This window comes from Pipistrellus kuhlii, unplaced genomic scaffold (genome assembly GCF_014108245.1).
Source record: "Pipistrellus kuhlii isolate mPipKuh1 unplaced genomic scaffold, mPipKuh1.p scaffold_m20_p_96, whole genome shotgun sequence".
Classification (NCBI taxonomy): Eukaryota; Metazoa; Chordata; class Mammalia; order Chiroptera; family Vespertilionidae; genus Pipistrellus; species Pipistrellus kuhlii.
This window is the reverse complement of record NW_023425602.1, coordinates 152,501-215,702: the sequence shown is the minus strand read 5'-3', so window position 1 is coordinate 215,702 and position 63,202 is coordinate 152,501. Positions and strand designations below refer to the sequence as shown.

The 63,202-nt window shown below is 54.1% G+C and overlaps 3 protein-coding genes across 4 annotated transcripts in view; 2 read left to right on the top strand and 1 right to left on the bottom strand.

The window, feature by feature from the left end:
* Positions 1-14,711: 14,711 nt before the first annotated feature.
* ZFP57 (ZFP57 zinc finger protein) lies at positions 14,712-18,341 on the top strand. Its single transcript, XM_045578311.1, has 3 exons — positions 14,712-15,886; positions 16,161-16,427; positions 16,768-18,341. The coding sequence occupies exons 1-3, from the start codon at positions 15,364-15,366 to the stop codon at positions 17,808-17,810; spliced, it is 1,833 nt and encodes a 610-aa protein (XP_045434267.1). The 5' UTR covers positions 14,712-15,363; the 3' UTR covers positions 17,811-18,341.
* Positions 18,342-18,463: 122 nt separating this feature from the next.
* MOG (myelin oligodendrocyte glycoprotein) lies at positions 18,464-28,418 on the bottom strand. Its single transcript, XM_036428989.2, has 8 exons — positions 28,300-28,418; positions 27,266-27,610; positions 21,044-21,157; positions 20,142-20,162; positions 19,825-19,845; positions 19,273-19,389; positions 19,074-19,094; positions 18,464-18,734 (listed from the first exon to the last, which is right to left on the bottom strand). Exons 1-8 carry the CDS (start codon positions 28,379-28,381, stop codon positions 18,721-18,723), a joined length of 735 nt encoding a protein of 244 aa, XP_036284882.1. The 5' UTR covers positions 28,382-28,418; the 3' UTR covers positions 18,464-18,720.
* Positions 28,419-58,919: 30,501 nt separating this feature from the next.
* The window catches only part of GABBR1 (gamma-aminobutyric acid type B receptor subunit 1), a 38,378-nt gene continuing 34,095 nt past the window's right edge, over positions 58,920-63,202 (top strand). Inside the window, exons 1-5 of one of the 2 annotated variants that reach the window (XM_036428935.2) lie at positions 58,920-58,937; positions 59,109-59,199; positions 59,832-60,035; positions 60,378-60,563; positions 61,818-61,838. In XM_036428935.2, coding sequence (XP_036284828.1) covers positions 59,109-59,199; positions 59,832-60,035; positions 60,378-60,563; positions 61,818-61,838 — 502 coding nt within the window. In that variant the 5' untranslated portion in view covers positions 58,920-58,937. Of the gene's footprint in view, positions 58,938-59,055; positions 59,200-59,831; positions 60,036-60,377; positions 60,564-61,817; positions 61,839-63,202 lie in introns of those variants that run through there. The other variant, XM_045578312.1, reaches the window with a different exon arrangement.

Sequence of the window (63,202 nt, the reverse complement as noted above, 5' to 3'; positions counted from 1 at the left end):
TGTAGACAGAAAAGAGGCCACAGCCAAAACCGGTTTGGCTCAATGGATAGAGCGTCGGCTTGGGGACTGAAGGGTCCCGGGTTCGATTCCGGTCAAGGGCATGTACCTTGGTTGCGGGCATATCCCCGGTGGGGGGTATGCAAGAGGCAACTGATTGATGACTCTCTCTCATCGATGTTTCTAACTCTCTATCTCTCTCCCTCTCTGTACAAAATCAATAATATATATATATATATATATATATATATATATATATATATATATATATATTTTTTTTTTTTAAAGAATAAAATCTTTAAAAAAGAAAAGGAGCCACATATTAAACCTGGAAGCTGAGGGGAAGGCTGAAGGCGGTCTTACAAACTCAGGGACCTAAAGTAGCCACAGAGCAGCCTGACGTTAAAACGTTCTGACTGAAAGCAGGCCATGGCAGCAGCCAGTCCAGGGCAGTGTCTTCTCCCACGAGGCCAGTCTTTGCCTTAACTAAGCTTGTCTGTTGTCTTTTTGCATCTACAATAACAAATCAGGGTAATTTCCTTTTTTCCAGACCCCTCACTGCACCAGAGCAGAGACCACAAAACCCCTGGTTGTCATTGTTATGTTAATTGTTAAGAACTGTGTATTTATTCCTTTTACTCTTTCTCCAGTCCCAGAGACCTCCCACTTTGCTTTCCCCTCTCTCTCCATCACCAGAGGAGCCCTTGTAACCACCCCTCACACCTCTTCCTTTTTTAAAAACAAATACACATTTTATTGGTTTTCACAGAGGGGAAGAGAGGGATAGAGAGTGAGAAACATCGATGAGAGAGAAACATTGATCGGCTGCCTCCTGCACAGCCCCCTCTGGGGATGAGCCTGCAACCAAGGTACATGCCCTTGACCAGAATCGAACCCGGGGCCCTTCAGTCTGCAGGCCGACGCTCTATCCACTGAGCCAAATCGGCTAGGGCCACCTCTTCCTTTGACTGTAATATATAAAACTGCTGTTCTCAGGAGCTTTTTCTTTTCTTTTCTTTTTTAAAAAATATATTTTATTGATTTTATACAGAGAGGAAGGGAGAGAGATAGAGAGCTAGAAACATCGATGAGAGAGTCATCGATCAGCTGCCTCTTACACACCCCTTACTGGAGATATGCCCGCAACCAAGGTACATGCCCTTGACCGGGATCAAACCCGGGACCCTTCAGTCCCCAAGCCGACGCTCTATCCATTGAGCCAAACTGGTCCCTTCAGGAGCTTTTTCTCAATCTGTTGAGATTTTGCTTCCTCGCAGTTGTCAGTTTGGCTCAAATAAACTCATAAAAATCCTCTTCAGGTGTAAATGCTTCTTATGCTGACGAGGCTGCTTCATGCCAGTGCAGGTCAGGTCCTGTCTTTTTTTTAGGAAGTCACTTTTTTATTTATTTATTTATTTATTTGTTATTATATTTTAATTCTCACCTGAGAATATTTTCCCATTGATTTTTATGTTGTTGTTGTTTTGTTGGTTAATCCTCACCCAAGGATATTTTTCCACTTATCTTTTTAAAAATATATTTTTATTGATTTTAGAGAAGAAGGATGAGGAAGAGAGAGATAGAAACACCAATAATGAGAGAGAATCATTGATTGGCTCCCTCCTGTATGACCCTTACTAAGGATCAAACCCACTTGGGCATGTGCCCTTGACTGAAATCGAACCAGGGATCCTTCAGTCCATAGGCAGCACTCTATCCACTGAGCCACACCAGCTAGGGCTCCATTGATCTTTTAGGGCACATGTGTCAAACACAAGGCCTGCGGGCCAAATCCGTCCCGCCAGGCCTTGCAATGTGGCCCGCACCATGCTGTCATCACTGCACTCCGCTGCGTTTCCATCACAATGACAGTTTATGACTGTTCAGTAAACCATTCGGCCCGTGATTTAGGTTGGATTTTAGATTTTGGCCCCTTCTCTGATTGAGTTCGACACCCCTATTTTAGGGAGAGTGGAAGATGGAGGAAAAGACAGAGAGAAATATCAATGTGAGAGAAGCACATTGATTGGTTGCCTCCTGCAAGCTTTCTGACCAATGAAAGCTGAAACAGAGGGCCGGAGAGTGGGATGCCAGGACACAGTTTTATTGGTGGAGAATACCCTGCGGCTGCCTTCCAAGGAGAAAGAGCACACATACCGGGTGAACACGCCTTTTGAGGGGAGGAAAGGGAATGGACGGGGCTTAGGGCACTCAGCACACGCTGACTGGTGCTTTCATGTAAGCCACATGATTAGGGACCTAGGACACATGTGTCAAACACAAAGCCCGCGGGCCAAACCCGTCCCGCCAGGCCTTGCAATGTGGCCCGCACCGCGCTGTCATCACTGCACTCCGCTGCGTTTCCATCACAATGACAGTTTATGACTGTTCAGTAAACCATTCGGCCCGCGATTTAGGCTGGATTTTAGATTTTGGCCCCTTCTCTGATTGAGTTCGACACCCCTAACCTAGGGACTTAGGAATCCGGGGCTTAGGGTATTTGGCAGGTGCTGATTGGTGGTTCACTGTACAGTCCATATCAGGTGCCTGGTTAGGAGCTCAGGAATGTCTGGCTGCAGGTAGAGTTTACATCATTCTCTGTCCATCAATTGGGGGAAGGGAGGATCTATAAAGGCCTGGGGAGGAGCCCACAACCAAGGTGCATTCCCTTGACCAGAACGTGGGACCCTTTGGTGTGCAGCTTGATGCTCTATCCATGAGCCACACTGACCAGGGCAGATCCTGTCTTTTTTAAAGGGCACACTTAGTTTCTCCATGGTTAATGGGAGCATAGTTGGCACCCCTCCTCCAGCCTCTTTGAAGATTGTGGTAATGTACATCATTGCTTCACCTCATGCTTTTTCTGCCACCTTCCCCACCAGCCGCCTACATGGAGACCCCAGTGCACAACACACATGTTTGTCTGTAAGGGAGCACAGGCCACACGCCTTGGGACCCTCGCCGGCCAGCCTGCAGCACACGTGCAGCCCGCACAGCCGTGTGTGACGGGGAGAGGGCCGGCTCCCGGACCGAAGCAGCACGACGCGGCTTCGGGAGGCACCCTCTCAGGCCTTTTCCTCGCCTGAGAGTAACCAGGCAGGATCACATGTTTCCAAACATGCTCCCTCGAGGCCAGCCCTGTCACAGCTGTGGCGTCATCACCAGATGGCTGTGAGTCGAGGTCCAGGAACCACTGACTTCTAAGTTTGTTTTTCAGGTTGAAAACCAAGTCACAAAACCAGAGACAAACTCAGCACTGTGAGGGTTGCCGAAGGGGGAAGGGATGAAGAATTACGAATTTAGTAGGTGATCTGGAGACCACATGGGCTGAGCCCCAAATGGCGCCAGCACCCAGCGACGGGGAGTCAGAGGTTTTAAAGGACTCTGGGCAGGCAATGCTCTGGGCGGGTCTGGATCCTGGGAAGGCCCAGAGGGGAAGGATAATGGTCTTAGCCAGTGGAATGTCCTCTGAGCTAAAGGGAATGCCGTTGTGAAGTGGCCTGTCCAGCCTTTTTTGTTGTATGGAAAAGGGACGATCCATAGTTACTTCCTGCTGAGAGGGACGTGGCGGTCACAGGGGCTGGCCTTTGGTAGCCGCTGGAACGCTGTATAGATTCCTCCTGGGGGCGAGGGGCAGCCGCACGAGCCCCCGAGAGACCGGGAAGGCTCCAGAGTGACTGGGAGGCAAAAGCTGGCCCGGAGGCTGCCACAGCGTCACTGGTCTGGTTTGGCTGCTTTTCTGGGCCTGGAGCTGAAATTCAACCTCGATGTTATTTTTGGGAGGTAAAGGTCAGGGTCTAAGTTGCTTGACCAGTGATACGAAAGGGTAGGAGAGGTTACCCTGGGGGTAGGTTCTTGTTTTCCCAGTTTTGCCCCTTGCTGGGCACCCTCAGCTTTCTTGTTGGTCCTGAGACAGAATTTCAAAATAGGTAGAGCAGTGGTTAGGTCCCCATGCCAGCTTCAACCTCTGCTGCGATGCTGAGGGCTATGAGGAGAGGGGTTATCTAGACTGCCCTTTTGTCGAATATGGTGGGTTCCTGGGACGGGTAAAGGCTGATTATTGGGGGCTTCACCTACATGGGGCGAGAGAGAGATGAGAATACAGGTTCCTGCCCAGCTGGCAGGGAGGCAGATGTATGTGTGCTCCCCACAGAGGAAGAAAAATCCCTGATCATGGAGACAAGCTGACAGGTGTAGGGGGAAGAGGTTCCTTTGCCTGGCTCCGCACTCCAAACCCAGAGGGGAGTCTCCATGGCGCTCCCCGTAGGGGTGACAGATGGGTGCTTGAGATTCTATTGATGTAAAGTGGGCAGGAATGCTAGGATGGGAAAAGCGAAAGAGAAGGACAGGAGTATTTGAAGCCTGGATGGTTGGATAAGAAGTAAAACGGACGGGCTGTAGGAAGTAACATTTGGCTTCTCCTGTTCCCAGTTCTAGTTAACTGCTGTGTGGCCGCTGATGATGGGAGGTGGCCTGGGGCCTTGTAAAGCACAAAGGGGCTGGGTGATTAGTGGGGTGTGTAGGGTGATGGGACCTGTGACGGTGGAGGAAAGAGCCACCTTAGTAGGAAATAGAATTAAGTTCGGAAGAGGAGGGAGGCTTGATGCCTGAGCTGCAGGATAACTGCCTAGAAGGGTGTCTGCCTTTGGGAGAAACATAGTCCCCTTCTTATAAGCCAGAGAGGTTTTGCCCAATTCCTTGTCTGGGTTGGGGTAGGGACGGTGGTGTCGGCTGAAGAGAAGGGGAAGGCAGAGCTTGCTCAGGAGGAGTGGGTAAGGTAAGTGCTGGTTGGAGATGAGTGGGGTTGGGAAAGTGCCTGTGGGTGGAGGAGAGGAGGGCTGTGGATGAGGAGAGCTAAGCCCCACTTCCGGGCCAGGATGGACCCAGGGGAAGGTATGTGGGGACCTAGAAGGAAGGCAGTCACCCCCTTGGATAAGCGAAGTCCCTTGGAGAAGTGAGTCCCTCAGGAAGGCGAGTCCTGATGCGAAGGGGAAGGGCAGCAGTCGTACCTGGAGGGGGTGCTGGGAGAGGAGGTGGGCTTCCTGGAAGGCAGGGGGGTAGGGGCAGCACACGGGGGCATGTGCAGGGGACTCTGGTCATGTGATAGAGAAGGGGACAGTCCTGGAGGAGGTAATACGTTTCCTGTCCACGATAATGGCTCGGCCTGTGGGGTGAGAACGACACCGAGGCAGGTGACTGTGGTTCGGGACAACGAGGCTTTATGAGGGGATGTGTGGTGGCTGCGGTGTGGCACCGAGGTAGAACAAGCAAAGAGTGGATGAAGGAGTGTCTGGTTAGATGCAGTGTAGAGGTAAGATGGCTAGGGCCTGTGAGACTAGTGTGTAAACCCCAATATAGAAACTGAGGAGGGGACAAGGCTCCCAGTGAATTCGGGGAGGGCAGAATAAGTGGCCCCAGCGTCTGTTAAAAAGGAGAGCAGCCGAAACCGGTTTGGCTCAGCAGTAGAGCGTTGGTCTGCGGACTGGAAGGTCCCAGGTTCAATTCCGGTCAAGGGCATGTACATTGGTTGCGGGCACATCCCCAGTGGGGGGTGTGCAGGAGGCAGCTGGTCCATGTTTCTCTCTCATTGACGTTTCTAGCTCTCTATCCCTCTCCCTTCCTCTCTGTGGAAAATCAATAAAATATATTTTAAAAAAATAAAATGAGAGCAGCCCAGGAAGCCTGGCTCAGTGGTTGAGTGTTGACTTATGAACCAGGAGGTCATGGTTTTGATTCCCAGTCAGGGCACTTGCCCAGGTTGTGGACTCGATCCTGTGTGGGGTGTGCAGGAGGCAGCCAGTCCATGAGTCTCTCTCATCATTATTGTTTCTGTTTCTCTTTCCCTCTCCCTTCCTCTTTGAAGTCAATAAAAATATAATGAAAGAGAAAATAAGGAGATGGGCTCACCTGCCATCACAGTCCTTTCCTGAGGCTTGGTCCTGGTGATGTGAGTCTGCGGGGCCCTGTCAGACCCGGGCAGCTTCTTCGGTGGCCAGTCCCAGGAGGTCTGGGAGCTCCAAACTGGATCCAGAGGGCAGCCATGCTGGACTGGCTGAGGCCTGATTTCCGTGGCCTTCCCTCCGCACCTTGGGCGGGGACCAGGCAGGGGTCTCGGGTTCGAGAAGGACTTGGCCCAGTGTCCTTCCTGGCTGCATTTGAAGGAAGCCCCGGAGGAGGCTTAGCCCCTGACTTACCCTGGGTTGGAGGACTGGCACTTGTTTGGTGTTTGAAAGCAGTGGCTAGGAGCTGGAAGGCCCCCTACTGGGCCTCAGCCTTGGCCTGGTCTCACCTTTGTTTTTGGATTTGGGTTTCCTTGTCTCTATTATTAAAAACTTTAAAGGCCAGGTTAACAAGGTCTTTTTGAGGGTTTTGTGGACCTGTGTCTGTTTTTGGAGTTTGCGGCTGATTGGGTGTGCCAGGCTATATAAAATGAGTGTTCGGAAGGAGGTGGGGTCTAAGGTGGGAAATTCCCAAAAGGCCTCCATGAGGCAGGAGAGGACGACAGCTGGGTTTCCGTCAGGGCTCTGATTGATCTCATTAAATCCAATATAAAGACCACCTTATGGGCAGCCTTTCTGAGTCCGGCAATGAGACGGGATTATATGGCTACAGAGCCAGCACCCTGGAGAAGTAACCTGATAGTCCTGTCTCGGGTCAGTTTGGAGGATTATGTCAGCGCCAACCGGTCGTCCACCGAGTCCTGTCTGTGGAGGGCACGGCACAATCCTGACTGCTAGCCTACACGCTCCTCCTCCTCCTCTTCCTCCAGGTGAGAGAGGACAGGACTACACGGATGTTGCTCCAGGTCAGGTCATAGGACTAAGTCAGGCACTCAAATTCCTTAGTAAAGGTGTGTGTGTGTGGGGGGGGGGGGTCAGTGGAAAAAGACCTGAGACACCTCTCTGTCTGTGCGAGTTTGGATATGAAAAATGGGATGTGTGCCCGGACAGTCCCCCCAGTTCCTGCTGCCTCAGTCAGGGGTACAGTGGGCATGGGGATAGAAGTGGGTGTTGAGGAGGGCAGCCTTTTGGTGGCCTGAGAGCGAGTGTTAGGTGGGAAAGTCTGTAGTGGAGCTCTGGTTCACAGGATTTGGGCTCTCAGGGGTCGGGGAGAAGGTGGTTGCTGGTTGTGAGTGTTTGGGTTTTGGGAATCTGCTGCAGGTGAGGGAGGGGGCACACATCAGGGGGGAGGTTGGTGGTCTGCTGGGTCCAAAGTAGATTCAAAACCAAAAGTGTTGAGGGGCAGAGGTGTTTCCTGTGGAGGAGAAGGGTCTGATGGGTAAAGCAGGACTGAGCGAGAGGATTGGGACGGAAGGGTGAAAAGGCCTGGATGTAGGAAATCTCTGACCATTTTTCATTGCAGTGACAGCAATTATCTAAATTGCTCAGTGTGTTAAAATTGGAAGTGCTGAAGAGAAACCAAGATGGCGGCATAGGTAAACACTTGATCTTGCTGCCTTGTACAACCACTTGAAAACTACAACTAAAAGACAAAATGGACATCATCCAGAACCACAGGAAGGCTGGCTGAGTGGAAATTCCACAACTAGAAGGAAAGGAGAAAGCACACTGAGACTCAGATGAGCTGTGGAAATAAAGTGCAGAGGTACAGCCCCCGCACACATGGAGAGGTCTGGCAACTGAGTACATGGCTATCTTTTTTTCAATAGGGAGGGAGACAGCTCTGAACAGTTCCTGGCAAGGCTCTGGGGACCAGATTCATATAGGGAGAAACTGGACTGTCTGGCAGTGGGTGGAACTGGAGGGCAGCTTTCTCTCAGAGGTGTTTGCAGCAATTACCACGGGACACTGAGACCTGGGGGCCTCTTAAGTCAGGGCTGATGGGAAGACATTGCTGTTTGCTCCACCCTGAGACTCCGCCCCATCCATACTGTGCACAGAAGGCTTTTGCAGATGAATGGCCTGGTCCTTTGAAATCTAAACTTACCTGACAAACTGCACCTGAGTCAGAGAGACCCAGAACATTCAAAAGGAGGCCCAAGGCCCCACAGCAGCTTGCATTGCTTCACAGCTGGGCCGCATCTGGGCACCTCCAAAACCCAAAAAGAGAGTAATCTGCAGATCTCTCTGTAGCTCCTGCTGGGTGGCCTCAGGCAGAGGCTAAATTAGCACCTCCTTGGAGATACAAGAGCCAGTGTACCCAGGGGTCAGAGTAGGACCATCTAGATCACAACTCCTCAGATGCATAAGGGACACACTCAGGGGGCAGACACAGTGAGCACCAAAGCCCCACTGAAGCAAGTCTTGCCTCATAAGGTTGTCTCCAGCACAGAAGTTCTCCCATCATAGACACAGCTGATCCTCACAGCCAATTGGCCTGGAGGTCAGTTCCTCCCAGTGATACCAACATCATCAAGGCTTAACTATAATAAGACTGTGCACACAGCCCACAAAGGGGTGCACCAAAAGTGACCACCTCAGGTAACTGGGGAGGCTCAGCCACTGGCCCCTATAAGACACCTAGCACACAAAGCAACTCTATAAACTCAGGGAGCAGCTGAAATGCAGAGACAAATAAACGGGTCACACATGAAAGAAATAGTGGAAAGCAAACGACTGGATATAGAGTTCAAAACCACAGTTATAAGGTTTTTCAAGAATTTTCTAGAAAAGGCTAATAAATTTAGTGAGACCCTCAAGGATATGAAAAAGGACCAACTAGAAATTAAGCGTATACTGACTGAAATAAAAAATAATATACATAGATCCAATAGCAGACTAGAGAATCGCAAGAATCAAGTCAAAGATTTTAAATACAAAGAAGCAAAAAACACGCAACCCGAAAATAAAAAATAAAAAATAATCCAAATATATGAAGATAATGTAAGGAGCCTCTGGGACAACTTCAAGTGAACCAATATCCGAATTATGGGGGTGCCAGAAGAAGAAAGAGAGCAAGATACAAAAAAACTATTTGAAGAAATAATGACAGAAAACTTCTGCCACCTGGTGAAAGAAATAGACTTACAAGTTCAAGAAGCACACAGCACCCCAAGCAAAAGAAATCCAAAAAGAACCACACCAAGACACATCATAATTAAAATGCCAAGGGCAAAAGACAAAAAGAGAATCTTAAAAGCAGCAAGAGAAAAACAGTTAGTTACCTACAAGGGAGCACCCATACGACTGTCAGCTGATTTCTCAGCAGAAACTATGCAGGCCAGACAGCAGTGGCATGAAATATTCAAAGTGATGCATAGCAAGAACCTACAACCAAGATTACTCTACCCAGCAAAGCTATCATTCAGAATTGAAGGGCAGATAAAGAGCTTCACAGACAAGAAAAAGCTAAAGGAGTTCATCACCACCAAACCAGGATTACATGAAATGCTGAAAGGTATTGTGTAAGAAGAAGAAGAAGAAGAAGAAGAAAAAGGTAAAGATAAAAATTATGAACAACAAATACATGTCTATCAACAAGTGAATCTAAAAATCAAGTGAATAAAAAATCTGGTGAACAGAATAAACTGGTGACAATAATAGAATCAGGGGCATAGAAAGGGAGTGGAAGGGGTTTGGGGGTGTGGAAAGAGACTGGATAAAAATAGTACATATATGTATGAGGACAGTTATGGGGGGCTAAGGGTAGAGGGTGGGGTGGGAACTGGGTGGAGGGGAGCTATGGGGGGGGGAGGAACAACTGTGATAATTTGAACTATAAAGATTTAATAAAAATGGAAACTAGAAGATAAACCAAGATGGCGGCATAGGAAACCACTTAACTGCAGCCTCATACAATTTTTTAAAAATATATTTTATTGATTTTCCACAGAGAAAAGGAGAGGGATAGAGAGCTAGAAACATCGATGGGAGAGAATCATCGATCAGCTGCCTCCTGCACACCCTGTACTGGGGATGTGCTCACAACCCAGGTACATGCCCTTGGCCGGAATCGAACTCGGGACCCTTCAGTCCGCAGGCTGACGCTCTATCCACTGAGCCAAACCGATTTTGGCTCACACAACAATTTCAATAAAATACAAAATGGACATTACCCAGCACTACAGGAAAGTCGACTGACTGGAAATTCTACAACGAGAAGGAAAGAGAAAACCTGAAGGAAAATCAGAGGAGCTGTAAAAGCCTAAGGTATGGAGACATAGTGCATGCGCAGAGAGGACAGAGCTGGAGAGGAGGGGGAGGCTGAGTGCCTGGCTGGCGTTCCCTAGCGGGAAGGAGATAAAAGCTCCGACTGTGCTGAACCCCAGTTCTGACAGCACTGAACTCCAGTTCTGAGGGAGATGCTGGGAACCCAGACACATAAGAAGGGAGCCGGGGCTGTGAGGCAGAACCTCAGGGGAGCGGCGAAAGGCAGTCCCAGAGGCGCGCACATTACGCGCAGAGGACGGACTGTTGACTCTGCTGCTACATTGCCCTAGCGGGAAGGAGACAAAGGCTCCCGACTGTGCTGGGCCCCAGTTCTGACTGCACTGAACTCCAGTTCTAGGCCAGACCCTGGGAACCCAGGCTCACACAGAGGGAGCTGGGCTGTAAGGCAGAAACTCAAGGGAGTGGCAAAAGGAAGTCCCAGAGGCGCGCGCATTGCCCGCAGAGAACGGACTGTTGACTGTGCCGCTGGATTGCCCTAGTGGGAAGGAAACAAAAGCTCCGGGTTGCTCTGAACCCCACTTCCAACCCCACTTCCAACTGAACTGAACCCCAGTTCCGGGCTCATTGGGGGAGAGAATAGACTGTTTGGTAGCAGGCGAAACTCGAGGGCACCTCACTCTCAGAGGTGCTTGCAGCGAGTACCAAAGGACACTGAGGAACACTGAGACTCAGGAGCCTCATAGGGCGGGGATGATGGAAGCCAAGGCTATAGGCTCCACCCTGAAACTTCACCCCATCCAAGCTAAACACAGAGACTTTTAAGGCTACCAACTTAGGGAAGCTGCGAAAATGCCAAGACAAGGAAACAGATTACAAACAAAAGAAATGGAGGACAAAAAGCGACTGGATATACAGTTCAAAATCACGCTTATAAGGTTTTTCAAAAATTTCCTAGAAAAGGCCAATAAAATAAATGAGACCTATGAGGATATGAAAAGGGATCAACTAGAAATAATAAGGGGTCAGATAGAAATAATAAGGGATCAACAAGAAATAGAGAATACATTGTCTGAAATAAAAAATATTATACAGAGTCCTAAAAACAGAATGGAAGATCGTAAGTATCAAGTCAAAGATTTGGAACATAAAGAGCCAGAAGACACTCCTCCACAGAAGCTAGAAGGCAAGAGAATCCAGAAAGTTGAAGATAATGTAAGAAACCTCTGGGACAACTTCAAGCGAACCAACATCAGAATTATGGGGGTCCCAGAAGAAGAGAGAGAACAAGATACCAAAAACATACTGAAAGAAATAGTGACAGAAAACTTCCCCCACCTGGTGAGAAAATTAGACCTACAAGTCCAGAAAGTGCACAGAACCCCAAACAAAAAGAATCCAAAGAGGACCACACCAAGACACATCATAATTAAAATTCCAAGAGCAAAAGACAAAGAGAGAATATTAAAAGCAGCAAGAGAAAAGCAGGTAGTTGCCGAAACCGGTTTGGCTCAGAGCGTCGGTCTGCGGACTGAAAGGTCCCAGGTTGGATTCCGGCCAAGGGCATGTACATTGGTTGCGGGCACATCCCCGGTAGGGGGTGTGCAAGAGGCAGCTGATCGATGACTCTCTCTCTCATCGATATTTCTCTCTCTCTCCCTTCCTATCTGTAAAAAATCAATAAAATATATATTTTTTAAAAAATAAATAAATAAACTAATTCAAAACTAAGAACAGGTCCTTTAGACTAGATTTAATTTTTAGAAGTTGATTGCTCTAGTACTTATAAAGAACAAAGAGGCAAAATCAGAAAAAAAGATTTAATAAAAATAAAAATAAAAATAAAGAATATACATAAAATTGGAAGTGCTGTTTTCAGGCCATTGAAACTTTCCATGTAGTTTATGTTGTGGCCAAAGAGGAAATGAGGTGGGCGTGACCTCCCGGCGAGTGTGCAGCGGGAGGGTGGCGTGGCGCACCAGAGAGGAAGCGTGAGTGACGGACCACAAATCCAAAGGGGACTGTTCAGGGCAGGTGTCCCCACTGCTAAACAAATCCCCATGAGAAACGAGAGGTGGCCCTCTGGACTGGGCGTCTCTAATCCAGAAGGATTCAAATGGCCTAGCACTAGCACTTTTCAGAGGAAAGACTTTCAAGCAGAAGACCCGAGCCGGGAATTGTGGGAGCCATGGCCATGCGGGCGGAGGGTCGGCCGCGGGGAAGTGCGGCCCGGCGCTCGGGAGGCTGTGAGGGAAGAAGCCTGATGAGCCTGGCAATGGAGTCACCGGAGTAGGATTCAAAGGTAAACCCTCGACGAGCTGCTGCTGCTGCTCTTCGAGCAGCAAACTCAGGGTGCCCGAAGCCGGGTGAAGTCTCCCCTGCCCCGTGGAACCCTCCTGCGTTTCAGCACCGAATGCTAGGCCCAGAGGGGCGAGCGGCTACAAATGAGTGAGGTGTCTGCACCGGCCGGAGGCAGGGCTAAGGACTCCAGGCGGCTTTTTCTGGCGGGAGTTCTCAGGGCGGGGCTGGATCCAAGGAAGGTCCTGAGGGGAGAGAGAATGGTCTGATGAAAGGGACTGCCCTTGTGACGTGCCTACAGACCGGTTCCCAGGGGGCGCACCGCTCAGTGTGTGAGCAGACCTCACAGGCCCCGGGGGGCCAGTCCCTCCTGCGGCCCGAGCTGCGCCGGCCGGGCTGAGGGCCGCACCAGTGTCCCCCACAGAGGCCGCTCACCCGCGCCAGCCCTCCCCGGCCTCACCAGAGCCGGGCCCACAGCTGGGCAGACCCTGGGCGGCCGGAGCCAGAGGGAGAGCCGCGCAAACTGCAAACAACTTACACGCCCTCCCCCCCATCCCGGCCTCCGGCGGCCCCGCCCGGAGCCCACGCCCTGGGGAGCCACCAGGAAACGGTCCAGCATGTTCTGCTGCCCCCCCTCCCCTAAGGTTCCCACCTGAGAGAGACCCTCAGGACAGAGGCCCGGGGCTGCCCGCCCCAGTCTCCCCCCTCCCCCAGGCGCGCGGCCCCTGAACTAAGGGACCCCGTGGGATTGCAACCAGGGGAGCTGGTCCCCCTTCCTCCCTGTAGATCCAGTAACAGGTCCTGGGAGGATTTAAAAAGCTGTCACTGAGGAAGGTGGCGGTGCGGCTCAGGGCAGGCATTTGCCTGGTCATGGCCTCTGCCTCTGCCTGCGTCTCCGGTGAGGCTGAAGGGGGCTCAGCTGGCGGCCCGACGGAAGCAAAGCCCAGGAGCTGACCCCGGAGGATGAGGACTCACCCAGGTACTCACAGGGAGCGGGGAGGGAGGGGCAGTGAGGGGGAGGGCGGGGCAGGGAGGGAGGGCTGTTTTCCCGCTAATTACCCTCTAGCTCTGGCGGCTCAGGCCCGCGGTCAGCCTCCGGCCGGGCGCCGTGAGGCCCGGTGGGCGGGGCCCCGCTGGGCTGTGTTGAATGGAGACGAGACCACCCAAGAGGCAGAGACCCCTACCCGGGAAATAACTCCAACTAGCCAATTGCGGAGTCAAACAACAAACTTTATTGCAGATTCGAATCTGCGCGGGCCAGGAGCAGCAGCAGCCGCTACAAAGCAGTCTCCTTTTAAGCACTGTTCAAACAAGCACATTCCAAACAAGGGGGGTGGAGGCCCACCGGGCTGAAGCTGATAAGTTTCTATATCGCTTAGCCTTGTGGTTGCATGCATCGGCCACATCTCCCTTCTTGGTTCGTTCTGTTATTTTAGCCTTGACTAACCCAGACTGTTGATTTAGCCTTCAGGTCCAGGAGCGGGAGGGAGCTACCCTCCAGGCAAGGTCAGTAATTTTCCACTCCTCAGGCTGGAGATGCTGCGGCCCCAGTCCGGGCTGCACAGCCCCCGGGGGAGCCGGGGAGGCCCGGGGCCGCCGCCGCCTGTCCCGGGCCGGGCTGGGTGCGGGTTCTCAGTTCGGGTGTAACCTTCCCGAGCCCCGTGAGGCCGGGCCGGAGGCGGGGCGGGCCGTGGGCGGGTCCTCCGGCTCTAGGCTCCCGCCGGCCGGCCCACAGCCTGCAGCGGCGGCGGGAGCGTGTCCTCGGCACCCGCCTGGGCGGTGAGCGGCGGGGCGGCGGGTTGGCGGGCTCGCCGGGGTCTGTCCGCGCCTCCGTCCCAGAGCGGAGCCTCCGGCCGGCTGTGTGGCCTGTGCGGGTGCCGCCCGGCACGTGCTGGGAAAGCGGGGTCCCGGGAAGGGCGGCCCGGGGGCTGGCCGGCTCCTGGGTCCTGCCCCCCGGAGGCCCGGGACGCGCGGGGAGCGCAGGGGTGGGGTGGCAGGCGCGGGGCGCAGGGGGATCCGGGGGGCGTGGGGCATGGGGGGGTGCGGGAGGCGCTGGGGGAGCGGGGGTCGGGGCGCGGGACGCTAGGGGCGGGGGGCGCTGGGGGATCGAGGCGTGGGGGGCGCTGGGGGAGCGGGGTGGGGGGGGCACTGGGGGAGCGGGGCCTGGGGGACCCGCACCAGCAGGGCCAAGGCCGGGCTGGGCAGGGGCTGGCAAGGGCCCTTGGATTGAGCAGCCCTGAGGGCTGGTTCGGTCAGGGGCCAGGGTGGGGCTAGGGGGCTGGCCCACGTGCCGTGGGAAGCCGTTGGCGGGTTTGGGGTTAGAGGGAGACTGGGGGGTGGGGGGGCTCAGGGCTGGAGAATGGCGACTCCTCGCTCAGGGATGGAGTTCTGGAGCGGACAGGCCCCTGCGCCAGATGGCCGTTCTGCCTGCACCTCCGTCCCCGCGCCCGGGAGCTCCGAGCAGCCTCGCCCCGCAGGCCGCTGCCGCCCGGCAGGTGGCGGACGCTGGGATGGTGCCTCGCGGGCAGGGGCAGGGCCTTGCGCCCAGACGTCCTTGGCAGCACCGGCCTGGGTTAGGGCGGGGCTGTCACCCGCACGCTGTGCTCCGGGACCGACCCGAGAGGGGGGGCGCCTTTGTCTCAGAGGGAAGCTGTGCTCCTCACTGCCCCCCCCCCCATGTTTTGTCTCTGCTGCTCCCCACGCCCCTCTTGCTGATGTGCTGTCTCTCTGACCTCAGGCTCCGGGAGGAGGGCACCAGCCCGCGGTGAGACGCAGGGAGGAACGGCCGGCGCCTTCCCAGCCCCAGCCGGGCGCCCGGGGCCGGTCCCTGAGCTCAGAGCGGCCGGGGGCTCCGGAGGACGGAAGCAGCCCGGGAGCAGATGGTCCGGCGCCGGGAGCCGGACAACGAGGGCCTCACGGCCGCTCCCCTGGGGCTCTGCCGCCTCAGGGCGGGAGGTAGCCCGGCGCCGGGGAGGGGGTGGCCAAGGTAGGAAGAGGCACCATGGGCGTGCAGGAGCTGTGCCCCGGCCCCGGCCCCAAGCAGGAGGCCCCGCGGGTGGCGGCGAAGAGGCAGGCCTGGGCGGAGGTGAGGAGACCAGCTGGGGTGTCCCGGGCGGGCAGCTTTCACCCACCCCGTCTGCAGGCCACATGGCACCTCAGGCTGCTTCAGCCGAGCAGCGCAGGAGGGGCCGCGGGCCTTCCCGGCAGCACCGCGCCCTCACGGCCTCCCCGGCCACCGCCGCAGCCTGTCTGCTTGCTCCCGACCCTGGTCATTTTCCTCATAAACCCTCCCTTTGCTCCTCTCCCTGCCCTCCTCCCCTCCATGGCACCGCTGCTCCCTGCCCCTCCCTGCTGTGGTTTCCCTTCTGGGCCCAGCTCCCGGAGCCCTCTCTTCCAGGAGCCGGTCACCCTGGAGGACGTGGTGGTGCGCTTCAGCCCGGAGGAGTGGGCATGCCTGGACGCCGGTCAGAGGGCCCTCTACCAGGACGTCATGGCCGAGACCCTCCGAGCCCTGCTGTCTGTGGGTAAGCGGCCACCTGGCCTGCCTGGCCTGGCTCCCCTGGCAGGCAGGCCCTCACCTCGGGCAGCCTCACTGGCCCCTGGTTCTCGGCCGTGAGGCCTGGGTCTGAGCCCAGGGAGAGAGGACAGGGCTGAGAGCCTCGTGACGGAAGGCAGCGGCAGTGCTGCCAGGATGGCTGCCTCCGGGCGGGCAGCGGCCCTCCTCAGCCCGCTCCCGGCCGCTGGGCGAGGCCACTGCTCAGGGCCGGCCTGGCAGGCCTCCCTGCGTCTGTTTTCCAGCGCTCACACCGCACAGGCAGCCTGCTGCCCCTTCAGGGAGGGCCCCTCAGGGACCTCAGCTCTTCCTCCCGCCCTCCCTGCAGCCAGAACCGCCTCGTCTAATGCAGCCCTGGCCGCCGAGCTGGAGGAAGAAGAGCAGCGCTGGAGAGCAGCCCTCCTTCCCGCGCGCGGGGGCGGCCACCCTGCAGGTGCCCGGGCTTGGGGAGCTTATGGCCGCGGGCCAGAGGGCGGAGGGCCTGCCTGTGGCCGCTTGTCAGGGGCTCCTTTGCTGAAGTCCCTGCGAGAGGAAAGGAAGGACAGGGCGGACTTGACGCCCAGAGGGTCGGGGAGACTGGCTCCTGGGAGGTGAGGCCGAGAGAGGCTGCGTGCGCCAGGCCGGCCGCGGCAGGCCCAGAGCCCGTGGGCACCGCTCTGAGCGCCCTCTCCTGTCGTCTGCAGGGTGTTAGGACAATGAGAGGAACTGGGTTTCAAAAAGTGTTGTAAGTTAATATTTTAATCTGACATTGTTGAGAGATTCCAGTTGAGGTTTCACTTGCTGTTAATCAGAAAACCCTGGAACGGCGGAGGGTGCAGAGCGAGGCGGGTGCGGGCGCGGACTGGGGGTGAGCCTCGCTGTCTCTTCTCCGTCCGGCAGGAGGCGAGGAGCAGCCCGGAGGCAGGGGCTCGGGCCCGAGCTCTTCCCCAGCGGGGCCCCTGGGCGGGACCCCCGAGCCGTCGGCGTCCGGGGCGCGGCCCCCCTTCCCCTGCCCCGTCTGCGGCAAGGGCTTCAGCAAGCGCTGCAGCCTGCGCCACCACCAGCGCGCCCACGGCCGGGAGCGCCCGAACCGCTGTGGCCAGTGCGGGAAGGCCTTCCGCAGCCCCAAGGCCCTGGCCGACCACGGGCGCACGCACCTTGGGGAGCGGCCCTTCCGCTGCGGCCTCTGCGACAAGACCTACTGCGACGCCTCGGGCCTGAGCCGCCACCGCCGCGTGCATCTGGGCTACCGGCCGCACTGCTGCCCGCGCTGCGGCAAGGCTTTCCGCGACCGCTCCGAGCTCAAGCGCCACCAGCGGATCCACGGCGCCGCGGCGCCGGCGGGCAGCCATGTGCCGGCGGCCCGGACCCAGGAGGCCGCAAGCAGGGCCCAGGGCCCGGCAGCTGGGCTGCGGCCGCCCGCCGACAGGATCCCGGTGCTCGTGGTGAGAGCGCAGGCCCCCGCGCCGGCGCCCCGGGGCCCGAGCACCGGGCCCCAGGCCCCCCTGCAGGAGCATTCGGCGCGCAGGGCCTCCGCCGGCCCTCCCCGCCCCCTGGCCCCGCGCCCCCGGCACCAGGAGCCCCGCCGCGGCCGCTGCGGCCAGTCCTGCCGCTCGGCCCCGGGGCCGCTCCGCCACCAGCAGCTCCAGGGCGCGCCGGGCTACCGCTGCCCCGTCTGCGACCTGTGCTTCAGGGAGCGGGAGGCCCTGGTGGTGCACTGGCGGGGCCCCCGCGGCGAGGGGCTGTGCCGGGCGGTCCTGGGCCGGTGGCTGGGCCTCTCGCCGCGCCCTCCCTGTGGCCGGGAGCGCAGTGGGTCTCCGAGGGGCCGCACCCCCAGGAGGCGGCAGAGCAGGAAGGGAGAAGAGGTGCGGAGGAAGAGAAGCCGCCGGGGCGCAGACAGCCTTGGACGCGAGTAGACGCGCTGCCGACGGAGGACGGGCGGACGCAGGCCGGCGGAGCGGCGGAGGCAGAGGCGCAGGAACACCCCGTTTCTGTCTCACCCCATAGAGCAGGCTGGTTGAGCAAAACGGTGGTGCATGGACATGGAGGAAGGGAAGGGTGGGGAAGTCGAGGCTGGAAGTACAAGGCGGCCACCACCCCTTGGTCCCCGGCTCCTCAGGAGGCCCAGGCGGGGCTCGGCCCGGAGCTGGCTCTCCCAGCCCCGCTGCAGCTCACTCTGCCTTTGGTTTTTGGACTCAGCATGTTCCCACCTCCACTCAGCCGCTTGGGACTGCGTCACTGCGATTGGCACGCTGTGGGAGGCAGCGGCCCCGCCCTCCGCGCCCCGCAGAGACGCGAGCGCCTGCGGGCGTCGGGGTGGAAGGCAGGAGGCGGAAAGATGTAGGTACAGCCCTGGCTGGTGTGGCTCAGGGCACCGTGTCAGCCTGCGGACTGAAGGGTCCTGGCTTCGATTCTGGTCAAGGGCACATGCTCAGGTTGTGAGCTGGATCCCCAGTAGAGGTGGTGCAGGTGGGAGCCAATCCATGATTCTCATCATTGATGTTTCCATCTCTCTTTCCCTCTCCCCCTCTGAGGTCAATAAATGTATATGTACATGTATATTTAAAGAAAACAAAGGCGGAGGTACAAAAACAGGAAAGAGCTGGGGAAAAAGTAGATGACAGAAGAGAAACAAATGGGTGTGTCGAGAAGGTGGAACAACAAACTTAAAAAAAATAATGAAGAAACGAGTCCTATTTGGGATTCGGAGCGTTCCTGGAAGTGCACGTTGGAAGGTGCCCACAGCCCAGAGGCCTGATGGATGCAACATCCCGAGGACCGGTCCTCAGCCCAGCCAGCCCTCCGCTCCTGCCCGTGCGGCTGCCCTCAGAAGGGGTTTCCTAGGAGAAGAAAATAACTGGGAAAGTGCCGGCAGTCACCTCCATGAAACCACCAAACGCCCTCTGGGCCGCCCGCCTGGGCCTGTCTCGGGGCGGGGCTGGGGCTGAGGCCTGCAGGCAGCTGCCCTGGGAAGGGGAGGACTGGGCTGTGCCCAGGGGCACGTAAGGGGCGCCCTTCCCGCTGCCCGTCCAGCTGGTAAGACGGCTGCTACCTCAGAGCCCCTCGCCCGTGCAGCCAGCCCCCCTGTCCTCTGGGCTGCCCATCCTCAGCCCCTCTTTTGCTGCTTTCCTGTGGTTTTTGTTGTTTGTTTTTCAGCTTATAAGGAGGAATGAACTTACTTAGTTCTTCAAGAAATTGCCCTGAAAACAAAGAGAAGGAGGTGACTGGTGGGAGGTGACAGCTCCTGCCCGCGCCTCCCTGTCAGCTCTGCAGGGATGCACCCCCTTTCCACTAGGGGACCCCCGCTGGCCCTGGTGACAGGGAGGCCCAGCTCATCTTCCCGCCCCTGCTCGGGCCCTGTGCGCCCCACCCCGGCACCTGCCAGTCTTCGGTGCAGCCAGTTGTAGCAGACGACCAGGGCGGCCAGGGGCCCGAGCACTGGCACGGCCACGAACAGCGTCACCTTCCAGCAGGGCACCCTCAGGAAGTGAGGATCTGGGTTGTCCACCGAGAACAAGCAGGATTAGCGGATGCCCATGCCCCCTCCCTATTGTTGGGGTTTCTTAACATGCTGCAGAAGTCTGCAGAGGTTGCTTACGTTTCCAGCTGTTTAAACGGCATCATTAGGCCTGGGCAGCGTTTCAGTGGGGCCTGGCCGAAGCCCGGCTAGCCATGTGGTTGGACTCCCGCACCCGGGACCACCCGCCGCGACTGGTCCAGCCGACGGGCACTTGGCTCCCCAGTCACTCCCCCCAGATGGCGGGATCTGCAAAGGCCCTGCTTGCCCGCCTTGTCTCCTGAAGAGGCCTGTGCCCGGAGGTGATGCCCGCGGGGCGAGCCTAGCCCGCCCCCCCCCCATGCAGCTGTCATTCAAAGGAGAAGCAAGAGGAGACAGCAGGAGCCGGGCCTGGCCCCGGGCCCAGCACTCACCGAAGGTCCTGTGGAGGCTCTCTGGAAGGAAGAGAGGGAGAGGGACTTAGAGGGCCCGGAGGCCACAGGTCTCCTCCGGGCCGATGTCGTAGTCACCTACAGCGCTCTGCCTGACAGGGACGGGCGGGTGAGGGAAGCTGCGGGGTTGGTGCCTGCCCTGGCTCACAGAAGGCAAGAGGAATGAAATGTTCTGTCATTTTGGCCGCTTTGGGAGTTTTAAAGGGGACTCGGGGATTGGCAGAGATGTCCTGAGAGAAGGACCGCTTTGGTGAGGCCAAACCGGAAGGGAGGGGTGGCGGGCAGGTAATGAAACTCACCTATCTCCGCTCGCAGTTTTCCTAAAACGGAAGGCACCACAGTGAGTCCCCGGGCGCACGGCCCACCCGCCCGCCCGCCCGCCCGCCCGGCGGGAGCTGGCTGTGGTTGGGAAGAGCCCAGGCTCTTCACCTGGCTATTGTCTGGATTAAATATTGGGGTAAAGAGTGTGGGAACCCCGGTGCGCAGCAAAGCCCCAAACCAACAAGATTTTCTTACCTCCCCCTGCTCCTTGGCTTTCCGCCACCCTCTCAGGTGGGGCACCCCCTGCTGGGCCCACTTTGTGAATGTAAATCCGCCCCATCTGACGGGAAGGGCAGGGCTGAGCACTTGGGGAGCAGCCGCCTCCACGCACTTTACATGACATTAGCCTCCCGCTGGCTCTGTCTGCGGCGGGCGGAGGCCTGGTTCCTCCTGCTCGGCCTGTGGCTGAAGGCCGTGTGTATGCGGACCAATTCGGGGAGAAAAAAGCCCCCACTTTCTGTGCCAATATCTCCTCCCTCCCAAGCCCTCTTGCTGTGGGAGGGGAAGAATGGTCCCGGGCTTTGCCCTGAGAACGTGGGGCGGGGGGCGGGGATGGACTCAGAAGGGCTTGGTGCTGAATGGAAGCGCAAGGAGGGTTTCTGAGGGCAGCCGTGCGCGTGCGTGCGTGCGTGCGTGTGTGTGTGTGTGTGTGTGTGTGTGTGTGTGTGTGAGCCTGCCTGCCTGACCAGCTCGTGCCCTGCGGGCTTCCGGCACGATCTGCTCCTGCTGGGCTGCCTCAGGCGCAAGCCCCCTCAGGGTGCAGGGTCTGCGGCGGACGGCGCCCAGCTGCGCGAGCCTGGCGTGGGGCTCTGCACCCAGGAGCCCAGCGGGGAAACGCCGGGAGCCGCCATGCTGGGAGGGCACCGCGCGGCGGGCGTACCTCTCAGCCTGCGCTGCAGGACCAGGAAGAGCAGGCCTGCCGCCAGCTGCAGCAGGAGCAGGGGCAGCACCGCCAGGCCGGCCAGCGCGCCGGGCCCCACCCAGTGGAAGGGATCTGGAAGAGAGCACAGGCGGCCTGTGGGGGGGCGGGGGCTGGGGGAGCACAGGCGGCCTGTGGGGGGGGATCTGGGGGAGCACAGGCCGGCCTGTGGGGGGGGGCTGGGGGAGCACAGGCGGCCTGTGGGGGGGGGGAGCACAGGCGGCCTGTGGGGGGGGGGAATGGGGGAGCACAGGCGGCCTGTGGGGGGGGGGCTGGGGGAGCACAGGCCGGCCTGTGGGGGGGGGCTGGGGGAGCACAGGCCGGCCTGTGGGGGGGGGGGGAGCACAGGCCGGCCTGTGGGGGGTGGAATGGGGGAGCACAGGCCGGCCTGTGGGGGGGGGGCTGGGGGAGCACAGGCCGGCCTGTGGGGGGGCTGGGGGAGCACAGGCGGCCTGTGGGGGGGGGGGCTGGGGGAGCACAGGCGGCCTGTGGGGGGGACCTGGGGGAGCACAGGCGGCTGTTGGGGACTGGGGAGCACAGGCCGGCCTGTGGGGGGGGGGAATGGGGGAGCACAGGCCGGCCTGTGGGGGGGGGAATGGGGGAGCACAGCCGGCCTGTGGGGGGGGGAGGGGGAGCACAGGCCGGCCTGTGGGGGGGGGATGGGGAGCACAGGAGGCCTGCTGTGGGGGGGGCTGGGGGAGCACAGGCGGCCTGGGGGGGGGGCTGGGGGAGCACAGGCCGGCCTGTGGGGGGGGGCTGGGGGAGCACAGGCCGGCCTGTGGGGGGGGGGCTGGGGGAGCACAGGCCGGCCTGTGGGGGGGGGGCCTGGGGGAGCACAGGCCGGCCTGTGGGGGGGGGCTGGGGGAGCACAGGCCGGCCTGTGGGGGGGGGCTGGGGGAGCACAGGCGGCCTGTGGGGGGGGGCTGGGGGAGCACAGGCCGGCCTGTGGGGGGGGGGCTGGGGGAGCACAGGCGGCCTGTGGGGGCGGCTGGGGGAGCACAGGCGGCCTGTGGGGGGGGGGGCTGGGGGAGCACAGGCGGCCTGTGGGGGGGGAGCACAGGCGGCCTGTGGGGGGGGGGAGCACAGGCCGGCCAGCTGGCACCCCACACCAGGCCGCCCGCTCCACAGTCAGGTGAGGGAGGGCTCAGAGAAGGCAGCACAGACTTGACACCTGAGCTTCATCCTGAGGGAGAGGCTAGCAGGCGTCCTCAAACTTTTTAAAGTGGGGCCCAGATCACGGTCCCTCAGAGAGCTGGAGGGCCGGACTATATGAACTACTAATTCCTACTGCAACACCTCGGCTGCGCTCACTGCCCAAAAAACCTGGCGGGCCGGATCAGACTCCTCTGCGGGCCGCATGTGGCCCGCGGGCCGTAGTTTGAAGACCCCTGGAGAGCTTGGACCACAGCGCTCAAGGCTGCAGGCTGGGCTAATCTCGACAGGCCTGAGCTGGCGCCTCAGCAGAGGAGAGCGGTGGGCAGCTCAGAGGTCCCGGTAGCAGGAGCAATGGGAAGGACGAGCTGGCACGGCCATGGAAAGGGCTGTGAACCCCACTGGGAAAAGGATGCTGTTTGTTGTCAGTGACGCTGAAACTAAATGCAGTGTTTCTTTCGATTATGTTTGTAAGCAACACACTACAGTGTAAGCAGAGCCTGTGACTTTGTCTTCAATAAAAACACAAATATCTTCATGTCACATGTTGCAGCAATCTCAAAATATCACTTCAGTCTCTCATTAGTTTGGAATTACACTAATTATCAGGCCATCCCATACCTTGTTATTTTGTTAACTATTTCAGTGCTAACGTGTTTTATTTTATGCATGTGAATCACCCTCCCGAGAAAGGCCATCGCCTTGCACACGGGGTCAGCAGCCCTTTCTGGAGCTTGGAGGCAGGAAGACCCTCAGAACCCAACCCTGAGCATGAGTGGAGCGAAGTGTGTGTGTGTGTGTGTGTGTGTGTGTGTGTGTGGTCTCCGCTCTCCGCTTCTCACCTCTCTCCCATGCTAGAGTCTCCTGGCCTCTCCTGTCTAGTCTCAATGTGCCATGCTTCCGCCAGCCCTTACCTGTTCTCTGCCTTGGAGGGCCGGCTACGGACACTGCCCGCAGCGTCAGGAATTAGGTCACAACAACAACACTGAACCGGCGAGGAGGACGCTGGCCCCCGAGCTCGTCCCCACACACCGAAGTCATGGGCTCGAACCCGGTCAGGGCGTATACTAGAAACAGTGAGCGCATGAAGCAGTGGAACAATAAATCCATGTTTCCCTTTCTCTTCCTCTCTCTCAAACCAATAATAACGCAGTCCATCTAAAAAAATGAGTAAGCGGGTTGGGAGGGATTCGCAGGTATAAATACAATAGCAGAAGTGGTTGTCCAGCTCACATTTAGCTCCGTCTTTGTAACGAGAGAACAGGCCATGGACCTCCTGACGGACGCAGCTGGACAAGGCGACTGCGCCTGGCCGCCCGCTGACAGAGTGCGAGGCGGAGCGCCTGCCACACACCAGGGCACGGGATTGGCAAGACCCAGGTCACCGGAGACACTGTGACTACAGCGCCAATACCAATGTGTAGCTCTTGTTTGGGTCAAACAAACCAGTTGTAAAAATATACTTATGAAACGATCAGGAAAATTTGAACACAGACTGGGTATTGATGACTTCAAAGAAATTTTGTTAATTTAAAAAAATGTGATCATAATATTGTGGTTATAATTTCTTACAGCATTTTACTCTTTTTCATTGAATTTATTGGGATAACATTGGTCAACATAATATACATTGAGCGGCCAGATGATTATGATCTCTGAACGCATAATAATCTGGCCACTCAGTGTGTGTGTGTGTGTGTGTGTGTGTGTGTGTGTGTGTGTTTGTGTGTATGTGTGTGTTAGAAGCCCAGTGCATGAATTCATGCATGGGTGGGGTCCAGCCAGCCTGGCCAAGGAGAGGGCAGTTGGCCAGCCTGCCTGCTGGCTGAACTCCTGGTCCAGGGGACAATGTACATATTAGCCTTTTATTATATAGGATATACAGAGTGGCCAGATTATTATGCGTTCAGAGATCATCAACATCTGGCCACTCAGAGTAGTTTCAAGTGTACATCTCTATGATAGATACATCACCGCATATTGCATCGTGGCTTCTCCATCCAAAGCCAAGTCTTCCGTCACCATTTAAAAAATGCATTGGTTGATTTTAAGAGGAAGGGAGGGAGGAGAGAAGCACTGGTTTGTGTTGCACTTGTCTGTGCATCACTGCTGGTTCTTGTATGTGCCCTGGCGGGAACAAGCCCTCAGCCTTGGCACATCTGGACGGTGCCCCAACCAGCTGAGCTACTGGGTCAGGGCTCCTTCCAGAACCGTTTGTCCCCCTTTACCCTCTTCTACCTCGGCCACCTCCTCAAGTGGTCTTCACTCGAATCCTCAAGGACTTAGCAATGAGGTGACCCTGCAGCCTGGGACTTGCCTTTACCTCAGGGGGAGGCAGGTAATGAGGGGCCAGGGAAGCAGTTGGCTTTGGTCATCGCTGTTGCGGGCAGTGATGGGTCCTTGGAGGCTCGTTAGCGTTATTCTCGCTACCTCGGTATATATTTTAAGGTTCCTAATGATGAGTTTAAAGAAAGGATTAGAGCCGAAACCGGTTTGGCTCAGTGGATAGAGCGTCGGCCTGAGGACTGAAAGGTCCCAGGTTCGATTCTGGTCAAAGGCATGTACCTTGGTTGTGGGCACGTCCCCAGTAGGGGGTGTGCAAGAGGCAGCTGATCGATGATTCTCTCTCATCGATGTTTCTAACTCTCTATCCCTCTCTTCCTCTCTGTAAAAAATCAATAAAATATATTTAAAAAAGAAAAGAAAAGAAAGGATTAGAGCCAAAACCGGTTTGGCTCAGTGGTAGAGCATCAGTCTGCAGACTGAAAGGTCCCAGGTTCAATTCCAGTCAGGGGCATGTACGTTGGTTGCGGGCACATCCCCAGTAGGGGGTATGCAAGAGGCGGCTGGTCGATGTTTCTCTCTCATCGACATTTCTAGCTCTCTCTCTCCCTTCCTCTCTGTAAAAAATCAATAAAATATATTTTTAAAAAAAAGAGAGAGAAAGGATTAGAGACAACTATTAATAAAGTCACAAAAATGACAAGGAAAGAATACGGTCCGAGAGACAACAGAACTGCGGGGAGCAGGTGCGAGTGTCTGGGACCCGCTGCATCGGAGCCCGACCTCGCCTCGGTGGCTCCGCGCGGCTCGGCGGGCGCCCGTGGCTGTGACACGCCCTCCCGCCTGGGCACGCAGACACAGAACAGGAGGAGGGGTGGGAATGTGGGTGTCCGTCCGGAGGAGCTCTGCCCTCCCGGAGGCAGCTTCATTGGGAGGTTACTTTTTCTTTACAACAATTGCTGTCTGAAGAGCCACCCGCCACCATCTCCAGATAGCGCTTTGTTCTCCCACACAAAGCGTCTCTGGTCCTGCCTGCAGGGAGCTATTGTCTGCTGGGTTGGCTGGTGTTTCTCCGCAGGTGGGGAGGAGGAAAGGGGAGAAAGGAGGTTCCCACCCTCACAACACTTTTGTCCTTCGATTACATAGCAATTAACTTTCTCCCTGGCCAGCTGCTCAGTGGTTAGAGCATTGTCTAGCTACCCAAGGTTTCAGGTTTGATCCAACTTAGTCAGGGAACATACAAGAAGCCTCCAATAAATGCAGAAATAAATAGAACAACAAAATCAATATTTCTCTCTTCCTTCCTCTCTCCCGCTAAAGATCAATCATTTTTTTAAAAATAATTAATTTTCAAAGCTTCCCTTTCATCCACTTTACCTTGCCCACATCTAACCATCCTGAGATTAAAAAAATAATAATAAAATGAAACGAATTGCAGGTCCGCATCAGAAGAGCCCGCCAGGCCGTGCTGCAGGAGCGGTGGGAAGCACACGCTGCTGGCTCACTCAGACGTGCTCTATGGCTCTCCTCCCTTCAACTATGTTGGAATATATTTCTCATAGTTCCTCCTCTAATAAAACACCACAGACATATCAACTCTGGAATTCATTGTAATAGGATCTGGTCAATTTGACTCTTTTAGGACCAACCCCCTTGTTTATAACAAATAAAAGGAGATATTCCAAAACAGCAAGAAGGAAAAAGCCCACCCACTTTGATTACTTTCGGATTACTCATGTTGTCTTCTAGCAGCACAAACTAATCGGAAATGGATTCTTTCAGATTTTGTTGCCTCCATTGTTTTTTTTTTATTTTGGTTTTTGTTTCTTACAAATCTTTTCTTTGTAGGTACATGTGCTTTTGCAGGAAGGTCACATGGATAATTATGACCTTTTCTTTCATGCTCTGCGGTGGGCCACACCCATTCTCCTCTCTGCTCCCCCAAAGTGAGCCACACTAACTTTCTTATGGATCTCTTTTCATATTTCTCTGAGACATACATAACACATTCACAAACATAAGGTTTAGTTTTTCTTCGTGTTGCTTGCTTTTTTTTTTTTTTTAATCCTGGCCCAAGGATATTTTTCCATTGATTTCTAGAGAGAGTGGGAGGGAGGCAGGAGGGGGAGGGAGGGTAACGTTGGTCTGAGAGGGACTCCTGGACTGGTTGCCGCCCACATGTACCCCTAGCCGGGCTGGGAACCTGCAGCCGAGGTACATGCCCTTGACCTGGAGTGGAACCGAGAGCCTTCGGTCTGCAGGCCCTCGCTCTAACCACTGAGCCCGGCCAGGCAGTGTGGCTTGCTTTCATCACTCAGCAATGCTTGTGGCATGCCCCAAGCCATCTGCCCTCGCCTCAAACAACCCTGAGTGGCTGCACGGGGTCCGGATGAATAACCCGCAACGGCCCCTTCCGCCCCTGGGCTGCCTGCTCTGGGCTCGGGTTCGAAGCCGGAGGCAGCAGACCCGAAGCCTGGATGCTGCTGTGGGGACTCAGGGGATGGGGCAGAAGGAGCTCCTCCCAGGCTCCGGTGGAGCGAGGCCCAGGAGCCAGGCTCCATCCCGGCAGCGCTCAGCGGGGTTCGGCCGGCGTGGGGGTGCAGGAGGCCGCGGGGCCCTGATTCTCGCCATTGATGCTTCTCTCCCTCGCCTCCCTCTCTGGCATCAATAGATATTGATCTATAAATATTGCTAAATATCTGCCCTCCCCCCCCCCAAAAAAAAAAGCCGGAGCCTGCGGGCACCCACCTTCCACCTGCAGCTCCAGCGCCGCCTCCTCGTGCTGCGCGTGATCGCGGAAGAAGCAGGTGTAGCCGCCCGCGTCCGAGGGGCGCACGCGGCGGATGCGCAGCGCCGCGCGGCCCTCGGCCAGGCCGCCGGGCAGCAGCTCGGTGCGGCCGCGGAACTCGGGCGCCTGCTCCTCCGGCCGGTCGCGGCCGCCGCGGAACAGGTGCACCATGCGGTCGGGCGGCCGCGCCCAGCCCACCTCCATGCCGCTGGCGTTGCGCGCGGGGGCCAGGCGGCACGGCAGCTCCGCCGGGCGCCCCGCCAGCGCGCGCACCGGGCGCTCCGGGCCCAGCACTCGGAACTGCCCTGCGGGACACCGGGCGTCAGGGGCCGGCGTCCGGAGCGGCGTCTGAGCCGCGGGGCCAGGCGGCTCCGAGGCGGCGGCGGGCGGACGCCCCGCGCCCAGCCCCGCGCCCAGCCCGCGCCCCCGCTCGGACTTGGCCAAAGCGGGCGGACCGCCCCCTCCTCCCCCCTGCCTCCCCGGGGCTCAGGTCTGTCTGCTCGGACCCCAGCCGCCAGCGGGGCGCCCCACACCCGCCTGGCCTGTCCCGCAGGGAACGTGTCCCGCTCGAGTGGGAGCCCGCGGAGAGGGCTCCGGAGGGCAGGGCGGGCCTCCTCTGCCAGGGGCTCCGGGCGAACCCAGTTTCTCCTGGGGGCTGAGCACGGGGCACCGCCGGGCTCACCACTCCTGCCCGGCCTGATGCCCCACACTGACCGGCGCGGCTTGGGGATCGGGGCCCCTAAGCTGTCACGGACCATGTCTCCCGGACCCGCAGCCACTCCGGGGCCGCACCCCGTTCCCGCAGCCACGGGGGCCGAGCCCTGTTCGCTGGGAGCCCTGTTCGCGGGGAGCACGCGGACCCGCTCGGAGGGAGGCCGCCCGGCAGCTGGAGGGCGAGCGCGGCACCAGCCTCGCGCCGGGCCGCGGCCGGGGGCCGGGGCCGGGGGGAGGGGCTGGGGCGGGGCCGGGCAGGGGCCCTGCCGGCCGGCCTTACCGGCGTGGCTGGAAGGCGACTGGAGCAGCAGCAGGAGGAGGGGCAGGCGGCCGGGCAGAGGGGAGCACCAGGAGCTCGCCATCTCCGCTCTCCGACGGGACGGCCGGGCACACTGAAGCCGCGGACAGACGGCCGGGCGAGGAGGCAGCACCCCGCCCCCTGCAGCTGTCCCGCGTCACCTCCGGGCCGCACAAAGGGCCTCAGACGGGGTGACAGGCCGGCCTGCCGCCCCAGCTCGAGAGGAGGCTGCCTGGCACCAGCCTCCCTCCGCTCCTCCCCGGGCGCCTTTAAGGGGCTTCTGGGATCTGACCGGCTGGGACCAGACCCACCGCTCCCTCCTTGGACCTCAGGGACCCCCATGTACCCCCGCCCGCCCCCATCCTCCCAGTGTTAGCCAGGGGAGGGTTACTGTTGGCCTTCTTGAGAGGAAGGAACTTTGAGCCTTTTCCTCGTTCTATCACCTCCTGATTGGAACTGCCGGCGGCTTCCCGGCTTCCTCCCGCTCCTCCTGCGGCCCTCCCGCTCCTCCTGGGGCCTGGCCTGCGCCCCGCTGAGCCCACCTCCTGCTCCCCAAGGCAGGCAGGAAGGTGGGGACAGCGTGGTCTTGCAGGACGGGGCCTTCCTTTACCCTCAAGGTCCTCCCACTGGCCTGATGGTCACATAGACATGAAAGACAGCGAGGGAACATGACCAACTAGATTACATGTGTGCACGGGCACCTGAACACATGAGAGCCAGAGGCCCCAGGCAGAGGGGCGCAGGACAGAAAGTAAAATGAGATGCTGCCCACATTCCGAGCGAGGCCCAGGGCTAGACCTTGGGGAGGCCGGAGGGCGTCAGGGTGCAGCGGGGGGCCAGTAACCAGAAGCTGGCCTGCCCTATGGCAGGTGGAAGGGCTATCGCTGACAATCTGCCATCACAGACATGGCCCCAGTCAAACCCCTTCTATGCGGCTAATGAGGACAGAAGCTGCGAGACCACAGGGCCTTGGTTGCCTTTGGGTCAAAGCAATCCACACAGCAGAGAGACACCTGCGGCTCCTTCTGAACGTTCGGAGTTGATGGCCGCCTCTGCTCAGAGAGGCAAGCATGGGAGGTTAGCCAGGATGTCAGGGTAGCCAAAGCCAGAACCGACAGGCCCTGCCGCCTGGCTCCCTCTCCTGCCCGAGTCCTCAGGTCACAGAGGAAGAGCGGAGGGACGGAGAGTTTCCCTCACCTCCCGAGGTCAGCGAGACGGCATCCTCGCCACAGGGATGTGCGCGCGTGAACGTGCTGCCCGGGAAGCCGTGAGCCCCCAGGAAACACCGCCTGCCAGGTGGCTGCCCAGGAAGGGGTGCACAAGCGCCCGGTCCGGTGGGAGACGCACCCCACACAGAGGAGAGCGGCTGTACACGTAAAAGCCGTCCTCTTTATTTCTTTGCACGTTTGCTTCTGTTTCAGTCCGAAGGTGCATAATAATATACTTTGAAGAATGTCCCTCCCAGCCATGTGGCGCCAACTCGTTTCCTCTGCACCCTGCGCGTGCGCCACCGGAGGGAGCCACAGGGCCGTCCTGGGTGAGGAATGGGACTGCATCCCCACCTCCTTTTCTTTATTTTTATTTTTTAAATGTAATAAATTGTTACTGTTCAGATTATTACAGGTGTTCCTCTTCCCCCCTCCCCCATAGCTCCCCTCCACCTGATTCCCCACCCCACCCCATGCCCTTACCCCTGCTGTAAGATTTTTGTCCATTCGCTTCCCGCACCCCTCAGACTCCCTTCCCCCTGAGAATTGTCAGTTCACTCCCTTTCTATGCCCCTGATTCTATTATATTCACCACTCCATTCTGTTCTTCAGAATTTTTTATTCACTTGATTTTTAGATTCACTTGTTGGTAGGTATGTATTTGATGTCTTTTTGTTGTTCATAGTTTTTACCTTTACCTTTTTCCTCTTCTTTAAGAATACCCTTCAGCATTTCATGTAATCATGGTTTGGTGGTGAAGAACTCCTTTAGTTTTCTCTTGTCTGTGAAGCTCTTTATCTGGCCTTCAATTCTGAATGATAGCTTTGCTGGGTAATCTTGGTTGTAGGTTCTGTTCATCACTTTGAATATTTCTTTTAAAAAATATATTTTATTGATTTTTCTTTCAGAGAGGAAGAGAGAGGGATAGAGAGCTAGAAACATCAATGAGAGAGAAACATTGATCAGCTGCCTCTTGCACACCCTCCACTGGGGATGTGCCTACAACCCAGGTACATGCCCTTGACCAGAATCAAACCTGGGACCTTTCGGTCAACAGGCTGATGTTCTATCCACTGAGCCAAACTGGTTTTGGCTGAATATTTCTTGCCACTCCCTTCTGGCCTGCATAGTTTCTGTTGAGAAATCAGCTGACAGTCATATGGGTACACCCTTGTAGGTAACTAACACTTTTTCTCTTGCTGCTTTCAAGATTCTCTCTTTGTCTTTTGCCCTTGGCATTTAATTATGATGTGTCTTGGTGTGGTCCTCTTTGGATTCCTCTTGTTTGAGGTTCTGTGTGCTTCCTGGACTTTTAAGTCTATTTCTTTCACCAGGTGGGGGAAGTTTTCTGTCATTATATCTTTCAATAGGCCTTCAATATCCTGCTCTCTTTCTTCTTCTGGCACCCCAAAAATCCGGATGTTGGTACGCTGAAAGCCATCCCAGAGGCTCCTTACACTGTCCTCACACTTTTGGATTCTTCTTTCTTTCTGCCTCTCTGGTTGGGTGTTTTTTGTTTCTTCATATTCCAGATCTTTGATTTGACTCTTGGGGTACATTGATCTACTGTTGAGTTTCTGTATATTCTTTATTTCAGACAGTATATGCTTAATTTCCAACTGGTCCTTTTCCATCTTTTTGGTATTCTCATTAAGGTCCTCCAAGGTCTCTTCAAGTTCCTCAGCGATTTTTAGAAGATTCTTGAGTGACCTTATAGATGTGATTTTGGAGAGGAACCAAGATGGCGGCATAGGTAAACGCCTATCTGCAGCCTCACACAACAATTTCAAAAAAATGCAACTAAAATACAAAATGGACATTATCCAGAACTACAGGAAAGTTGACTGACTGGAAATTCTACAACGAGAAGGAAAGAGAAAACCAGAAGGAAAATCAGAGGAGCTGTAAAAGCCTAGGGTACGGAGACACAATGTGCACACGGAGAGGATGGAGCTGGAGAGGAGGGGGAGGCTGAGTGCCCGGCTGGCATTCCCTACCGAGAAGGAGACAAAAGCTCTGTACTGTGCTGAACCCCAGATCCGACAGCACTGAACTCAGTTCTAGGCAAGACCCTGGGGACCCAAGCTCATACAAAAGGAATTTAGGCTGTAAGGCAGGAAATTCAGGGGAGCGGCGAAAGGCAGTCAACGGACTGTTGACTGTCTTGCTGGATTGCCCTAGCGGGAAGGAAACAAAGGTCTGGGTTGCTCTGAACCCCACTTCCAACCCCAGTTCCAATGGCACTGAACCCCAGTTCTGGGTTCATTGGGGGAGAGTCTAGACTGTCTGGTAGTGCCTTTTTCTCAGAGGTGCTTGCAGCAAGTACTGAAGGACACAGGAACACTGAGACTTAGGAACCTCATAGGGCAGGACTGACGGGAAGCCAAGGCTGTAGGCTCCACCCTGAAACTCCGCCCCATCCAAGCTGAGCACAGAGGCTTTTTCAATTTTCTAAGTCTAATTGAATAAGGCTGACTCCTGGCATAGACACAGCTGATCCTCACAGCCAATTGGCCTGGAAGTCAGTTCCTCCCAGTGATACCAACAACAATAAAGACTAAACTACAAGGCTGTACACACAGTCCACAAAGGGGTGCACCAAGACTGTCCACCTCAGGTAACTGGGAGGCTGACTTGCCGGGAACCTGGAACCAGGAACCAGGAACAGGGAACCAAAACCTAGCATTGTCATTGGAGATAAAATGTAAAAAGAGCTATGCGACCTTGATGGCTCTGAATGGTCAGAGGCATTAACTCTTTGTATAGTTGAGATAGTGGTGCTTGAGGCAACTTTAATCTGTTAATCATATGTAAATGTAAGTTGATTTTCTGCTGTTAGAACTTCCTCCTTAAGAGATATCTTTGTTTCAGAATCTCAATAAAAGGAATGGTAAAAGGCCAAAGAGCGGTTAGTCTTCCCACTAGAGGTAGACTTCCCGCCTGGCCCCCATTTTCCCAAATTAACTCTTTTCCAGTCTCTCTCTTCATTTTAGTGTGCGGCCTTCTCCAGAAACCGGACCCTGAGTGGGCCCTGAACCACGCGGGTCGTGTTAAGGGATCCCACACTGACTCACTGAACCATATAGGACACCTTAGCACACAAAGCCACCCCACCAACTCTGTGAAAATGCCGAGACAAGGAAACAGATCACAAACGAAAGAAATAGAGGACAGCCAAAACTGGTTTGGCTCAGTAGTAGAGCATCAGTCTGCGGACTGAAAGGTCCCAGGCTCGATTCCGGCCAAGGGCATGTACATTGGTTGCAGGCACATCCCCGGTAGGGGGTGTGCAAGAGGCAGCTGGTCAATGTTTCTCTCTCATCGATGTTTCTAGCTCTCTATCTCTCTCCCTTCCTCTCTGTAAGAAAATCAATAAAATATATTAAGAAAGAAAGAAAGAAAGAAAGAAAGAAAGAAAGAAAGAAAGAAAGAAAGAAAGAAATGGAGGGCAAAAAGCAACTGGATATAGAGTTCAAAACCACGCTTATAAGGTTTTTCAAGAATTTCCTAGAAAAGGCCGATAAAATGAATGAGACCTATGAGGATATGAAAAGGGATCAACTAGAAATAATAAGGGATCAACAAGATATAAAGAATACATTGTCTGAAATAAAAAAATATTATACAGAGTCCTAAAAACAGAATGGAAGATCAAAAGTATCAGTCAAAGATTTGGAACATAAAGAGCCAGAGAACACTCCTCTACAGAAGCAAGAAGACAAGAGAATCCAAAAAGTTGAAGATAATGTAAGAAACCTCTGGGACAACTTCAAGCGAACCAACATCAGAATTATGGAGGTCCCAGAAGATGAGAGAGAGCAAGATATCAAAAACATACTGAAAAAAATAGTGACAGAAAACTTCCCTCATTTGGTGAAGGAAATAGACTTACAAGTCCAGGAAGCGCACAGAACCCCAAACAAAAGGAACTGACGATTCTCAGGGAAAAGGGGAGTGGGGGGTGCAGGAAGAGACTGAACATAAACTGTGCACCTATGGATGAGGACAATGGGGGTTGGGGAAAGGGCAGAGGATGGGGTGGGAACCTGGTGGAGGGGAGCAATGGAGGGGGGGAAATGAGGAACATCTGTAATAATATGAACAATAAAGGTTTATTTAAAAAAATAAAAAAATTAAAAAAGGCCAAAACAAAAAAATAAATTAATTAAAAAAAAATAAATGTGACTCGGTCCTCTTGGAAGGGCGGGACAGGCAGAGGGGATGGCGGGCAGTGCATCGCGGGCAGAGGGTCAGGGGGAGCTGTGGCCCCTCGGGCGGCACGCGCGCGGGGCTGGCCCTGTCCCACGGCAGGCGTGTTCATTGTGCCTGGACATCCCATGGAGACTCAGGACTGGCAGCCTGAACGACGCTCTAACTTCCAGCCCCTTAGCCAGCGCGGCACCGGTGGGCTGGGCTGGCACCAGGCGGCTCTTCAGGCCGAGTCCTCACCCGGTGACTGCCCAGAGGAATAGGCGGCACCCCCCGGCGACGCCTGAGGAGGGTGACATTTCTGGTTACTGTCCCCAAATCTACCAATGTTTTATCTCTCATGAAGAAAAGCACTCAGGGCCAGGGGAGAGGCGGGACCCGAACCACAGCCGGGACTGTGGCTGGTGTACCCCAGGCCTCCCGCTCGCATGCCCCTCTCTGAGCAGCAGGCCCGCTGGCAGGCTGACTACAGGCTCCGGAGAGGCCTCTGAGCCGCCCCGCCCCTCCCGCTGCTGGAAGACAGGAGTGTGCCTGGGCGTCCGGGTCCAAGCAGGCACCCATGGCCTGGGCGTCCGGCCTGTGCTCGCCTGTGTCACCGCCAGGGCACCCGGGAGCAGCAGCCGCGGAGGCTGTCTAAGCCGGTGGCCTCTGCCGCTCCGGCCGGGGACATGCTTCGTGTCTGTGATCGCAGGAGGCCGCTAGCGCCGCCTGCTGCAGGAGTAAACCTGGTTTATGTTTAAAAAAAGAAGAAGAAAAGCACTCATCTTGTTGTGAATTGGGCACTTGGGCTTTTTTCTTTCTTTCTTTTTACTTTTTTTAAATTATTATTTTAAAAATAAATCTTTATTGTTCAGATTATTTTTTTAATATATTTTATTGACTTTTTTAAAAAAATATTTTGGCATGTTGTGCTGGTTAATTTTTTAAAAATATATTTTATTGATTTTTTACAGAGAGGAAGGGAGAGAGATAGAGAGATAGAAACGACGATGGGAGAGAAACATCAACCAGCTGCCTCTTGCACACCACCTACAGGGGATGTGCCCACAACCAATGTACATGCCCTCAACTGGAATTGAACCTGGGACCTTTCAGTCCGCAGACCGACGCTCTATCGCTGAGCCAAACCGGTTTCGGCTATTGTTCAGATTATTGCAGTTGTTCTTCTTCCCCCTCCCCCCCAAAGTTCCCCTCCACCCCGTTCCCAGCCCACCCTCTGCCCTTAGCCCCCCGAACTGTCCTCATCCATAGGTGTACGATTTTTGTTCAGTCTCTTCCCACACCCCCACACCCCCCCAGAATTCAGTCCACTCCCTTTCTATGTCCCTGATTTATTATATTCACCAGTTTATTCTGTTCATCAGATTTTTTATTCACTTGATTTTTAGATTCACTTGTTGGTAGATATGGATTTATTGTTCATAATTTTCATCTTTACCCTTTTTCTTCTTCTTCCTCTTCTTAAAGAATACCCATCAGCATTTCATGTAATCCTGGTTTGGCGGTGATGCACTCCTTCAGCTTTTCTTGTCCGTGAAGCTCTCTATCTGTCCTTCCGTTCTGAACGATAGCCTTGCTGGGCCCCGAGAGCCGAGGGCGCAGAGCTGAGCTGGCCCACGGCCTCAGGCACCTTCCCTGCACCCGACTGGCCTGGGGCTGCGCCTCTGCTCCCCGTCCCTTCCCCAGCGCCTGGGTCACGTCCTGGGGCCACGTCCTGGGGGGGGACCGCCCTGTGGGGTGTTTGTGTGGGGAGGGTTCCCCTCCCCTCCCCTCCCCGCCCCGCCCCGGTTCTCAGTAACCCGCATGGGGATGGTCCGCCCAGAAACCTGCGGGGAAGGAGACACGTGGCCACACGCCAGGAGCTTTGCGATTTCTTCCTGAGTCGTTTCACCGCCTCTGACCCCGCATCAGCTCGGGCCGCGGGCTAGCACTTCCCCCGGGACCGCGCCCGGCCTCGGCCTGGGGCGGGCGGCGGGCTGTGCGCTCAGCGCGGAGGGGCGCGGGGGGCGCGGGGCGCGGGGGGCGCGGGGGTCGGGGGACGCGGGGGGGCGCGGGGGGGCGCGGGGGCGCGGGGGTCGGGGGGCGCGGGGGTCGGGGGGCGCGGGGCGCGGGGGTCGGGGGGCGCGGGGGTCGGGGGTCGGGGGGCGCGGGGCGCGGGGCGCGGGCCCACCACGCGGCGATCTCGCCGCGCCGCGCCGCGCCGCTGGGCCGGGCTGCAGCCGTTGCGGTCCAATCAGGGCCAGGAACCCCGTAGGCCCCGGGACGCGGGATTCCCCCTTAACGGCGTCTACTGTCCGCTGTGTCCTCGCAGGGGCCCGTGGCCTTTATAATAACGATGTTAAAAAGCTCGAAACAAAAAACCTGGAAAAGCGCCATGTCGGAAGGGACCTAAGCTCGCCCTGTGACTAGTTCGCCCAGAGGTCACTGTCCTGCGGCTGAACACCGGGCGGGGGCGTGGAGTCTGCGGGGCGCCCTGGGGCAAACTGCACGGCGCTGCCGAAGGTGCGCGCCTCGCCGAGTCCGGCGGCCTGGGCGGGCGTGGCACACACCACCGAGTGCCAGCGGCGGAGGAAGGGAAAGGGCACTCCTGTGGCGTTTTAACATCTCCAAAGTGCTTTCTACGTTGTATTTGTTCGTCACCATAGTGTGCGGCCACGGAAGAGCAATGGCTTTCGCTTTTCTCAGGTGACAAAGGCCAGGCCGGAGGGCCTGAACAGCCCGCGCCAGCCAGAGGAGCATTGTCTGGGCAGACCCGGACCCTGGGCCTGAGTGAGCAGACCGGCCCTGCTCCTGCTGCAGCCCGGCTGTGGACATGCAAGCTTGAGTTCAATGTCTTATTAGGAACCGTGGCTAGGGCGCTCTAAGGTTGCATTTCTGTAGCCTGTGCTTGGTTTTCTATCCCTTTTTATTCTTTGCCCTACCATAGCTCTGTTTGGTGAGCTAATTTTTAGCAATAGAGCTAATTTTATGTATCATTTCTTTTTTTTCTTTTTTAATTTTTTTCACTTGACATATACGGTATATATATATATATATACATACATACATATATATATATATATTTATATATTTTTTATTTATATATATATTTTATTAAATTACTATCTTTGTACATATACCATTGTCATTTCTATTTTCTTATTAATCAAACATTTGAACTTCCTTCAGTCTTCCACGTGTACTTTTTGAATAATTCTACCCTAGCGTAAAGAAACATAATATTTTTAAATGAGTGCTCATAACAAGTATATGCATCTTTTTATTTGTATTTTTCTAAATATATTTTATTATTTTTTTACAGAAAGGGAGAGGTAGAATGTTAGAAACATCGATGAGAGAGAAACATCAATCAGCTGCCTCCTGCCTCCTGTACACTCATACTGGTGATGTGCCTGCAATCAAGGTGCATGCCCTTGACTGGAATCGAACCTGGGACCCTTGAGTTCGCAAACCAACACTCTATCCACTGAGCCATTAGGGCTATATCTTTTTATTTTTAAACTAGAGGCCTGGTGCACAGATTGTGTACTGGCGGAGTCCCTCCGCCTGGCCTGTGGGGATGGGCCAAAACTGGCTCTCCAACATCCCCTGAGGGTCCCAGACTTGGAGAGAGTGCAGGCCAGGCCGAGGGACCCCACTGGTGCACAACCAGGGCCAGGGAGGGAGGGCTCCAGAGCGTGTCCTGCCTGTCTTACCCAGTCCCCATTGGCTGGACCCGAGCAGCAAGCTAACTTATTGGTTGGAGCATCTGCCTCTGGTGGTCAGTGCTCATCATAGCGACTGGTCAAACGGTTGGACACTTAGCATATTAGGCTTTTATTATGTAGGTTAAAAAGCCAGAGCATGAGCTTATTTTGCTGTCTTTCTGGATTCCAGTTCTTAAATCACCTGACCAGGCCTGAGGACTGTAAAGACTGACACCATATCTCGGTCCTGAGTGTGCCCCCCAGTGCCTGCTTGTGCTTCCTACACACACACTGACTGAGCGAACGGAGAAAGACAACCTGCAGCCAGCCGAGTTTCCTTTAGTCACTGGTGACCATCCAGTGGCAGCCGGAGAAGGCTCGATTAACAAATACTCACATCGTTAGGAGCCTTAATAACCGTGTCAGCACACGCAGGAAACCCAACCCTCCTTTCCTCTTTCTGAGACTGCTTGAGGATGTTCTCTTTTTTAGGCTCGGGTCCCCATTTGTCTGTAGTTTGGTAATTTCTGGCAAAATAACAAATTCACACAGGATTTATCAATTCTACTTCCAGGAAATCTTTCTTTAGATAAATCCCTACATGTGGGAAATGGCATATGTGTAAAGTTATTCAATGGAGCATGGTTTGTAATTGCAAAAGGTTATAAACATCTTAAGCTCTATCGAAGGGGCTTCTTGCTGAGAAACAACAGCCATCGCATAGCCCGGAGTCCACAGGACTACACCCTACTGTCCATGTGTCCTCACGTGCCTCCGTGTCACCTCCAAGCAGGAAAACAATGTTCCACTGTCTTTTTGCTTTTCTCCACCAAAATACACACATGAGAAGACTGCTGCTAAATAAACACAACAGACTGTAGGTATACCTCACAATATAAAATTAAGACATTCTTATAAATTATGTTTTTATAAATTAAATTTGGTCTAAGTTGATTCTATTCTAAATCCTTTTGAAATAAGGCGATTCTGTCTAATTTATATTTATTGAGCTCACTCTAAGAAAGATACATCCACCCCTTTGCCCCCCAAACAAAGGTGAGCCAACATCCTGGAAATACCTCAGCCTTCTGAGTCACTAAGTTGGAGTAACCACAGTACAGAAATTGGGGTGCGGTGGCCCAGAGCGGGGCGCTCAGAGGCCAGTTCCAGCCGTCTCTCGGAGCCTCTCCTGCCCCCACGTGGGCATCCTCCGGCCCTGGAGTGGAAGTCACGGACCACAACCGCCTGAGGAAAACGAGGGAGGAGCTAAAAGGTCAGGGCGGAGGAGAAACCGAGATGGCGGCATAGGGTAGGCACTTGAATGCAGCCTACCACAACAAGTTTGAATTTAGAGCTGGAAAACGGGAAACATTGCCCTGAAGCGCCAGACGGCTGGCTGAGAGGAGGCTCTGCCATCTGGGATGGAGGGAGAAGGCGCTGAACCTCGAAAACTAAAGTGCGGAGAACTGTGTGCGAGAAAAGGCGGCCGCTCGAGCTCACTACCGGCTTACTCCCTGGTGAGGAGAGGGCGGACAGCTAATGTGCGGCTGGCTTTCTTGAGCGGGAGGAAAACAGAACCATCCTATTGCTCTGACAGATGGCCCCAGTCAGGGAGAGGGCAGACTGTCAGGCAGTGGGCAGAGATCTCTCGGAGGTGTGTGAAGCCAGAGGCCATTACTGCGTGACTCAGGGAAGGGCCGACGAGAAACCAAAGCTGTGGGCACCACCCCAAGACTCCGCCTCATCCAAGCGGAGCATGGAAGCCCTCCCGGAGGCTGGCTTTCTTTTTCGCAGCAAATTGGACTCTCCTGAGGAGGGATGAATCCAAAGCTTGTCTGCACCTATACCAAAGAGGTGCGCGCACCTGCAATCAGTCTTGCAGGACTCACCAAAGCTTGTCTGGGCCACCCTGAGATGCCACCCCATCCAAGCGGTATACAGAAACCCTCCTAGCTGAGACACTGATGATCCTCACAGCCAATAGGCTTGGAGATCAATGCTTCCCAGTGATACCAACAATAAGCAAGGCTTAACAACAAGACTGCACACACAGCCCACAAAGGGCTACACCAAGACTGTCCACCTCAGGTAACTGGGAAGGCTGTGCTACTGGGCTCTACCAGAACACTTAGCACACAAAACTATTCCATCAAATCAGGGAAGAAGCTAAATGCAGAGAAGAGGCAAGACATAAAGGAAGGAGATGGAGGAAAAAAAAAAAAAGAATGGACATTGAGTTCAAAACTATAGTCATAAGGTTTTTCAAGAATTTCCTAAAAAAGGCCGATAAAATAAATGAGACCTATGAGGATATGAAAAGGGATCAACTAGAAATAAAGGAAACATTGTCTGAAATAAAAATATATTACACAGAGTCCTAAAAACAGTCTGGAAGATGGAAATCAAGACAAAGATTTGGAACACAAAGAGACAGAGGACACTCCTCCACAGAAGCAAGAAGATAAGAGAATCCAGAAAGTTGAAGATAGTGTAAGAAACCTCAAGCATACCAACATCAGAAGAAGAGACAGAGCAAGATACCGAAAGAATATTGGAAGAAATAGTGACAGAAAACTTCTCCCACCTGGTGAAAGAATTAGACTTACAAATCCAGGAAGCACACAGAACTCCAAACAAAAGGAATCCAAAGAAGACCACACCAAGACACATCATAATTAAAATTCCAAGAGCAAAAGACAAAGAGAGAATACTAAAAGCAGCAAGAGAAAAGCAGGTAGTTACCTATAAAGGAGCACCCATACGATTGTCAGCTGATTTCTCAACAGAAACCATACAGGCCAGATGGGAATGGCAAGAAATATTCAAGGTGATGAATAGTAAGAACCTACAGCCAAAGATAATCTATCCAGCAAAGCTATCATCAGAATCGAAGGCCAGATAAAGAGCTTCACTAATAAAAAAAAAAAAGCTAAAGGAGTTCATCACCGCCAAACCAGAATTATATGAATTGCTGAAAGGGGTTCTTTAGGAAGAGGAAGAAGATAAAGATAAAAATTATGAACAACAAATATGTAACTATCAACAAGTGAAACTAAAAGCTAAGGGAATTAAAAAACTTGATGATCAATATTAACTGTTGAATATAATAGAATCAGAGGTATGGAAGGGGAGTGAACTGACGATTCTTGGAGAAAAGGGAAGTGGGGGGTGCAGGAAGAGCCTGAACAAAAACTGCGCACCTATGGATGAGGACAATTGGGGGGGGTGTGGGGAAGGGCAGAGGGTGGGGTGGGAACCTGGTGGAGGAGAGCAATTGGGGTGGGGGGAGGGGAAGAGGACCATTTTTAATAATCTGAACAATAAAGATTAAAAACAACAACAACAACAAATAAAAGGTTCAGGGCGGGGATCCAAGATGGCTGCGCCCAGGTGAACACCTAGCCGCAGCCGCACACAACAATTTCAATAAAATACAACTAAAATATAAAACGGACATTGCCCAGAACTACAGGAAGGTTGACTGACTGGAAATTCTACAGCGAGAAGCAAGGAGAAAACCAGAAGGAGGCGCGGAGGAGCTGGAAAAGCCCAAGGTACGGAGACACGCTGCACGGAGAGGACGGAGCCGGAGAGGAGGGAGGCCGAGTGCCTGGCGGGCGTTCCCTAGCGGAAAGGAGATAAAACTCCGACTGTGCTGGGCCCCCGACTGCTCTGAACCCCAGTTCTAGGCCAGACCCTGGGGACTCAGGCTCATCCATAGGGAGCCGGGCTGTAAGGCGGAACCCCGGGGAATGGCGAAAGGAGGTCCTGGCGACGCGCACACATTGTGCGCAGAGAAGGGACGGTCGGCTGTGCCGCGGGATTGCCCTGACGGGAAGGAGACTGGGGCTCCAGACTGCTGTGAACGCCACCTCCAACTCCACTTCCAACTGAACTGAACCCCAATACCGGGCTCGTTGGGGGAGAGCATTGACTGTTTGGCAGCAGGCGAAAATCGAGGGCACCTTTCTCTCAGAGGCGCCGACAGGGAGCACTGAAGGACCCGCATAGGGCGGGGCTGACAGAAGCCAAAGCTGCAGGCTCCACCCTGAAACCTCCTCCCATCTGTAACTGCGAAATGCGCCAACAAAATAGATCACAAACGAAAGAAATGGAGGACAAAAAGAGTCTGGATATAGAGTTCAAATCTACGCTTATAAGGTTTTTCAAGAATTTCCTAGAAAAGATGGATAAGGCCTATGAGGATATGAAAAGAGATCAACTAGAATTAATAAGGAGTCAACAAGAAATGATAAGGGATCAACAAGAAATAAAGAATAGATTGTCTGAAATAAAAAATATTTTACAGAGTCCTAAAAACAGAAGGGAAGATCGCAAGAATCAAGTCAAAGATTTGGAACATAAAGAGCCAGAAGACACTCCTCCACAGAAGCTAGAAGGCAAGGGAATTCAGAAAATTGAAGATAATGTACGAAACCTCTGGGACAACTTCAAGCGAACCAACATCAGAATTATGGGGGGTCCCAGAAGATGAGAGAGAGCAAGATATCGAAAACATACTGAAAAAAATAGTGACAGAAAACTTCCCCCACCTGGTGAAAGAATTAGACTTACAAGTCCAGGAAGCCCACAGAACTCCAAACAAAAGGAATCCAAAGAGGACCACACCGAGACACATCATTATTAAAATTCCAAGAGCAAAAGACAAAGAGAGAATATTAAAAGTAGCAAGAGCAAAGAAGGTAGTAACCTATAAAGGAGCACCTATACGATTGTCAGCTGACTTCTCAACAGAAACCATGCAGGCCAGAAGGGAATGGCAAGAAATATTCAAGATGATAAATAGCAAGAACCTACAGCCAAAAATAATCTACCCAACAAAGCTATCACTCAGAATCGAAGGCCAGATAAAGAGCTTCACTAATATATAAAAAAAAGCTAAAGGAGTTCATCACCGCCAAACCAGAATTATATGAATTGCTGAAGGGTTTTTTTTCAGAAGAGAAAGTAAACAAAGATAAAAATTATGAACAACAAATACGTAACTATCAACAAGTGAATCTAAAAACCAAGGAAATTAAAAAAATCTGATGAACAATATTAACTGTTGAATATAATAGAATCAGAGGTATGGAAGGGGAGTGAACTGACGATTCTTGGGGAAAAGGGGAGAGGGGGGGGCGTGGGAAGAGACTGAACATAAACTGTGCACCTATGGATGAGGACAATGGGGAGCGGGGAAAGGGCAGAGGGTGGGGTGGGAACCTGGTGGAGGAGAGCAATGGTGGGGGGGGGGGGAAGGAACATTTGTAATAATATGAACAATAAAAACTTATTTAAAAAAAAAAAAAAGGTTCAGGGCACTTGCTTGGTACATCCCTGCTATTTCCTTCCTTTCTTCTTTCTGCTCCCACGGTTTTCTCCCCACCCCCAGGCCTCAATTGGGTTGGTGTAGGGAGAGGACGCCATGGGGCACTGTTCGAGTCCCCAGGCCTTTCTTAGCGCCTGTCGGTCTGGTCGGGTCTCCTTTTCTCCCTCTCCCTCGCCCATCCTACTTATAATCATCCAGACAATAGGAAAGTCTGTTCCAGACACAGCTGGAAATTCTCCACTCTTGTCTCCATGTCATCACAGGGTGTGGGGTGAGACCACAGAGGCTGGTGCTTGGAGGGGCACTTTCTTAAGAGAAGCGGGAGAACAGCGACCGCTTCCAGGTAACACGTGCTGAGGGCTTGGCAGTGGTGCTGTCCTGTGGCGAGCCCTGTGCTGGCACTGGATACGCCCCGCAGCGCGGGCAGAGGCCTGGCGGGCGGCAGGGATGTGCACAGGGCCTGCCAGGCCTAATGCTGGAGAGGAAGCTGAAGCTTCAGCTTGCAACCCTAAAGGCTACTTTTTAAAAAAGGCAGAATTTATATTCCTATTTAAAAATGTTCAAGGGGCTTTAATAAAAAGGCTCAAAGGTGTCTGGTTTGCTGAAAGATCGTCCTGAGGCGTGGTCCGTTGATCCCTCCATTGCTGCAGCCACACCCGACCCTGGTGGTTCACACGCTCCGGCGCCTCTCCTAGTGCAGCAGCCGTGACTGCCTCACGGCCAGGTCTCACCCTGACGGAACGCGCAGTCCCAGGAGCGTCATGGAGCTTTTGCTGGGAGGAAGGGCACCGTGGGTGGCGAAGCATCAGCACCGCAGACAAAGCAGTGCGCGCAGACTCGCCCCCAGGGCGCATGCCAGGTGAGTCGACCTGAACACGAATCTTACTCGCGGAGTGCTCGTCCCTGTGGTTCCACCCGCAGCAGTGATGCTGACACACAGAGCACTCCACAGCTGCTGGCAGGCTGAGCAGGGCGTGGCATCGGATAAACAATTGTTCTCATTTTGGCTTATTATATGTGTGAGACATTGGCAAATTATTAAATTCATTGGAGTGCCAGCTTCTCCATTTATAATACAAACTAGGAATAAAAGTATCTACGTCAGAGAATGTAAGGAGGGGATGAGATGATTAAGCACAGCAAACTGACGGTAAAGCCAATGCTGTTCCCATGAGCCTGTGCGGCCCAGGGCAGGGTTACGTGTGGCGTGTGTCCTCTGAGGGCCCCGGAGGAAAGCACGCGTTTCACCAACCCTCAGGGCTTCAGCGAGAGGCTCGGGTGGCCATGTGATAACTCTGTGCAGCGCACTGACAACTCACCTTCCTGTCAGAGATATTCTTGTTTATCTTTGTTTTCCTCAAGGCACACAAATTCCCTTTATTTATTTTTAACATTATTGTTGAGAGTATTACCGATGTCCTCCTTTCCCCCCATTGCCCTCTTCCAACAGAATCCTGCCCCAGCCCAGGCCTTCACCACCCTATTTATTGTCTGGGTGCATGGGTAATGCATATCCTATAGAATAAAAGTCTAATATGCAAATCAACCAAATGGCAGAACGACCGGTCACTATGATGCACACTGACCACCAGAGGGCAGATGTTCAATGCAGGAGCTCCCTCCAGCCCAAAGGCCCCAGGCCAGCGGGGAACTCCCCCCACCCCATCACACTGCAGAGGGAGGCGACCCACAGTGGTGGCGGGGCAATCGGGGGGGCGGGGCCAGCCAGCAAGTGGGTGCCTCCACCATCTCCCCTCCCATTGCCTCCACCTCAGAGGGAGGTGACTGGTGGTGGGGGTGGGGGGCCAGGCCAGAGAACAGGTGGTGCCAGGCCAGCCAGGGTGGGTGCCAGCAGCAGCCCTCTGATTGCCCCACTGGTCACACCACAGATCAGCCCTGATCGCCAGCCAGGCCTAGGGACCCTGGGCATGAATTTCATGCATCAGGCCTCTGAGGAGTGAAAAATTACTGACCTTGCCTGGAGGGTAGAAAGTTACTACTCCCTCCCCCTCCTGGACCTGAAGACCAAATCAACAGTCTGGGTTAGTCAAGGCTGAAGGCCAAATCAGCAGTCTGGGATAGTCAAGGCTAAGATAGCAGAACAAACCAAGGAGGGAGATTAGGCCATCTGGCTGATGCATGCAATCACAAGTTTAAGACCAACCCCCCCCCCCTTGTTTGGAATGTGCTTGTTTGAAGAATGCTTAAAAAGAGAGAGACCGCTTTGTAACCGCTGCTGCTTCTGGCCGCGCCATTGCCACGGCGGCAGCCCAGATTCGAATCTGCAATAAATTTGTAATTAGACTCCGCAACTGGCTAGTTGGAGTTATTTCCCAGGTAGGGGTCTCTGCCTCTTGGGTGGTCTCATCTCCATTCAACATTTGGGGGCTCGTCCGGGATTAGAGACCCCCAGACGGGCAGACGCCCCATTCTCGTCGTCCGGACTACTTGAAAGGCGCCGGTAAGTAGAGGCCTCATTTGTTTCTTGTACTTGGTTGCTCGCGAGCGCTTGGGATCAGAGAACGGCGGGACGCTGCCAGAAGTTCTCAGATCCGGCCGGAGTGGGGGACGCCCCACCTGCGGTCTTGGTTTCTTGATGTTCAAGTGGGTGGAAGTGTGAAAGAGATGCTGTGGTATGTCTGTTTTTTTTGTGTTTCTAGGAATGTTACTTGTCGTCCTTGTTTTGGACTTATTTGTTGCCTAACTGTTTATAGATTGGGAAGAAAGAGAGAAATGGGGCAAGGAAACTCGAGGGAGAGTCACGTAAGTCCCCTTGAATGTATGATTAAAAATTTTTTCTGACTTCAGAAAAGGGTGAAGGCTATGGTGTTTCTGTAGATGCCTTCACTATCCGGAGACTCTGTAAGTTGGAGTGGCTGAGATTTGGGGTTGATTGGCCTTCAACAGGGACCCTAGACATGGGGCCCTGTACTGGAGTCCGGCGGATAGTCTATGGAAGCCCCGGGAATCCGAACCAAATTCCCTACATTGATATTTGGATTGATGTTCTTTTTGATAACCCCAAATGGCTGAAGGAGTGTGGTTGTCTCCCTGACAAAGGAAAATTGGGAAAGAAACCTTTAATTTGTTTAAAGCTGAGTGCTCTGATGGCTAGCAAACTGCCCCGAGTGGCCACTGGGATTCCTTTTTCCCAGGGGTGCTTTGCTTTCTATCAGAGGGGAATCGGCCCGCCTAACAATATTTATGTCTATGTTTATTGATTTGAAGGTATGAAATTGTAACAATTGTGGTACAAAAAAAAAAAATATTAAAAGCAGAGACCAAATTCTAAAGTTAACTATTTATAAGAAGGAAGCTTGAGCTGGCAAAGTCACCAAGTCTGCCCAGCAAGCTCAAAAACTAAATGAATCTTATTTCAGACACCTGCCTCCACCCAGTCTTCATCAGTGGTGGAGGAACGGTCTCAGAACTGTTTGTTTCAATTAGGCATTTAAGTTTAATGTAATTAATGATTACAGTACATTGTAAAATCTTTAAAGGGAAAAAAAAATATTCTGTGGGCCTCTTGGTCCTTGTATGTGTGTCAACTCAAGTTATAATTTAAAATCAGTAAGAGCCTGTCAGAAAGTTCAGGGAGTGTGATGCAGTGGAGGGGTCACCGGTTCCCCCAAGGCACCTTTGCTAGCAAGAGGCAAGCGGAGGGCTGCCAGATGAAAAAGCCCTGGTGGAAGCACCTCCTTCGACACCTGGGACCCCTCGGACCCGTGTGCTCCCTGCCTCAGCCCACCTGGTGTCTATTCCCTCCAGGGGTTGTTTTGAATAGCTGGAGGCAGCAGATAATTCCCCACCGTCTTTTGAAATTCCCCACCGTGAGGCGGAAACTACCTAGATGATACTGGTAACAAGTTTACAGGAATGGCTGGGAGTCTTCAGCTAAAGAATGTGTTCATTTGTATTTGAATGCTACTCCAGTGATCTACAGGGAGTGGCAGGTATTTCCATGGTGAAGATGCCCCGATGGCCTTGCTTGCAATGTTTAGTCTTTGTCATTGGTATCAGCTAAGCAGGGTCATATAGCTACTTAAGTATGAATTATAATTGAGAAATGTAATGTTATTAATCTGAAGAGAAAAAAAAATGCCAAATATATTTTACTTGCCAGCTTTAAAAGTTCAAAGTATAAATTAAATTAGGAAAAGTTAATTGCAGTAACTAAATGCCTAGAATATGGCAGGCTAAACTGTATTACATGTGTTAAGAATAAGCAGTAATGATCAAAGATCTCAAGGATTGATTTATTCTCATTTGTCAGATGAGGAATCTAAATGGTGCTTGAGCCCTATCCAGATTGTTTCATATAGACCTAAGTAAATTTGTTGGGAATTTATAGTGTGCCTATTATGAAGAAGTAAGCCAAGTCATATATTTTTCTCTTAATGTAGAAAAAGTAATAGCCATATTAATTTGTTTTGTTTTGCCTTTCTCATATGCCATTGTTATCATTTCTAATTGAATTGTAAGCTTGAATTTGGGCTTGTACCTGCATCTTGTATTTTGTTTAAACTGTAGGAATCATTTTTTTGTTTCAGTCATGTGTATCTACTTTATAGATTTAAGTAGACTTCATCACAAAGGTTTATAATTTATTTAGAATTGTGTTAAAACAATGTGAAAACATGGTTTAACCCCCTGTGACTGCTTGGACACTTTTCACCATTTTCTGTTAGGGGCCTTAAAGGCGCAGCTAGGAATTCTCTTGTTCCTCTTTTTGGTCTTATGGGAATCTGAGATCTTTATCTGTAGGAAGAATGTGGCAGTTTAAAATCCAAGCGGCTACTGGAACAGAGTGCTGGACCTGCTCTCTCTTCCCTCTGCCTTTTCTAAATATTCTAAAATAATAGAAGATTTGAGGTATGGTTATAGATTTTTGAAGGACATAAAAAGAAGGTTTAATAGTGAAAGTTTTTATGAAAGTTGTGCATGTGATGAGAAGGAGAAACTGGAAGAGAGGGAAAGAACGAAACAGAGACTTAAGAAAGAGACTCTGGGAGTCCGAGAGGGAAGGATTTAGACAGAAGCAGAAACAAAGATTGGAAGAGAAAGTGAAGTGTAAATGTGTATGTGAGAAAGACATGAGCAAGAGACAGGAAAGGACAGAGATTAGAGAGGGAGAGAGACAGAAGGTGAGGCCAGAAGAGATAGAGATAATCTGAAAGAAAGGGAAACTTAGATTCCAAGGGTTTTTAACCTCGAGGAAGAAGACTGACGGGACCAGGGCTCCTTTCAACTAAGTTCCCAAGGGTAACCTTACAAGTGAGAGGCAAAGCTATTAATTTCCTGGCGAGCACTGGGCAGTTTATTCAGTCTTGACAGAGCCGATGGGACCTCTAGGAAGATATCAGTCCAGGGAGCCACCAGACAAACTGACTGTTTTTCTTGGACATCAAGAAGGACTGTAGACCTAAGAAGGAACACGTACTGGAGGAACGCAGCCACTAAACTGGACTGAAGTAGAACAATGGGCCTTTGAGGAGCTAAAGAAGGCTCTCATCTCAGCACCTGCCCTAGCCTCGCCAGATGTCTCGAAGCCCTTCCACCTTTACATAAGTGAGGTAAGAGGCATTGCCAAAGGCGTTCTCACTCAGACTTTAGGTCCCTGGAAGAGACCTGTTGCCTATCTGTCTAAGAGGCTGGACCCTGTGGCAGCTAGTGTGCTTCTGGGCAGTGGCCACCACGGCATTGCTGGTGAAGGAGACAGATAGCTCTGGGCCAGGAGCTAGCCCTGACAACACCCCATGCCGTTGAGATCCTCCTTTGGGTGCTCCAGAGAGATGGATGTCAAACACCAGAATCACCCAGTGCCAAGCTCTTCTCCTGGACCAGCCATGCATCTGGTTCCATAAGACACTGGCCATCAACCCTGCCAGCCTGCTTCCAGATGATCCAGAGGAGCCCATTCATGATGGCATAGAGGTAACAGATGCAGTACTGACAGATGTCCTGCCGTCATCACCAACATTAAGGTATAGACACCTTCTCAGATTAGGTTGAAGCATAGGATAGAAACTGCCTCTGTAGTAGTCAAGAAATTACCCCAGGAGATTATACCTAGATTCGAGCTGCCAGTAGTCATAGGATCAGATAACAGCCCAGCCTTTGTAGCAAGGTATCTCAGAGTATAGCTCAAGTCCTAGGACAGGCATGAGTAGAACTCTAAAAAGTTTAATTAAGTTTGTCCTGGAAACCGGTGAAAATTGGACCAACCCCCTGCCCTTCGCCCTATTATGGGCCAGGTGTATCTCCTACTTGGATGGGTCCCCCCCATTTTTCTTGAGATCATGTATGGTAGACCTCCTCTCCTTCCTTCCCAGGGTCAGGAAGAAACTGAAAGCTAGAATTCATAACCATTCCCTTGCTCAAGTCCTTACAGGCGCTGCAATTTATCCAGAGAGCCACCCATAAGCTTGTTCCAGATACACTGCCAGCGCCCCCCGTGGACCCTGTACACCCCTTCCAGCCCGGAGACTCTGTGTGGGTAAAGAAGTTCACTGTCCAAGGACTCACCCCAACCTGAAAGGGACGCTGCACTGTTGTCCTGAGCACGCCCACAGCTGTTGAAGTAGATGGCACTCAAACCTGGCTACACCACTCCCAGCTCCTGCACAGAAAACAACCTGGATCCTGGCAACCAGCGGCCTCACCCGCGAGATCCCTAGCCTGGCCTAGGAGGAGACTTGATGCCTGCAGGAGGGGAACTGGACTTCAGTGAGGACAGTACTAATGGGAACTGTGGTACTGGAGGTTTTGGTAACTGTAAGAACATTTTTGCTAGCCAGTGAGAAAGTCCGGGGCTAAGTAAAGCTACATGTGCAAGGGAATGGGAGAGTAGAAAGAGAAGAACAACAGGGGTGGTTTGAAGGGCTATTTAATTGGTCACCTTGGCTGACGACCCTGATATCTGCCCTGGCAGGACCTGTTCTTCTACTCCTTCTAGGCTTAACATGTGGGCCGATCATTATTAACCGCCTCATGGCTTTTGTAAAGGATCGTATCCAAGCCATTAAGCTCCTTGCCTTAGCATCCCAGTATAGAAGAATTTACCTAACTGATGAAACCCAGATATAAGCGTCGCTAACGGCAGACTTCTCGCTTGTGGAACAGTGCTTGCTTGCTTGCTTGCTTGCTTGCAAACAAAGGAGGCCAAGGATTTGACCTCAGGAAAGGAACTAAAAGCAGTGGGGAATGAGGAGTGAAAAATTACTGACCTTGCCTGGAGGGTAGAAAGTTACTACTCCCTCCCCCTCCTAGACCTGAAGACCAAATCTACAGTCTGGGTTAGTCAAGGCTGAAGGCCAAATCAGCAGTCTGGGATAGTCAAGGCTAAGATAGCAGAACAAACCACGGAGGGAGATTAGGCCATCTGGCTGATGCATGCAATCACAAGGTTAAGACCCCCCCCCCCCCCCTTGTTTGGAATGTGCTTGTTTGAAGAATGCTTAAAAAGAGAGAGACCGCTTTGTAACCGCTGCTGCTTCTGGCCGCGCCATTGCCACGGCGGCAGCCCAGATTCGAATCTGCAATAAAATTTGTAATTAGACTCCGCAATTGGCTAGTTGGAGTTATTTCCCAGGTAGGGGTCTCTGCCTCTTGGGTGGTCTCATCTCCATTCAACAGCCTCCAGTATGCATATAAGTTCATTGCTTAATCTCTTCCCTTTCCCTCTACCTCTTTCCTTCTGAGATTTGTCAGTCTGTCTTATGTTTCCATGACTCTGGGTCTATTTGTTTATTAGACTTCTTGTTCGTTTACATTGATTTTTAGATTCAATTGTTGATAAATATTTATTTATTGCCATTTTAGTGTTCATATTTTGATCTTTCTTCTTCTTCCTCTTCTTCTCCTTCCTCCCTCCCCATTCTCCTCTTCCTCTTTTTCTTCTACTTCTTCTCCTTCTCCTCTTCTTAAAGAACACCCTTCAGCTGAAATCGGATTGGCTCAATGGATAGAGTGTCGGCTTGGGGACTGAATGGTCCCGGGTTCGATTCCAGTCAAGGGCATGTACCTTGGTTGCGGGCATATCCCCAGTAGGAGGTGTGCAGGAGGCAGCTGATCAATGACTCTCATCGATGTTTCTAACTCTCTATCCCTCTCTCTTCCTCTCTGTACAAAATCAATAAAATATATTTAAAAAAAAAAAGAACACCCTTTAACATTTCTTATAATACTAGTTTGGTGGTGATGAACTCCTTTTGTTTTTTCTTGTCTGGGAAGCTCTTTATCTGACCATCAATTCTAAATGATAGTTTTGCTGGGTAGAGTAAACTTGGTTTGGGTCCTTGCTTTTCATCACTTTGACTATTTCTTGCCAATCCCTTTTGGTCTGCAAAGTTTCAGTTGAGAAATCAGCTGATAGTAGTATGGGCAATCTCTTGTAGGTAACAGGGGGCTTTTCTCTTGCTGCTTTTAAGATTCTGTTTGTCTTTAACCTTTTGTCATTTTAATTATGATGTGTCTTGGTGTGGGCCTCTTTGAGTTCCTCTTGTTTGGGACTTTGTGTTTCCTAGGACTTGCATGTCTATTTCTTTCACAAGATAAGGGAAGTTTTCTGTCATTATTTCTTCAAATATGTTTTTAATATATCTTCTCCTTCTGGCAACATCACTATGCTAATGTTGGTACACTTTAGGTTGCCTCAGAGGCTCCTTATACTATCTGCATATTTTTGGATTATTTTTTTTCCCTTTCCTTTTTGCAGTTCTGATTGGGTGATTTTTGCTTATCTAAATTCCAAATCTCTGATTTGATTCTTGGCATCCTCTACTCTAATGTTGACTCCATGTAAATTATTCTTCATTTCGGTTAGTGTATCCATCATTTTTATTAATTTAATAAATCTTTATTGTTTGGATTATTACAATTATTCCTCTTTTTCCCCCCCCATAGCTCCCCCTTCACCCAGTTCCCACCCCACCCTCTGCCCTTACCTCCCTCCCACTGTTCTCATCCATAGGTGTACAATTTTTGTCCAGTCTCTCCCACACCCCTTTCCCCTAAGAATTGTCAGTCCACTCTCTTTCTATGCCCCTGATTCTATTATATTCACCAGATTATTCTGTTCATTAGATTTTTTATTCACTTGATTTTTAGATTCACTTCTTGATAAACATATATTTGTTGCTCATAATTTTTATTTTTATCTTTTTCTTCTTCTTCTTCTTAAAGAATATCTTTCAGCATTTCATATAATACTGGTTTGGTGGTGATGAACTCTTTTAGCTCTTTCTTATCTGTGATGCTCTTTATCTGACCTTCAATTCTGAATGATAGCTTTTCTGGGTAGAGTAATCTTGGTTGTAGGTTCTTGCTATTCACAACTTTGACTATTTCTTTCCACTCCCATATGGTCTGCATAGTTTCTGTTGAGAAATCAGCTGATAATTGTATGGGTGTTCCCTTGTAGGTAATTAACTGTTTTTCTCTTGCGGCTTTTAATATTCTCTCTTTGTATTTTGCTCTTGGCATTTTAATTATGATGTGTCTTGGTGTGGTCCTCTTTGGATTTCTTTTGTTGGGGGTTCTGTGTGCTTCCTGGACTTGTAAGACTATTTCTTTCACCAGGTAGGGGAAGTTTTCTGTCATTATTTCTTCAAGTAGGTTTTCAGTATCTTACTCTCTCTCTTTTTCTGGCACCCCCATAATTCTGATATTGATACATTTGAGGTTGTCCCAGAGGCTCCTTATCTTCAAATTTTTGGATTCTTTTTTTCTTCTTGTTTTTCTGGTTGAGTGTTTTTTGTTCTTTGTATTTCAAATCTTTGACTTGATTCAGCTGTCTTCTAGTCTGCTGTTGGGTCTCTGTATAATATTTTTTATTTTGGTTAGTGTATGCTTAATTTCTAGTTGGTCCTTTTTCATATCCTCAGGGGTCCTCAAACTTTTTAAAGTGGGGGCCAGATCATGGTCCCTCAGAGAGCTGGAGGGCCGGACTATATGAACTACTAATTCCTACTGTAACACCTCGGCTGCGCTCACTGCCCAAAAAACCTGGCGGGCTGGATCAGACTCCTCTGCGGGCCGCATGTGGCCCGCGGGCCATAGTTTGAAGACGCCTGCCTAGGGTCCCACTAAATTTATCAGCCTTTTCTAGAAAATTCTTAAAAAACCTTATACCCATGGTTTTGAACTCTATATCCAGTTGTTTGCTTCTCTCAGTTTCTTTCATTTGTGACTTCTTTTTTGTCTCCACATTTTGGCTGCTTCCCTGAGTTGATAGAGCGGCTTTGTGTGCTAGGTGTCCTATTGGGCCCAGTGGCTCAGCCTCTCCAGTTGCCTTAGGTGGACACTTTTGGTGCACCCCTTTGTGGACTGTGTGTACAGCCTTGTAGTTATGTCTTGATTGTTGTTATCACTGGGAGGAATTGACCTCCAGTCCAATTGGCTGTGAGGATCAGCTGTGTCTACCCTGGGAGAACTTCTGTGCTGGAGACAGCCTTATGAGACAAGACTTGCAAAATTGCAAAAGCCTCTTTGCCAGCTAGGATGGAGTGGAGTCTCAGGGCTGAACCGACAGCCTTGGCTTCCTGTCAGCCCTGTCCTATGATGCCCCTGGGTCTTAGTGTCCCTTGGTAATTGCTGCAAGTACCTCTGAGCGAAAGTTGCCCTCAAGTTTCACCCACTGCCAGACAGTCCAATTTCTCTCTGAATGAGTTTGGGTTCCCAGAGTCTCGCCCAAAACTGGAGCTCAGTGCAGTTGGGAGATTCTGTCTCCCTCCCGCTTTAGAAAGCCAGCCACACACTCAGCCACCCATGCACTCAGCAGTCAGTCCTCTCTGCACATGCGCCTCTGGATCTCTGCCTTACACAGTTTCTGAGTCTCAGTGTGCTTTCTCTTTTCCTGATAGTCCAGATTCCTCCTGCATGAGTTTGGTTTCCCCAGAGTCTCGCCCAGGACTGAATTTCAGTGGACACATGCACTCAGCCATCCGTCCTCTACTCACGCACGCCTTTGTACCTCAGCCTTTTGCAGCTCCTCTGAGTCTCAATGTGCTTTCTTCTTTCCTTCTAGTTGTGGAATTTCCACTCAGCCAGCTTTCCTGTGGTTCTGGATGGTGTCTGTTTTGTCTTTTAGTTGTAGATCTGATATTGTTGTGTGAGGCAGTACTTTAGGTGTTTACCTATGCTGCCATTTTGGTTTCTCCTTGTATCCATCATTTTTAACTGCACCTTTTTTATGTTGTTGACATTCTCACTAAGGTTCTTTAAGAACTCATTAAATTCCTTGAAGTTCTCTTTAAGTTCCTTAAGCAGCCTTATAACCATTGTCTTGAATTGTGTGTCTGATAGCTTGTTTGCTTCCATTTCATTCAGTTCTTCTGTTCTTTCGATTGTGACATGTTTGTCTTCATGTATTGGCTGCTTCACCGTGTTTGTTTCCATGTATTAGGTAGAGCTGCTTTGTCTTCAAGTCTTGGTAAGTAGCAGGTGTCCAGTAGGGCTCAGTGGCTGAGCCTCCCCTGTCACCTGAGCTGGGCACTCTAGGTGCACCACTGTGTGGCCTGTGCACACAGCCTTGTTGTAGTTGAGCCTTGATTGCTGTTGGCATAATTGGGAAGGATTGACCCCCAGACCTACTGGTTGAGGGGACCAGCTGTGACTACAGTGGAGGAGCTATTGTGCAAGAGATCCTCTCCTTCCTCTGGAGCAGGACTTGCTTCTTGGGGCTTTGGTGCTTACTGAGTCAGCTCCTTGAAAATGACGTTCACATATGTGGTGGGGTTAGGGTTAGGGCCGGCACAAGCTACAGAGCAATCTGCATATTGCTGCTATTTGTGCTGGGTTTGGAGGTACCCAGGAGAGGCCAAGCTATGAACCAAGGGAGGCTGCTGCTAGTGCAGGGCCTGGGACCACTTGGAAAGAGGTATGGGATACATGGAGGCCAGCTGTTGCTTGTTTAAGAGACTTTAGAAAAGTCTGAAGCCTGAGCCAGGATGGACTATTCATATGAAAAAGCCACTGCAAATTGGTGGGGCGGGGCCTCAGGGAATCACCAGGGCTGGGTGAACAGTGTGGGCCAGGTTGATAACAACTCCCTGTTGGCATTGTGGCAAGGAGATCTCAGCAAGGAACACTGGCCTCTGTCAACACTTTTGTCTGGGAGAAAGCTACCCCCAGTTCTTGTCCTGATTCCAGACTATTTTGTTCATCTCCATATGTCCCTGGATTTTAAAAAAAATATATTTTATTGATTTTCCACTGAGAGGAAGGGAGAGGGATAGAGAGTTAGAAACACCGATGAGAGAGATACATCAACCAGCTGCCTCCTGCACACCTCCTACTGGGGATGTGCCCGCAACCAAGGTACATGCCCGGAATCGAACCTGGGACCTTTCATCCATAGGCAGACACTCTATTCATTGAGCCAAACCAGTCTTGGCTGTCCCTGGATCTTTCCAAGCTGCTGCCTCAGTATTGGAGCTCAGAGGGAGTAAGTCTGAGTAAATCTGTGCACTGGTCCTTTAAGAGGAACTGCTTGGGTCTCCAGCAGCCTCTGTCATTCAGCCACAATCCCCACTGGGTTTTACATCCCAAAGTTATGGGGACTTCTCTTCCCAGTACTGGAACCTAGGCTGAGGGGTTCAGTGTGGAGGTGGGACCCCTTGCTTCTCACAAGGGGCCTTTGCAGCCAAGATATCCCTTCCAATGTGCTTCTTTTACTGCTCTCGTTGTAGCGTTTCCATTCACCTGGATTTCAGGCGATTCTGAATGATGGCTGTTCTGGGATTTAGTTGTAATTTTGATGTGGTTGTGGGAGGATGGGAGTATCGATTTACCTACACCGCCACTGTGGCTCCTCCCCCTCTTTGGTGATCTTTTATTATGCTTCCAACCAGATAGCAGGCACTATTCAGCTCTTGTAGTGGGAATGCAATGAGCACCACAATCAGGGGCCCTGTCTTTGCAGGGCTTAAGTTCTGGTCAGGAAGGCAGATATAATATTATATAAGTAATTCCATAATTATTTTAACTGCCACTGAATGATGACTACAATGTGCAGGGTGAAGTGTGGGGTCTAGTCTGAGGAATTCAGGGAAGGCCTCCCTGAGGAGGTGACACTTAAGCTGTTAATGAGGTAAAGATGGCTTGGGGTGAGGAGGCTGTGGGGGACACTTGCAGGCAAAAAGAGCCTGGTGCTACTGGAATGGGACTTGAAAGTATGTGAGCGAGTTAAAGGAATGCGGCCAGCCAGCACGGCTGGGCATTGGGAGTGAGATCAGCCCCTTCTCTGTATCTTCGTTCTCTGTTCTCTCCGTTTTCTGTTCTCTCTGTTCTCTGTTCTCTCTGTTGGTATGTGACCTCAGGCAGTTGACTTAAATGTTCTGAGCTGCAGTTCCCTCATCACAGAGTTACTGCCACACAGTAACGGAAAGCATTAGTGCCATGTTAGGTTTCTGTAGTTATGCACCAATACGTTCTGTGCTTCTGTGCTGACTGAAGTGCAGGATACTGAGCGCATCTGCGGGCGCTGCTTGTCATGCTGGCTCCTGGCATTGCAGAGCGGCAGTGGGGAGGACGAGGCAGGAGGGTTAGGAGACACTGTGGACTCTCGATGCTCAAGAGCTTGCTTCCCATCAGCTCAATTCCCCTTCTGCACCATTGAAATGGGATGTCCGGGCCCCTGGGCCTGGCTGTCCCTCTGAAATAGGGCATGGTTTCCAGAGGCCTTTATGGGGTTCTCACGGGGGTTCCCATGCTGCTTCTGAGTAGAATTTCTATTCTGTTCCTCAGCTTTGTTCATTTGACTTCTGGAACATCTATTTGTAAATATTTCCTCATGTTTATACTTTCAGTTCCACACACCCTTTTCTGTAACTCCAAAATCCACAATGCTCTGGAAATCAAAAATTTTGTTTCCACTTAATTTGGTGGAAAACCTGCCCTGATTTGCATTCATTTTGTTGCAAAATCAGATGTGAAGCTATATATAGTCTTCGTTTACTCTACCTAATGTTAATAATCACACTTTTTTTTTTTTTTTTCTGGAGAAGCACAACTGAGCTTATTAGGGGCATTAGACCTGCATATGCATATGAAGTATTGGAGTCTTCAAGCTTCCTGTACTTTCTAATACAAAACTATGAGAGATGTGTCACTTTTACTGTGTTATTTGGGCAGTGTGCTATGTGCTTTGAATAAATGTACAGACAGAGTGGCAGAGACAATTTTATTGCAGCTAAATGAACAGACTAAATTCCTACCAACCACTTGCATACACATTTTATGCTGCATATGCTTTTCACACTGGTATGAATGATTGTGTATAGATATTCAAATTCTGTTTAAATATAATTATACTGCCGAAACCGGTTTGGCTCAATGGATAGAGCGTCGGCTTGGGAACTGAAGGGACCCGGGTTCGATTCCAGTCAAGGGCATGTACCTTGGTTGTGGGCACATCCCCAGTAGGGGGTGTGCAAGAGGCAGCTGATCAGTGACTCTCATTGATATTTCTAATTCTCTATCTCTCTCCCTTCCTCTCTGTACAAAATCAATAAAATATATATATTTAAAATAAATAAATATAATTATACTAAAGGTCCAGTGCAAAAAATTCGTGCACTGGGGGTGGTGGTGGTGGTGGTGGTGTTTCCCTTAGCCCAGCCTGCACCCTCTGCAATCTGGGATCCCGCAAAGGACATCCCTCTCACAATCCAGGACTGCTGGCTCCCAACTGCTCACCTGCTGATTGCCCCTAACCTAACTGCTTCTGCCTGCCAGCCTGATCACCCCTAATTGTTCCCCTGCCAGCCAGATTGCCCCTAACTGCCCTCCCCTGATGGCCTGGTTCCCCCCCAGCTGCCCTCCCCTGCTGGCCATCTTTGACCACATGGGGGTGGCCATCTTGTATGATGGAGTGATGGTCCATTTGCAGTTCTGGGCGATAGGCTCTCAGGGTTAGTAGAATATGAAGAAGAGAGGAAAGAGAGTGGAAGTATGGGAAATAAAATGAACACGAAGTTTGATAATTCTCTTTTTAATTACTGGTAAAATATATTTCTATTGATTTCAGAGAGGAAGAGAAAGGGAAAAAGAGAAACATCAATAATGAGAGAATCATTGATCGGCTGCCTCTTCCACTCCCCCCACTGGGGACTGAGTCCACAACCTGAGCATGTGCTCTGGACTGGAATCAAACCCTTCAGTCCACAGGCTGACGCTCTATTCACTGGGCCACACCGGCCAGGGCAGGTTGGTAATTCTTAAGTAATCTGAGTGGAAACTCCACATCTTTATGAAAACAGCCAAAACCTGCAGGAGGTGTGTCACCAAGGGCACAAAGGGTACAGGGTCCTCTCAGATCCTCGGGGGGAGGACTGTGTGTCCAGGAAGAAGGAAGGAGGCTGACGGGGGAGTGGGGTCACGTCCTCCAACAGCGAGGGGGAAGGACCTCAATAAACCAAGAATATACGGGCCCGGAATGCGGAAAGCAGTGGAGGATGAGAAGGTGAAGGGAGAGTTGTAGCTCCTGGCGGAGAAGCTGAGCATTTGTGAGGTAAGAAGCACTGGTGCCACGTCCGCATCCACACGGTTTCTAACGTGTGCTCCCGACCACGTTAGGCAGCAGCAGGAGCTGCGTCCCGGCGCCCACGGCGGTGGTGCTCCCGGTGTAGCTGGCGGAGCCGGGGTGCGGCGCCCGCCGGCCCACCGCGGGCCCTGGCCCCGGCCGCGGGCGGCCCTCTGCACACGCGGCTGCTCGCGGCGGGCGCAGCCTGCAGGGGGCGCTGTCCCGGGCTCCCCGCGGCTCCGGGGGGCGCGGCCAGGCCTTTGTGTGGGAGAGGCTCCGGCAGAGCCGGGCTGACGGCCGCCGTGCTCGGTCCGCGCCCCTCAAAGCCCCGGCTCCGAGCGGCCGCCGCCCCGCCCGGGCCGCTCCTCACCGTCCGTCCGTCTGTCCGTCCGTCCGAGCGGCCTCCCAGACGTCGCACCCCGGCCGCAGGGCCGCCTCCGCGCTGGGCGGGCCCTCGCCGCTCTCCGCCCCCCGCGCCCTCCCTCCGCCCCGCTTCCCGGCGGCGCCGCCTCCTGCGCTCCCGCCGCCGCCGCCGCGGGGAGGAGACGGGGTGGGGCCGGCGCTCGGGGCGGAGGCCGGGCCGGGGCCGGGGCGGAGGCCGGGCCGGGGCCGGGGCGGGGAGGGCCCGGCTCGGGCCTGAGGGACCGGGGAGCGGCGCCGAGGTAGGAGCCGGGCGCGGGGCGGGGCGGGGGCGGGAGGAGGAGCCGCGGGCGGCGGGGGCTGCGGGCGCTCCCCTCGCCCGGGCCGCCGCCTCCCGGGCCTGGGCTCCCGGCGCGGCGGGCGGAGCCGGAGGCCTCGGAGCGGCCCGGGCTCAGCCGCCGCCTCCCGCTCAGATGCCGCCGCCGCCGCTGCTGCCGCTGCTGCTGCTTTTCCTGGGCCCGCGGGGCGCGGGCGGGGCGCAGGCCCCCAACGCCAGCGCCGAAGGTGCAGCCCCGTCCTCGTCCGGCCCCCATCCCCGCGGCCCCCAGCCCCGCGGCCCCAGCCCCGCGCCCCATCCCGGCTCCCAGCCCCGCGGCCCCCCATACCCGCGCCCCCAGCTCCGCGGCCCCCCAGCCCCGCGGCCCCCATCCCCGCGGTCCCTCATCCCGCGGCCCCATCCCCGCGGCCCCCCATCCCCGCGGCCCCCCATCCCCCCGGCCCCCCATCCCCGCGGCCCCCCATCCCCGCGTCCCTTCGCCGCCCTGCCGCCCGCTGGGCCTGCCTGCGACCGCTCAAGGCCTCCGCGCCGCCCTCCCGGTCGGTCGCCACCAGCCCTGCCCTCCCGGGACCCAACCCCCGGCCCCCCTCTTCCCGGCCCCCTCCCCCCGGCCCCTTCCCTCTCGGCCTCCTCCCCCTCCCTCTCGCCCCCCTCTCCCCCGCCCCCCTCCCGGCCCCCCTCTCCCCGGCCCCCCTCCCTCTCGGCCCCATCCTCCCGGCCCCCTCCCCCACGGCCCCCCCTACGGGCCCCCCTGCCGCCCCTCCCCCCAGGTCCCCGCCCCCCGGGGCCTGAGCACCTCCCAGTCCAGCTGCCAGGCCCCCCTGCCCCGCACTCAGCCCTCTCCTGCCCCCCACCTCAGGGTGCCAGATCATACACCCGCCCTGGGAAGGCGGCATCCGGTACCGGGGCCTGACGCGGGACCAGGTGAAGGCCATCAGCTTCCTGCCCGTGGACTACGAGATCGAGTACGTGTGCCGCGGAGAGCGCGAGGTGGTGGGGCCCAAGGTCCGCAAGTGCCTGGCCAACGGCTCCTGGACGGAGATGGACACCCCCAGCCGCTGCGGTGAGTGCGCCGCGCCCCCTCGGCCTCCCGCCTGCGGCCGCCCGGGAGCTCGCTCTCCTCGCAGGCCGCCAGTGCAGGGGCGCAGGGCATCTGAAATGGGTACCTGTCTCCGTGCAGACTGCACCCCCAAGAGACAGCCGGGGTAGCGTGCACACAGCCACGGAGAGCACACAGGCCGGCTGATGCCTCGGTCCCCTGCCGCCGCGGAGAGCCTTTGGCGGGCGCGTAGCGCCCTCTGGGGGGCCTGCCCGGCAGCGCTGCCCTCCTCCGCGCGCAGGGGCTGCCGAGGCCGGGAGGAGCGCCGGCCCTTCCTCACCTGCCTCTCTGCCCGTCTCTCCGCAGTCCGCATCTGCTCCCGGTCATATCTGATGCTGGAAAACGGGAAGGTGTTCCTGACGGGCGGGGACCTCCCAGCCCTGGACGGAGCCCGGGTGGACTTTCGGTGTGACCCTGACTTCCATCTGGTGGGGGTCTCCCGCAGCGCCTGCAGCCAGGGCCAGTGGAGCAGCCCCAAGCCCCACTGCCAGGGTGAGGGGCCCGCTACGCAGGCGGAGGCCAAGGCCCAGCTTCCTTCCCCCCTCTTCCCCCCCCGCCCCCCCCCGCCGGCTCCCGGGTCCCCCCTAGCCGCTCCCTCGGAGCCGCTGTTGGGTGGAGCTTCCTCTGTGTCCCTTCCTCCTCTGTCTTCAGCTCGGCCTCGCCCTTTTTTCCTTTAGGGACCTCCATTACCCTCCTTAAGGTTTAAATTTCCGGTTTCCCTAGCCCCAGTCCCTTTTTCTTTTTAAAAAAAATACATTTTATTTTTTTACAGAGAGGAAGAGAGAGGGATAGAGAGTTAGAAACATCGATGAAAGAGAATCATTCATCTGCTGCCTCCTGCACACCCCCTATTGGGGATGAGCCTGCAACCAAGGTACATGCCCTTGACCGGAATCGAACCCGGGACCCTTCAGTCCGCAGACCGACGCTCTATCCACTGAGCCAAACCAGTTTCGGCCCCAGTCCCTTTTTCTAAACTTCCAACTTTCTATGCGTAAACCGACCCCTCCCCATTTGTTGTATGCTGGATCATTGTACAGGCTCAGGAATAAATCGCATCACACTTAGAGGAGTTAGTATTGGGAAGAATACATGGGTGGAAAGTTATCAGGATAAAATTAAAAAGGCTGAAAACGGGCAGGACTGTCAGAGCACAAGGAGCCTCTGCCCGGGCACTGCCCGGCCCCCCTCCGAGGCCCCTCCCCGCTGCCCTTGGGTCCAGGCCTCAGACTGCCCCCTGTGACCCCCTCAGGCAGCCCCTCCGCTGGGGCAGGACCTCGCTTTGGCTTCTCACTGACTCATTGTGCTTGCAGTTTATCATTCCACTCTGGCAAGTAGGCGTCCCTCGAGGCTGGCCAACCAGGAAGCGCATGAGGCGAGCGGTCCTTGTGCTCTGACAGCGTCCGCATGGCCACAGGTCGCTGCAGCATGCACGGTATTTTACCAGCACAGCCTAAAAGCAATTGCATTTGTCAGTGTTTTCTCTTAAAGAGACCCCCACAACTTAAAATGTTTAGGTTCCACCAATCAGGATCTGCTGTAGGCATTTCTGTCTCAAATTCTGATGTCCTACACAAAACAATAAACCACAGAAAAACAAACCCAAGTCCTGACCCACAGTCCGCCTCGCTTCATCCCAGGGCCCAGAGAGGCGGCTCCTCCGCCTCCGCCCACGGGGGGGGGGGGGGGGGGGCGGGCCGGGAGCCGCCTGGTAACTCTTCTCTGGTCCGTCTCTCCCGCTGCCAGTGGCCCGACCACCGCACTCAGGTGAGAGGACGCACCACCCGTGCCCACCGCCCTCCACCCCAACCGGCTCTGCCCAGGCGATGGGATCAGGCCTCCCCGCCCCCACCCATTCCGCAGCCCCTTTTCCTACCGGTTCCCCTCACCCGGGGGTCCTGGCGCCGCCTTCTCCCGGGCTCCCCGCAAGACCCTGGCTCCCCATCCTCCCCACGGATCCTCATTACCTTCTTTCCCAGAGGACACACGCCCCTCCACCTTTCCCAACCCTAGCACCCACTCTGCACAGCCCCACCTCTCCCCTCCGCACCCCCCACCTCTCCCCTCAGCACAGCCCCACCTCTCCCCTCTGCACCCCCCACCTCTCCCCTCCGCACAGCCCCACCTCTCCCCTCTGCACCCCCACCTCTCCCCTCAGCACAGCCCCACCTCTCCCCTCCGCACAGCCCCACCTCTCCCCTCTGCACCCCCCACCTCTCCCCTCCGCGCCCCCCACCTCTCCCCTCTGCACAGCCCCACCTCTCCCCTCTGCACCCCCCACCTCTCCCCTCTGCACAGCCCCACCTCTCCCCTCCGCACCCCCCACCTCTCCCCTCCGCACAGCCCCACCTCTCCCCTCTGCACCCCCCACCTCTCCCCTCCGCGCCCCCCACCTCTCCCCTCCGCACAGCCCCACCTCTCCCCTCTGCACCCCCCCACCTCTCCCCTCCGCGCCCCCCACCTCTCCCCTCAGCACAGCCCCACCTCTCCCCTCCGCACCCCCCACCTCTCCCCTCTGCACAGCCCCACCTCTCCCCTCTGCACCCCCCACCTCTCCCCTCAGCACAGCCCCACCTCTCCCCTCTGCACCCCCCACCTCTCCCCTCAGCACAGCCCCACCTCTCCCCTCAGCACAGCCCCACCTCTCCCCTCCGCGCGCCCCTCACCTCTCCCCTCCGCGCCCCCCCCACCTCTCCCCTCCGCGCCCCCCCCCTCTCCCCTCCGCGCCCCCCACCTCTCCCCTCCGCGCCCCCCACCTCTCCCCTCCGCGCCCCCACCGCTCCCCTCCGCGCCCCCACCGCTCCCCTCCGCGCCCCCCACCTGTCGGTTCCAGAACCCTTCCTGGCTTGCTCCCTGCTCTCCGCCTGCCTTTCCTCCCCCGCTCCCCCTCCCCCTGTGCTCTCTCCTCCTCTCGGGCTTCGGCCTCCCTCTCCCGTGCCCCTGCACCTCCAGCCCCTCTGCCCGCCCGCCCGCCCGGGTTCTTCGCCCACCGAGCCCGCCCCCATCCCCTGCCCCCGTGACGTCAGGGCCCCGCCCGCCCGTGACGTCAGAGCCCGCCCAGCCGCATCCCCTCGGCCAGTGGCGAGCAGAGTCCGCGCGGAGCGGAGCGGAGCGGAGCAGCGCCCCCTCCC

Bases quoted from the DNA above. Each gene is read 5' to 3' on its own strand.
- ZFP57 (XM_045578311.1), top strand. From the start codon at position 15,364: ATGGGCGTGCAGGAGCTGTGCCCCGGCCCCGGCCCCAAGCAGGAGGCC. The intron at 15,887-16,160 runs GTAAGCGGCCAC...TCTGTTTTCCAG, and splicing joins CCGAGCCCTGCTGTCTGTGG to CGCTCACACCGCACAGGCAG. The intron at 16,428-16,767 runs GCTGAAGTCCCT...ACTGGGGGTGAG, and splicing joins CGCTTGTCAGGGGCTCCTTT to CCTCGCTGTCTCTTCTCCGT.
- MOG (XM_036428989.2), bottom strand. From the start codon at position 28,381: ATGGCGAGCTCCTGGTGCTCCCCTCTGCCCGGCCGCCTGCCCCTCCTC. The intron at 20,163-21,043 runs GTACGCCCGCCG...CTTCCGTTTTAG, and splicing joins CCTGCAGCGCAGGCTGAGAG to GAAAACTGCGAGCGGAGATA. The intron at 19,095-19,272 runs GTGCCGGGGTGG...CTTTGTTTTCAG, and splicing joins GCTGCACCGAAGACTGGCAG to GGCAATTTCTTGAAGAACTA.